Here is a 72,089-nt window from a genome sequence, read left to right on the forward strand (position 1 = left end):
GGGACAGTTTTCTCAGACCCTCCCAAGTATAACTGATAAGCGCATCCGCCTGTCAACTGAAAATGCTGACAGGCTGACTGCTAAAAATAAACAAGGGCTGGATTGGGCAAGACTTCTGTACACCACCGAATGAAAACAGCGAAACATAACCTCAAATACATTGTCTTTTTTGGGGAGGTGTATTCTCATTCACCTCTTCACAACCACACATGGGTATAAGCTTCCTGATTTGGTCTATTTGGTGTTATCCTCCTTATCCTCATCCTCATAAACCACAACTACTATAACACCAGGGTAAACGTATTCCGTGATGCAAAAGTCACTAAATTTTTGTATTTTTATGATGCCCGTTACTAATTTGAATCCCAAAAAAATGTTAATTCCCCATGGGGAAATGTTTGTCAGCCCATACACTTAGTGTATAGGCATTCAAAATGTAGGAGACCCACTCCTTTAAATTGGGAATAGAGACATATGAGGACATCCTCCACATCTCTTCAGGCACCATCACTAGAACACGAGGGTGAAGGTATTCCATGATGCAACAGTCACTGAATTTTTGGGCAAGTGTGTTGTTATGATGCCCGTAAATACTTACCGAAAATAAACATTTTGTGCCCTCCAGGGGGAAATGTTTGTCAGCCCATACACTTAGTGCCTGGGCTTTCAAAATGTAGGAGACCGGCTCCTTTAAATTGGGAATAGAGACATATGAGGACATCCTCCACTTCTCTTCAGGCACCACCACTAGAACACGATGGTGAACGGATTTCATGATGCAACAGTCACTCTATTCTTTGGAAAGGGTGTTTCTGATGCCCGTAAATAATTTAAAAAAAGTGTACCCCAGGGGGAAATGCTTTTTAGCCCATACACTTAGTGTACGGGCATTCCAACTATAGGTGAAGCGCTCCTTTTTAATGTGACAATTTTTTTTATGAGACCCTCCTCCACGTTTCTTACAAGGGGTATTGTGGTGTATGCAAATTACAGTCAGGCCTTCCATTCACTTCATGGACAAATTTTATGGTAGTAAAAAAAAATAATAATGTGAACTTTTGTTTCATGTGGCCATCCAGCACATGGTTTCAAAGGGTTATTGGAGTGCATGTAACATTGGTGCAGGGCGGGCCTTGCATTCAGTGCATAAGCAAACAGTATGAGAAACACACTTTCTTCTAATGGGAAAAATTTTGTCATGAGGCCGTAAAGTACGTCTGCTGAAAGGCTTATTGGGGTGCATGTAACTTTGGGACAGGCCAGGCCTTGCATTCAGTGCATAAGAAAACAGCATGGGAGACACACTCTCTTCTAAGGGGAACAATTTTGTCATGAGGCGGTAAAGTACATCTGCTGAAACAGTCCTTGGGTGCATGTAACATTGGTGCAGGGCAGGCCTTGCATTCAATGCACAAGCAAACAGTATGGGAGACATTTTCTTCTAATTGGAACAATTTTGTCATGAGGCTGTAAAGTACATCTGCTGAAAGGCTTATTGGGGTGCATGTAACTTTGGGACAGGCCAGGCCCTGCATTCAACGCATAAGAAAACAGTATGGGAGACACACTTTCTTCTAATGGGAACAATTTTCTCATGAGGCGGTAAAGTATGTCTGCTGAAAGGCTTATTGGGGTGCATGTAACTTTGGGACAGGCCAGGGCTTGCATTCAATGCATAAGAAAAACAGTATGGGAGACACCCTTTTTTCTAATGGGAACAATTTTGACATGAGGCCCTCAAGTACATCTGCAGAAACGGTTATTGGGGTGCATGTAACTTTGGGGCAGGGCAGGCCATGCATTCAATGCAACATTTTTTCAGGAGGCCCTCCTGTACGTCTCGTGAAAGGGGTATTGGAGTGCGTCATAATTTTTGGCAGCCCAGCCACTCACTGCATAGGCAATAACAGTATACGAGACCCACTGTTTAATGGCCCCATAAGAACATTAATGCCGTCTGATGCCCCTTGAAAACTAGGCTTCGTGACTTTAAGAGTCCCTCCTTCATAAATGAAACAAGATGTGTCTGCTTATGTGTCACACAACACATGGCCAGCTAGGGTTGTTAAATTTTACAATGACATTACCCAGTGAATGCATTTGTATTGGTTGAAAGCAATGCTAAAGTTGAAAAGCGCATCAAAAATGCTGGGTGTGAACATAGCCCAAGTGGTGGAGGAACATTTTTGCCTGGGGTTAATTATTTTGCCTTATATACAAGTCATTACCCTGGAAAGGATGTACCTGAACATATTTCCCAGCAAAATCCATTTTGGTTTCGTTTTTGTATGTTTTTTGGTGCACCTGTAAAAATGGCGTAAAACTCTGACAACATTGTTTATAGCTGTGACCTATGAGTCAGAAATGCTTCCAGGGGCAATCCCCATGATGTTCCCATGTCATTTGAGCAGTGTTTCCATTAATTTTTTGCCCCAACAAGTCCGACTATCAACCACATTCGGATCCTTCAGACGGAACCTGAAAACCCACCTCTTCAGGAAAGCCTACAGCCTGCACTGACCCCTCTGCCTCCTCACCACTATTGAAGCTACCGCCTCACCAACCCTGGGGTTTCTGCAACCCTCAACCTATTGTCTCCTTCCCCACCATCCTGTAGAATGTAAGCCTGCAAGGGCAGGGTCCTCGCCCCTCTGTATCAGTCTGTAATTGCTAGTTTGCTTACTGTAAGTGATATCTATAATTTGTATGTAACCCCTTCTCATGTACAGCACCATGGAATCAATGGTGCTATATAAATAAATAATGATAATAATTTTCAGATGTTTTTAGACCTTAAAAGGACCCCCGGAGTGGATCGCGGTAAAAATGCTCGGGTTTCCCATAGACTTACATTGGGCTCGGTGCTCGGGTCGAGTACCCGAGTATTCCAATTTGCTCGACCCGAGCAACGAGCACCCGAGCATTTTAGTGGTCACCCATCACTAGACATTACCTCTTCCTATAAAACCTGGTCTAATCCTCTCTGTCTTGTCAGAGAAAGCTCTGCTTCCTTGCTCTTTGGAGGCGCTGTTGTTGTGAAATTGGATTCTGGGCTCCCCCGGTGGCCACTTGTGGAATTTAACTTGTGTGCATCATCCCCTCTGTTCACCTGCTCCTATCAGGATGTGGGAGTCGCTATATAACCTTGCTCCTCTGTCAGTTTCATGCCGGTCAACAATGTAATCAGTAGCCTTTCTGTGCTTGTTCCTGCTACTAGACAACTCCCAGCTAAGTTGGACTTTTGTCCTTGTGTGTTTTTGCATTTTGTTCCTGTTCACAGCTGCTGTTTCGTTACTGTGTCTGGAAAGCTCTTGTGAGCGGAAATTGCCACTCTGGTGTTATGAGTTAATGCTAGAGTCTTAAAGTAATTTCTGGATGGTGTTTTGATAGGGTTTTCTGCTGACCATGAAAGTGCCCTTTCTGTCTTCATGCTATCTAGTAAGCGGACCTCGATTTTGCTAAACCTATTTTCATACTACGTTTGTCATTTCATCTAAAATCACCGCCAATATATGTGGGGGCCTCTGTCTGCCTTTTGGGAAAATTTCTCTAGAGGTGAGCCAGGACTGTCTTTTCCTCTGCTAGGATTAGGTAGTTCTCCGGCTGGCGCTGGGCATCTAGGGATAAAAAAACGTAGGCATGCTACCCGGCCACTTCTAGTTGTGCGGCAGGTTTAGTTCATGGTCAGTATAGTTTCCATCTTCCAAGAGCTAGTTCTCATATATGCTGGGCTATGTTCTCTCGCCATTGAGAATCATGACAGTTTGACCGGCCCAAAAAAGGGTTAAATTACTGGCTGAGAAAGGAGAGAAAAAAGAAGTCTGCTACAATTTTTTTTTTTTTTCCCTCTAGTTCTGAGTGTGCTCTTAATTGAATCACTTGCTAGTCTGCCTATACTGCAGCCTTCCTCTCTTCCTCTCCTTCTAATCCTTGAATGGCTCTGTGTTCACCTGTTTCAAATGGATCTTCAGAGTGTAGCTACAGGTTTGAATAATCTCGCCACAAAGGTACAAAATTTGCAAGATTTTGTTGTTCATGCACCTATGTCTGAGCCTAGAATTCCTTTGCCTGAATTCTTCTCGGGGAATAGATCTCACTTTCAAAATTTTAAAAATAATTGCAAATTGTTTTTGTCCCTGAAGTCTCGCTCTGCCGGAGACCCTGCACAGCAGGTCAGGATTGTAATTTCCTTGCTCCGGGGCGACCCTCAAGACTGGGCTTTTGCATTGGCACCAGGGGATCCTGCGTTGCTCAATGTGGATGCGTTTTTTCTGGCCTTGGGGTTGCTTTATGAGGAACCTCATTTAGAGCTTCAGGCGGAAAAGGCCTTGATGTCCTTGTCTCAGGGGCAAGATGAAGCTGAAATATACTGCCAAAAATTCCGCAAATGGTCTGTGCTTACTCAGTGGAATGAGTGCGCCCTGGCAGCGATTTTCAGAGATGGTCTCTCTGATGCCATTAAGGATGTTATGGTGGGGTTCCCTGTGCCTGCGAGTCTGAATGAGTCCATGACGATGGCTATTCAGATCGATAGGCGTCTGCGGGAGCGCAAACCTGTGCACCATTTGGCGGTGTCTACTGAGAAAACGCCAGAAAATATGCAATGTGATAGAATTCTGTCCAGAAGCGAGCGGCAGAATTTTAGACGAAAAAATGGGTTGTGCTTCTATTGTGGTGATTCAACTCATGTTATATCAGCATGCTTTAAGCGTACTAAGAAGCCTGACAAGTCTGTTTCAATTAGCACTTTACAGTCTAAGTTTATTCTATCTGTGACCCTGATTTGTTCTTTGTCATCTATTACCGCGGACGCCTATGTCGACTCTGGCGCTGCTTTGAGTCTTATGGATTGGTCCTTTGCCAAACGCTGTGGGTATGATTTGGAGCCATTGGAGGCTCCGATACCTCTGAAAGGGATTGACTCCACCCCATTGGCTAGTAATAAACCACAATACTGGACACAAGTGACTATGCGTGTTAATCCGGATCACCAGGAGGTTATTCGCTTTCTGGTGCTGTATAATCTACATGATGTTTTGGTGCTGGGATTGCCATGGCTGCAATCTCATAACCCAGTCCTCGACTGGAGAGCTATGTCTGTGTTAAGCTGGGGATGTAAAGGAACTCATGGGGACGTACCTTTGGTTTCCATTTCATCATCTATTCCCTCTGAGATTCCTGAATTCTTGTCTGACTTTCGTGACGTTTTTGAAGAACCCAAGGTTGGTTCACTACCTCCGCACCGGGAGTGCGATTGTGCCATAGACTTGATCCCGGGTAGTAAATACCCTAAGGGTCGTTTATTTAATCTGTCTGTGCCTGAACACGCTGCTATGCGAGAATATATAAAGGAGTCCTTGGAAAAGGGACATATTCGTCCTTCGTCATCTCCCTTAGGAGCCGGTTTTTTCTTTGTGTCTAAGAAAGACGGCTCTTTGAGGCCGTGTATTGATTATCGACTTTTGAATAAAATCACGGTTAAATATCAATATCCGTTACCACTGCTTACTGATTTGTTTGCTCGTATAAAGGGGGCCAAGTGGTTCTCTAAGATTGATCTCCGTGGGGCGTATAATTTGGTGCGAATCAAGCAGGGGGATGAGTGGAAAACCGCATTTAATACGCCCGAGGGCCATTTTGAGTATTTGGTGATGCCTTTTGGTCTTTCAAATGCCCCTTCAGTCTTCCAGTCCTTTATGCATGACATTTTCCGCGATTATTTGGATAAATTTATGATTGTGTATCTGGATGATATTCTGATTTTTTCGGATGACTGGGACTCTCATGTCCAGCAGGTCAGGAGGGTTTTTCAGGTTTTGCGGTCTAATTCCTTGTGTGTGAAGGGTTCTAAGTGTGTTTTTGGGGTTCAGAAGATTTCCTTCTTGGGATACATTTTTTCCCCCTCTTCCATCGAGATGGATCCTGTCAAGGTTCAGGCTATTGGTGATTGGACGCAACCCTCTTCTCTTAAGAGTCTTCAGAAATTTTTGGGCTTTGCTAACTTTTATCGTCGATTTATTGCTGGTTTTTCTGATGTTGTAAAACCATTGACTGATTTGACTAAGAAGGGTGCTGATGTTGCTGATTGGTCCCCTGATGCTGTGGAGGCCTTTCGGGAGCTCAAGCGCCGCTTTTCTTCCGCCCCAGTGTTGCGTCAGCCTGATGTTGCTCTTCCTTTTCAGGTTGAGGTCGACGCTTCTGAAATCGGAGCTGGGGCGGTGTTGTCGCAGAGAAGTTCCGACTGCTCCGTGATGAGACCTTGTGCTTTTTTTTCCCGTAAATTTTCGCCCGCCGAGCGGAATTATGATATTGGGAATCGGGAGCTTTTGGCCATGAAGTGGGCTTTTGAGGAGTGGCGTCACTGGCTTGAGGGGGCCAGACATCAGGTGGTGGTATTGACTGACCACAAAAATTTAATTTACCTTGAGTCTGCCAGGCGCCTGAATCCTAGACAAGCGCGCTGGTCGTTGTTTTTCTCTCGGTTTAATTTTGTGGTGTCTTACCTACCGGGTTCTAAGAATGTTAAGGCGGATGCCCTTTCTAGGAGTTTTGAGCCTGACTCCCCTGGTAATTCTGAGCCCACAGGTATCCTTAAAGATGGAGTGATATTGTCTGCCGTTTCTCCAGACCTGCGGCGGGCCTTGCAGGAGTTTCAGGCGGATAGACCTGATCGTTGCCCACCTGGTAGACTGTTTGTTCCTGATGATTGGACCAGTAGAGTCATCTCTGAGGTTCATTCTTCTGCGTTGGCAGGTCATCCTGGAATCTTTGGTACCAGGGATTTGGTGGCAAGGTCCTTCTGGTGGCCTTCCCTGTCACGAGATGTACGAGGCTTTGTGCAGTCTTGTGACGTTTGTGCTCGGGCCAAGCCTTGTTGTTCTCGGGCTAGTGGATTGTTGTTGCCCTTGCCTATCCCGAAGAGGCCTTGGACGCACATCTCGATGGATTTTATTTCGGATCTGCCTGTTTCTCAGAAGATGTCTGTCATCTGGGTGGTGTGTGACCGTTTCTCTAAGATGGTCCATCTGGTTCCCTTGCCTAAGTTGCCTTCTTCTTCCGAGTTGGTTCCTCTGTTTTTTCAAAATGTTGTTCGTTTGCATGGTATTCCGGAGAATATAGTTTCTGACAGAGGGACCCAATTCGTGTCTAGATTTTGGCGGGCATTCTGTGCTAGGATGGGCATAGATTTGTCTTTTTCGTCTGCTTTCCATCCTCAGACTAATGGCCAGACCGAGCGGACTAATCAGACCTTGGAGACATATTTGAGGTGTTTTGTGTCTGCGGATCAGGATGATTGGGTTGCTTTTTTGCCTTTGGCGGAGTTCGCCCTCAATAATCGGGCCAGCTCTGCCACCTTGGTGTCCCCGTTTTTCTGTAATTCGGGGTTTCATCCTCGATTTTCCTCCGGTCAAGTGGAATCTTCGGATTGTCCTGGAGTGGATGCTGTGGTGGAGAGGTTGCATCAGATTTGGGGGCAGGTGGTGGACAATTTGAAGTTGTCCCAGGAGAAGACTCAGCTTTTTGCCAACCGCCGTCGTCGTGTTGGTCCTCGGCTTTGTGTTGGGGACTTGGTGTGGTTGTCTTCTCGTTTTGTCCCTATGAGGGTTTCTTCTCCTAAGTTTAAGCCTCGGTTCATCGGCCCGTACAAGATATTGGAGATTCTTAACCCTGTGTCCTTCCGTTTGGACCTCCCTGCATCCTTTTCGATTCATAATGTTTTTCATCGGTCATTGTTGCGCAGGTATGAGGTACCAGCTGTGCCTTCCGTTGAGCCTCCTGCTCCGGTGTTGGTTGAGGGTGAGTTGGAGTACGTTGTGGAAAAGATCTTGGACTCTCGTGTTTCCAGACGGAAACTCCAGTATCTGGTCAAATGGAAGGGATACGGTCAGGAGGATAATTCTTGGGTCACTGCCTCTGATGTTCATGCCTCCGATCTTGTCCGTGCCTTTCATAGGGCTCATCCTGATCGCCCTGGTGGTTCTGGTGAGGGTTCGGTGCCCCCTCCTTGAGGGGGGGGTACTGTTGTGAAATTGGATTCTGGGCTCCCCCGGTGGCCACTTGTGGAATTTAACTTGTGTGCATCATCCCCTCTGTTCACCTGCTCCTATCAGGATGTGGGAGTCGCTATATAACCTTGCTCCTCTGTCAGTTTCATGCCGGTCAACAATGTAATCAGTAGCCTTTCTGTGCTTGTTCCTGCTACTAGACAACTCCCAGCTAAGTTGGACTTTTGTCCTTGTGTGTTTTTGCATTTTGTTCCTGTTCACAGCTGCTGTTTCGTTACTGTGTCTGGAAAGCTCTTGTGAGCGGAAATTGCCACTCTGGTGTTATGAGTTAATGCTAGAGTCTTAAAGTAATTTCTGGATGGTGTTTTGATAGGGTTTTCTGCTGACCATGAAAGTGCCCTTTCTGTCTTCATGCTATCTAGTAAGCGGACCTCGATTTTGCTAAACCTATTTTCATACTACGTTTGTCATTTCATCTAAAATCACCGCCAATATATGTGGGGGCCTCTGTCTGCCTTTTGGGAAAATTTCTCTAGAGGTGAGCCAGGACTGTCTTTTCCTCTGCTAGGATTAGGTAGTTCTCCGGCTGGCGCTGGGCATCTAGGGATAAAAAAACGTAGGCATGCTACCCGGCCACTTCTAGTTGTGCGGCAGGTTTAGTTCATGGTCAGTATAGTTTCCATCTTCCAAGAGCTAGTTCTCATATATGCTGGGCTATGTTCTCTCGCCATTGAGAATCATGACACGCTGTGCTGAATAGGAGTATGTTGTTGCTATTGGAGATTCGTCTTCCTGTGCTATGTGCTTAAGCTAAGTGGAGAGAAGTTATTGTGAAGGTGTTCGGTAGTATGTGTATGTTCATCTCCTTGTCCCTGTTCTCTTTTGGTTATATTCCTTCCTGTACTTATCCTTCTCCCTATTGTTGGTTAGTGCTTTTGTATGATAGAAGTTTTCTGTTATCCCTGTTTGGTCAGGGATTAACAGGAGCATAGTTGAGACTCATGCCTCTCTACCACCAAGAGAACCCCGGGACAGAGTTAGTTAGGGTCGCAGTTCCAGACACAGTTTGAGGCCCCCCACCCCTACCTAAGACCATCACAGTATAACAACTGCTCACCCATAGGGTATTACAGCTAGTTGGGGTCATTTAGTTGCTATATAAGCCTCCAAAAATGTGTTCAAAATTTATCAGTATCATATTGCTCATCCATAGACTAAGAAAAAACACAAAAATTGAGCTTGGTTTAATATGGAATACATGCAGCATGTAAGCGCATGTTCACTTTGGCCAAAAAGCATACTAAACCTACAAGATAAAGCAAAATAAACATAAACCCTTCTGTATCTAAGTAAGTAAAAAGCAAGAGTGCATTTAAATAACACATGGTTCCTAGTAATACTGTTTTTGATCAAAAATAGTGTAAAAGCCATCCCCCCATCAACAAGGTGACCTTGATCGGGATGGTCCTATGCTGTCTAATATTAAAAACCTTGCCATGTATCAGAGTTGACCTCAGTGTGTGAATAAGGGCAGACAAAAGGACCAGGTCCCACCTCTCCATTACTAACAAATGGGCTTGATGTCACCTGACAATACAAAGGTGACATCAACCTCACAAATATGAACCCCACTTCCCACCACAGCGCAAGTGGGAAAGCACCAGAATTGGCGCATCTAATATATGTGCCTTTTGTGGGCAGCTGCGGGCTGCTATTTTTAGACTGAGGCAATATCCATTGCCCCTTACTGTTATGGTACACAAAATGCAAATACCTGAGAATACCAGCCCCAAGCTGTCTGCTTTAGCTTGGCTGGTTGTCAAAAATGAGGGGGGGGGGGGACCCCATGCCATTTTTTTAAATTATTTATATTTTTTAAAGAAATTTTGATGGAATTTCTTTTCTCCTTCACAATTACTTACTGTTTTATATACTTATTTGTATGATAAAGAAAACCAGAGAATCACCGCCGAAGCCCCCTGTATACCTGTGGAATGGGTAAGAGCTATTGAACCGGGTTGAGCATGGGATATGCCGGATTTCTGACCGGTACCACACTGTGGACTTTACTTGTTGAATGACCTGTAGCCACCCGGTCTATGTAGTATCTTTGCCTTTAAATGCACTTGTAGCACTTTAGCATGTATATTAATTAGATACTTTTTTGGGGGCTACTGCCGTGTAGATTGTTTATCAGTGTTTTCCTTTGGTTCCCTCGCTGTTTACATGATGTTTGTAATGATTAAACTGTATATGAATAATGTATTTTGATTGTTTTATGAATAAAAACATGTGTTTATACCTTTGGTAATTGGGACTTATACTCCGTGTGTTATTCTCTGGTTTTCTTCATGTGTTGCTGGAGTGTCCTAGATAGTGAAATATGGTCTCTTGTTTGGTTATCTTTCGAACACAATACTATTAGTATGTGGGAGAGACCAAGAGTATTTTTGTCCATTGTGGGATGTTTATATAATATATTATTTGTATGATAGCCTGAGGAAGAAATCAGATTGATTTTGAAACGCGTTGCCTTTAGTGATGAGTGAGCACTAAAATGCTCGGTTATGAGTAACGAATAGTGTAGTGCCGAATATATATTCGCTCAAAACTACTCATCAGTGAATGACTTTGAGAGGAGTTAACACTTGACTTTGTTCACTGGAAAGCTGAGCTGTGGATGCAAGCCATAGGCTAGATCGTGTTTTAACTATTAGTAGAGTTGTGCTCATCTGGCACAACCTCTTAAGGTGAGCACTCCTAATTTATATGGATCTCTTTTGTTACCAGTACTTACTTAACTTAGGCCGCTTTCACACATCAGGTTTTTGTTGTCAGGCTAAATCCGGCCATTTTTGAAAAAAACGGATAAGGCAAAAGCTGTCGCCAGATCCGCTTTTTTCTCATAGACTTATATTCGCCAACTAGTAAGTCCCTTTTTTTTCCTCTTTATGTTGTTTTGAGTTCAATGTCTTTGTTTTTGTCTTTTTTAACAGGCTTCACAGCGTGCTCCTGACTCGAACAGTGAGGAGGCCGGGCTAGATATCGACCTCCTCATCGATCTAATCCGAGAGCAGGAGCCGCTGTGGAACATGGGGGACTGCCGTGACCCAGATCTTGGTGTTACCCGTCGGTTCTGGGAGCAAGTATGCCAACAACTTGTGGACAACTGGGAAGACCTCGATGTTCGGGCCCAGAATCAAGCACGTAAGTATTCACAGTTCAGCTAGGTTGCTGGATGTAATGTGTTGTATACTAACCAATTTGTGCTTTCACTTTACAGGCGAAAGAGATGTCAAGCGGTGGTGGTCAATCAGGGATCGCTTCAAGAAGGAATTCAACAAAGAGATGCAGGCCCCGAGTGGATCGGGAGGATGCAAAAGCAAATATAAATATGCTAGAGCCCTGTCGTTCCTCCGGTCGACGATGATGAGCAGAATGTTAATATTACCCACTCCATTTAATAAAAAATGTTTACATGTCTAACACTTTTTTGAGGGTTTCAGTCAGGGCCAAGCAATATCAATATATTAATTTCATTTTATTCTTTTTTTCCACAGCACCATCTGCAGCACTCGGAAGCCTGCAGACTTGAACCCTTCTGGAGCGATCCCTCAGGAGGCTGCCACCATGGGACACTTCGACAGACCCGACCCCTCTGCACCTTCCCAGCCTTCCCTCACATCTGATCCCTCGATCCCATCCACCAGCGCTGGAGCATCGTGGCCGACTGTGTTACATGAAGCTGCTGGTGAGGATATAGCTTTTCCTTTACCCTACCCCTCTGATGCTGCCACCTTTAGAACACCTGTGGGTTCTGGGTGGCAGTGCCAGAGGGGTCAGGAAAAGAACTATGCGCCCAAGTTCTTGCATCTGAATGCAACCTTCCAGAACTGTTTGAAACTGTTGCCTGAGCAAATGACTGCAGGATTTAATTTTCTCAACAACAGTATTCTTGAGTTGCACACTTGTCTGGATAGGATGCATTCAGAAACAAGTAAATCGCCAAACCACTCCTTTGTCCAGGCAGTACTTGAGCGCATAGAGAAGCTATCTCCTGACCAGCAGATGCATGTAATGCAAGCCTGCCAGTTTGCCCTAGTGCATTTTACCTCCCAAGCCCCTCCACCCGCCCTGGTAGTTCCTCCACCACCTGCCCCCCCTCCAGCCACTGTCCCTCCTCCCCCTCCTATACAATACCATCATTCTGCCCCGTACCAGCACTCTGCCCCGTACCAGCATTCTGCCCCTTACCAGTTCCCAACCACATCACCTGCGCCTCCACTCCCTGTCCAACCTCTACTCCCTGCCCACTACCACCAGTCTCCTTCCACACCCATCATGCCCCAACACAACCCTCTACTTCACCCACCACCTTTTCTGCCTCCCAATCCCTCCACTCCACCCCTCAAACCTTCCAAAATCCCAACACTACTCCCGCTTTTATGTCCACACATTCTATTTCTTTCTCCACCCCTTCACCTTCTGTTTTTCCTCCTGATCCGTCAACACCACCACATTCCTCTTTCCACACTCCCACTGTCGAAGTGTCCCAATCTGACAGCCCCACCAGTATTATCTCCACCCCACACTTTTTAAATTTTTTAAACTTTTGTAAATAATTTGTAAATAAAACAGTCCTTTGGTTTAAAATTGTTTGTCTTTGTCATTTATTAAATTATAAGGTTAAATACTTTAGGTAAAACAAAGTACAATACTTTCGGTAAAACCCAACCAGGTACAATACTTTTGGTAAAACCCAACCAGGGGCAATACTTTGGGTGAAAAAGGTACAATACAACCAAACAGGTACAAAACATTGGGTAAAAGATGTAAAAAAAATTTGGGTAAATCCCAACCAGGTAAAATACTTTGGTTAAAAAAAGTCCAAGTGTTAGGGTACTGTCACACAGTACCATTTTAATCGCTACGACGGCACGATCCGTGACGTCGCAGCGATCGTATGATTATCGCTCCAGCGTCGTAGACTGCGGTCACACGTTGCAATCACGGCGCTGGAGCAATGCCGAAGTCCCCGGTAACCAGGGTAAACATCGGGTAACTAAGCGCAGGGCCGCGCTTAGTAACCCGATGTTTACTCTGGTTACCAGCGTAAACGTAAAAAAAACAAACAGTGCATACTTACATTCCGGTGTCTGTCCCCGGCGTTCTGCTTCTCTCCACTGTGTAAGCGCCATAGCCGGAAAGCACAGCGGTGACGTCAGACGTCACCGCTGTGCTCGCTTTCCGGCTGGCAGACGCTCACACAGTGGAGAGAAGCTGAGACGCCGGGGACAGACACCGGAATGTAAGTATGTACTGTTTGGGTTTTTTTACGTTTACGCTGGTAACCAGGGTAAACATCGGGTTACTAAGCGCGGCCCTGCGCTTAGTTACCCGATGTTTACCCTGGTTACAAGCGAACACATCGCTGGATCGCTGTCACACACAACGATCCAGCGATGTCAGCGGGTGATCAAGCGACGAAAGAAAGTTCCATACGATCTGCTACGACGTACGATTCTCAGCAGGATCCCTGATCGCTGCTGCGTGTCAGACACGGCGATATCGTAACGATATCGCTAGAACGTCACGAATCGTACCGTCGTAGCGATCAAAATGGTACTGTGTGACAGTACCCTTAGGAGTCGAGCTCCCGCCGCTGCACAGGGGGAATCTAAAACCATGTCTGCTGCAGTCTCCCATTCTGCATCGGCCGCAGTGGAGCCTGCTCAGCGGAGACGTTGGTTCCAGCATCTCACTGAATCTGATACTGTGCAAAGGGTTACTGCTGCCTTTCCAGGCTCTGCTATTGTACCCTGCACTGGTCTGCGGCGAGCAGGCTTTTCTGGGACTAAAGGTACCTTCACACGAAACGACTTTGTAACGATATCGCTAGTGATCCGTGACGTTGCAGCGTCCTGGCTAGCGATATCGTTTAGTTTGACACGCAGCAGCGATCAGGATCCTGCTGTGATGTCGCTGGTCGCTGAATAAAGTTCAGAACTTTATTTGGTCGTCCGATCGCCGTGTATCGTTGTGTTTGACAGCAAAAGCAATGATACCAGCGATATTTTACACTGGTAACCAGGGTAAACATCGGGTTACTAAGCGCAGGGCCGCGCTTAGTAACCCGATGTTTACCCTGGTTACCAGTGTAAAATGTAAAAAAAAAAACCAGTACATACTTACATTCGCGTCCCCCGGCGTCCGCTTCCCACACTGACTGAGCGCCGCAAAGTGAAAGTGAAAGCACAGCACAGCGGTGACGTCACCGCTGTGCCCTGCTACTGCCGGCGCTCAGTCAGTCAGTCAGTGCAGGAAGCGGACGCCGGGGGACGCGAATGTAAGTATGTACTGTTTGTTTTTTTAACATTTTACGCTGGTAACCAGGGTAAACATCGGGTTACTAAGCGCGGCCCTGCGCTTAGCAACCCGATGTTTACCCTGGTTACCCGGGGACCTCGGCTTCGTTGGTCGCTGGAGAGCGGTCTGTGTGACAGCTCTCCAGCGATCAAACAGCGACGCTGCAGCGATCGGCATCGTTGTCGCTATCGCTGCAGCGTCGTTTCGTGTGAAGGTACCTTAAGTCCTGCTTTGCACACACTGAGCATGCCCAGGGTAAGATCTCTCAATAGAGATCAAGGGTCACATGCTCAGGTACTGCAGCAACTTCCATTGGTCCTCCAGGAAGGTCCTGTATCTGATCAAGTTCTGTGGCAGTCTTCCATTGGTCCTTCTGGGAAGGTCCTGAAGTTGCTGCAGCTATAAAAGATTCTCATGACCGCACGGCCATGCGCTAGTATCAGTTTAAGTATGAGCTCAGCGCCAGTGTGGTCGTGTTTGTATGCAGTCAGGGACCCGGCTGAAATAAGCCCCTTGAATGCTGGCACCTCCGGCGATGAGTTTCGTGTGTGTGTATTCAGGGACCTGGCTGAAATAAGCCCCTAGAATGATGGCACCTCCGGCGAGGAGTTTCATGTGAGTGGATTCAGGGCTGGCGTATAGCCATAGAATTCCGGCTCCACCGGAGAGGAGCTGCGTGTTTGCATTTGACTGCATGACCACTACCTGCTCTACTAAGTAGCTGTGTTCCTCTGTGAGCTAAACAGGGCACAGCGTTCTCTTTGCTAACAGACTCTGTGAAGTAACAGAGTTTGTTTATTCTACTATTTTGTACCGCCATATCTAGCAGCAGGTTCTTTCCTGCACGGTGGATCCCGGGTTTGCGAACGCACCTACTATTTCTAATAAATATATATTCGGTGCGTTCCGCCAACCCTAACACCAAGACTTTGGGTAATATGGTCCAAGACAAATTTTTCACACTCTCTCATCCTGCCAGTCTACTCTTCCTTGAGGTGAAATGAAGTATTCAGAAAATTTGTCCTTCATTCTGGAAACTGACACAGAACTTCTATAAGTAATGTTGTGATAATCAGGCAAGGTGGTTTCTTCAGAGTGGTAATCAATGGAAATCTGTTCCTTGCATATAACAAAATTGTGCAGGACCACACAAGCTTTAACCACCTCGTCCACAGTGTCAGTCTTCAGGTTGATAGCGGTTAACAGAACTCGCCATTTTGCTGTTAGAATCCCAAAAGTGCACTCCACCATTCTGCGTGCTCGTGTTAGTCGGTAATTAAAAATTCTTTTAGTTGGCGTCAATCCACTTCTTTAATAAGGCTTAAGCAGGTGTTCCGAGAGTTGGAAGGCTTCATCTCCAACACATACAAAAGGCATTGGTGGCCCAGAGGTTTCAGGCAGTGGTCTTGGTTGTGGAATTTGGAATGTGTTTCCATAGAGATGACACCCCATGGCAGATACTTTAAATACTTGGGAATCATTGGAGCAGCCATAGGCCCCAATATGGACCGCTATAAATTTGTATTCAGCATCAGCGATGGCCATGAGCACAAAGGAGAAATATTTTTTGTAGTTAAAAAATTCCGATCCAGATACAGCAGGTTTCACAACGCGGATATGTTTCCCGTCTACTGCACCCATGCAATTGGGAAACTGACAAATTTGTTGAAATTTATCTGCAATCTTCAGCCAACTCTTTGTTGTGGGATGTGGTGTAAACTCGCCATGTAAAGAGTCCCACAATGCAAGGCAGGTGTGCTTCACTATTCCGGATATGGTGGAAATCCCAGGTCTGAACTGGAAATGGAGTGACGAAAGGGATTCTCCAGTTGCAAGGAATCTGTGAAAAATAAGAGTAAAATTAGTACAAAATACCAGCAATAACAGTACAGTTATTAGTGAGCTTTAATAGTAGGAGATACAATAAAAATAAATATTAAAAACTACCAGCAACAACATTACAGTTATAAGTGTACTTTAACAGGAGGAGATACAATAAAAATGGCTTACCTATGAGTCACCATCAGACGCTCCGAAGGTGAAACTGAGAAGTGACAATATGTATCACTTCTTTCGATGATGTGTCCAATCCTCTCACCAACAAGTCAAAGTTCTCCGCTTTCATCCACGGATATCTGAAAAACTTTTTGGGGTTTCCTCATAACTCCATGTATAAAGTAGAAACAACACCACGCGTCATTCTCTGTGCTGTTATTGGGTGAATCCAAAAACGCCTTCACCCAGACGCATAATGCACTGCTGTCTCTCTCGCTCCTTCTCCAGAACAATCGCTTTCAAATGATTTGCCTCAAAAGTGAAATTCACAGATATCTTCAGAATGTTTGCCATCACACCTTCCATGTTCGCAACTTGCTCCTCCACAACCTGTCACAGATGGGCTGAAGGAACACTATATATGTAGGTTTTCAGTAACCAATCACGTTTGGGAGCCTCCCATGGGCGTTTTTAAAAACCGGATCCATCGTAAAACGGATAAAAAAATGGATGAAACGGATGCAAAACAGATTGGACGGATCTGGCTTTTAGCCGGATCCGCTAGAAGGTTCCAGCGAAAAGCCGGATCCATCGCATCACTTTTCCACAATTTATGCCCGATCCGTTGCTCCGGCGCGACGCCGGATTTAGCCTGATAGCAAAAACCTGATGTGTGAAAGGGGCCATATGTGCTTTCCTTGTTTGCTTATGTCAACTGATACTGTGTAAAGGGGGGCTTTTGATTCATTATACTGTGTGAGGACTAATTCTGGGGTCATCATTCAGTGTGGGTTGCATTATACTGTATATTGAGGGTTTTGTGGGGCATAATACTAGATGTAGGTGGCTTTAAGGACTATCCTATTGTGTAGCGAGTTGTAGGGACATCATACCACTATAAGGGAGCTATCGGGACATCACTGTATATAGGAGAACAGTGGGGATATCATACTGTCTATAAGGGAGCTATAGGGACATCATATTATCATATTATATATAGGTGAACAGTGGGGGCCATCATACTGTATGATTGTAGAGAAGAAATCAAAGCCAGCACTCAATTGATATAGTCCACGGTGCTAGTGAACGGGATGTTTTAATCCCATGTATCATAAAGTCAGAAAAATCACTGCACTCGTATGATTTTCAGATGCATAAATTGAAGAGTTTATTTGAATTGAAGAGAATAAGATACTAGGCGAATTTGACGTTTCGGCCAACTCGTGGCCTTGTTCACAAAACCGCTGTAACAAGCAAAGAAACAAACAAAAAATATTTACAAACAGGTAAACATATACATATATACAAATATACAGAAGAGAGCAAAGAATCCATATCAAAGTCGATGAGCTGCCAATGGGCATACTGTATAACGACCAAAAAGGTAGCGCATTCTGCACAACTGGAATATACAGAAAAAGGCGGACTGTACAAAAAGAGGGAAGAAGACCATAATATTTGCAAAAACCGGTACTGGAGGAAGAACATACCCTGTTGAATTTCTCTTGCATATAAAGAAGGATCCTTTAAATTGTGTTGAGTTATATACAATGATATGGCGATATACCTAAAGAGAACAATATAGCATGAGATAGCAGCTAAGGTTTCACATCACCAGATAACGGGCTAACCAAGACCTTAATTATATTTATCATATTTATCAAGTGGTATGGACCAGGCGTCCCTTTGGTAGTATCTATATGGTGTAAGCACCCTGTATAGTGCCCGTGTAGCAAATACAAAACAATACACTGACCTAGCTGGAACGCTAAATAACGTATGTCCATGCAAAAGAGCCGTATCTGCGGCTGGAACAGATCCTGTGTTTGAAATATACATGCATATGTGAGTATGAGGCATCAATCTTATGTAATAACGGGGTTGTGAAGTATGAAGACATAGTAATACCTGTCCTGTAGATACAGTGGGCAAAATTATAAATCAGGTACTGGTCGTCCCGTGTATTCTCATATGTCCTCAAGATTACATAAAGATCTGGTGCTGTGGGCAGAACAGAGTGGAAGATACATAACCTTGTGAGGTGAGTAGTCAGTGGGACTGATACGTATATGGCATAGCTACACTAGATACCTGTGCTGAGTAGGTAAGCAAGCGACCCAATGGGTACATACAGGAGACCCTCCCTGGGGATATGGTATGCTGCCAGTGGATAAAGCAATGTCGTCCCTGTGGGGGGAGAATAATACATGCTATAAAAGATTCCCATAGTGACAAGACACTTATCTGATGGTGACTCCGTGATCTCACGTTTCAATGGTCCAGTCAAGGCGTACGCGTTGGTGGCGTGGTGGGGGAGGCCGACACAGTCCTGTGTCTAGGCAATGGAACCGCTAAATGAAGTGCATGGTGTCCGGCGTTAAATCCAAATCCCCGGCCGGTCATGTGACCGGAAGTGTCAGGGGACGCCGGCGCCTGCGCAGGAGCTACCCTTTCTGCCGCTGAGAAGTGTAGCTTGGCGCTTGCGCACAAAGCCCCATACTAGGCACCTATGTACAGCGCCTGCGTCTGCATGTGAGGGACTCTAGTGTGGCGCCTGCGTACAACCTGTCAGGCAGAGCGCTCGTGTCCCCTCGTCGGAGGGGGAGCGCCTAAGCGTGATGCAATGTGGCCCCATATTTTGGTCAGTCCGACGCCTGCGTACACTGCACTACCTAGAGTGTAATGAACTGGAGAAAGAGATCTAGTACCTAAATGTCTCTATGGCCATGGATGTTGATGGAATATATAGGGGTGCCTATAAGTGTGCCTGAGAAGGAATGGTGTTTTGTCTGGTTGAGTCATGTCTCAAAGAACGGGGAGAGAAAGGTTAGACAATAACAGACCATCTTACAGGTACACATCTAGGAACACACCACTATTAATGTATATAACAAAATAGATACACTGAAAATGACCTTAATAATGGTAGGAGTCCAAACGAAATAAATAAGAAAATAAAGAAAAGAAAAGAAATGAAATAACGGAAATAAAAAGAAATGAAATAACGGAAATAAAAAGAAGAAATGAAAAAGAAAAATTGGGATAATGGTACGAAGGAAGGGAATGATATGGTTATTGGTCAAAATAATGGATTAAATATCAAGGTAAAAAATTGAGATGAACAATATAGGGAAAAATAAAAATAAAATAAAAATAAAAATAAAAATAAAAAAATTAAAAATAAAATAAATAAAAATAATGAAAAAAAATATGTAATGAAAAAAATGAAAAAAATAAAATGGGAACTAATGTAAGGAAACTTATAAAGGAGGCTATAGGGGTATGCATCTTACCATCCAAAACGCGTTTGTCATAGAGGTTGGTTGTGCAAAAAGTCAATTGGCCTATATGGGAGAAAGATTAAGTTAGCCAGTCTATCTCGCGGTTCAAGCCACGTGGATGTAGAGTGTCAAGTGTGTAGATCCAAAAGGTCTCACGCTGTTTCAATAATTTAATATGATTCCCTCCTCGTCTAGGACGAGGAACCTTTTCTATGACCTGGAATCTGAGTTGTGCTATGCTGTGGTTGGCCTCTTTGAAGTGAAGTTATTTTTATTTTTATTTTATTTTTATTTTTCCCTATATTGTTCATCTCAATTTTTTACCTTGATATTTAATCCATTATTTTGACCAATAACCATATCATTCCCTTCCTTCGTACCATTATCCCAATTTTTCTTTTTCATTTCTTCTTTTTATTTCCGTTATTTCATTTCTTTTTATTTCCGTTATTTCATTTCTTTTCTTTTCTTTATTTTCTTATTTATTTCGTTTGGACTCCTACCATTATTAAGGTCATTTTCAGTGTATCTATTTTGTTATATACATTAATAGTGGTGTGTTCCTAGATGTGTACCTGTAAGATGGTCTGTTATTGTCTAACCTTTCTCTCCCCGTTCTTTGAGACATGACTCAACCAGACAAAACACCATTCCTTTTCAGGCACACTTATAGGCACCCCTATATATTCCATCAACATCCATGGCCATAGAGACATTTAGGTACTAGATCTCTTTCTCCAGTTCATTACACTCTAGGTAGTGCAGTGTACGCAGGCGTCGGACTGACCAAAATATGGGGCCACATTGCATCACGCTTAGGCGCTCCCCCTCCGACGAGGGGACACGAGCGCTCTGCCTGACAAGTTGTACGCAGGCGCCACACTAGAGTCCCTCACATGCAGACGCAGGCGCTGTACATAGGCGCCTAGTATGGGGCTTTGTGCGCAAGCACCAAGCTACACTTCTCAGCGGCAGAAAGGGTAGCTCCTGCGCAGGCGCCGGCGTCCCCTGACACTTCCGGTCACATGACCAGCCGGGGATTTGGATTTAACGCCGGACACCATGCACTTCATTTAGCGGTTCCATTGCCTAGACACAGGACTGTGTCGGCCTCCCCCACCACGCCACCAACGCGTACGCCTTGACTGGACCATTGAAACGTGAGATCACGGAGTCACCATCAGATAAGTGTCTTGTCACTATGGGAATCTTTTATAGCATGTATTATTCTCCCCCCACAGGGACGACATTGCTTTATCCACTGGCAGCATACCATATCCCCAGGGAGGGTCTCCTGTATGTACCCATTGGGTCGCTTGCTTACCTACTCAGCACAGGTATCTAGTGTAGCTATGCCATATACGTATCAGTCCCACTGACTACTCACCTCACAAGGTTATGTATCTTCCACTCTGTTCTGCCCACAGCACCAGATCTTTATGTAATCTTGAGGACATATGAGAATACACGGGACGACCAGTACCTGATTTATAATTTTGCCCACTGTATCTACAGGACAGGTATTACTATGTCTTCATACTTCACAACCCCGTTATTACATAAGATTGATGCCTCATACTCACATATGCATGTATATTTCAAACACAGGATCTGTTCCAGCCGCAGATACGGCTCTTTTGCATGGACATACGTTATTTAGCGTTCCAGCTAGGTCAGTGTATTGTTTTGTATTTGCTACATGGGCACTATACAGGGTGCTTACACCATATAGATACTACCAAAGGGACGCCTGGTCCATACCACTTGATAAATATGATAAATATAATTAAGGTCTTGGTTAGCCCGTTATCTGGTGATGTGAAACCTTAGCTGCTATCTCATGCTATATTGTTCTCTTTAGGTATATCGCCATATCATTGTATATAACTCAACACAATTTAAAGGATCCTTCTTTATATGCAAGAGAAATTCAACAGGGTATGTTCTTCCTCCAGTACCGGTTTTTGCAAATATTATGGTCTTCTTCCCTCTTTTTGTACAGTCCGCCTTTTTCTGTATATTCCAGTTGTGCAGAATGCGCTACCTTTTTGGTCGTTATACAGTATGCCCATTGGCAGCTCATCGACTTTGATATGGATTCTTTGCTCTCTTCTGTATATTTGTATATATGTATATGTTTACCTGTTTGTAAATATTTTTTGTTTGTTTCTTTGCTTGTTACAGCGGTTTTGTGAACAAGGCCACGAGTTGGCCAAAACGTCAAATTCGCCTAGTATCTTATTCTCTTCAATTCAAATAAACTCTTCAATTTATGCATCTGAAAATCATACGAGTGCAGTGATTTTTCTGACTTTATTATACTGTATGATTGAATGGGCACCGCCTGTTTCACTGAGAGAAGCCTGTCCTGAAATATTAAGACTGGTGCCTGTGAGCATGTCCAGTAGGAAGTAGCGTAATAAGGTGATGGCCATTTTAATTATATAGTGATCACCTCTGTAGACAATATTGTTGTAATTTGATAACTAAATGCACTTAGGAATCTATATATCTAATTGTCTAAGGTCAACTTCCGTCTTTTTGCCTGTTTGTCTGTCTGTCTGTTTATCTGTCATGGAAATTCCACGTCGCTGATTGGTCGCAGCCGGCTGGGCGCGACCAATCAGCGACAGGCACAGTCTGGCCGCGAATTGGCCCCTTCCTACTCCCCTCCAGTCAGTGCCCCATCCATACTCCCCTCCAGTCAGCACCCACATAGCGTTTTAGCAGTCCGTTAAATGGACTGCGTTACACCACGGCATAACGAGGTGTAACATAGTCTGTTAACGCTGCCATTAACCCTGTAAGTGTGACCAACTTTTTACTATTGATGCTGCCTATGCAGCACCAATAGTAAAAACATATAATGTTAAAAATAATAAAAAATAAAAAAATCATTATATTCTCACCTTCCGGTGTTCGCGGCAGCCTTTCCCGCTCCACGCGACGCTCCGCTCCCAAGAATGCATTGAGGCAATGACCCCCAATGACGTAGCGGTCTCGCGAAACCGCTACATCATCACGGGTTATTGCTGCAAGGCATTACTGGGAACGGAGCGTCGCGAGGAGCATCATTAAACGCCTAGGCTGGATCTGGGGGCAGCTGGAAGGTGAGTATATAACTATTTTTATTTTAATTCTTTTTTTAACAGGAATATGGTGCCCAGATTGCTATATACTACGTGGGCTGTGTTATATACTACGTGGGCTGTGTTATATACTGCTTGGGCTGTGCTATATACTGCGTGGGCTGTGTTATATACTACATCGCTGTGCTATATACTACGTGGGCTGTGCTATATACTACGTGGCTGTGCAATATACTATGTGGCTGTGCTATATACTACGTGGCTGTGTTATATACTGCACGGGCTGTGTTATATACTGTGTGGGCTGTGCTATATACTACATGGGCTGTGCTATATACTACGTGGGCTGTGTTATATACTGCATGGGCTGTGCTATATACTACGTGGCTGTGCAATATACTACGTGGCTGTGCAATATACTACGTGGCTGTGCAATATACTATCTGGCTGTGCAATATACTACGTGGGCTGTGTTATATACTGCGTGGGCTGTGTTATATACTACGTGGGCTGTGTTATAAACTACGTCGCTGTGCTATATACTATGTGGGCTGTGCTATATACTACATGGGCTGTGTTATATAGTGCGTGGCTTGTGCTATATACTAGGTGGGCTGTGCTATATACTACGTGGGCTGTGTTATATACTGCGTGGGCTGTGCTATACACTACGTGGCTGTGCTATATACTACGTGGCTGTGCAATATACTACATGGCTGTGCTATATACTACGTGGCTGTGTTATATACTACGTAACTGTGCTATATACTACGTGGCTGTGCTATACTATGTGGGCTGTGTTATATGCTACGTGGGCTGTGAGACTCTTTCACCCGGGGCCCTCAAAAAACCTGGAGCTCACCCTGGCTTCACTGATTGGTCGCGCTCAGCCGGCCGCGACCAATCAGTGACAAACGCAGTCCGGCCCCGAATTGGCGCAGGATTTGAACCATGCTTCACTAATTGTTTGCGGCCAGCCGAATCCTGTGTATTCATTGCATTATTCTGAAATCTTCATAAATAAACTACATACAGATTATAGAATACCTGATGCGTTAGAATCGGGCCACCATCTCGTCTACTATATAAGCTTCTAATTCTGTCTGTTTGTCTGTAACGGAAATCCTGCGTCGCTGATTGGTCGCTACATAGTTCACTCACGTTTACTGAACAAGTTCTGTCAGTCAATGTGATGTACAAAAATATTTTGGGTTGATATCGTTAACAAATATATTATAGTGTCGATGTACTTCTTCCATCCGATGATTTATTTAAATACAGTTAGATATCCATGTAATGGTTTATATATTTTGATGATCTGTTTAATAATTTCATTCAGTTGAATTAATTTCTATGAGCAATAAAATTTAATGATAATGTATTTATTTTACCCTGAAAATCCTGTGTATTCATTGCATTATTTTTAAATCTTCATAAATAAACTACATACATATTCTAGAATACCCGATGCGTTAGAATCGGGCCACCATCTAGTTTATTTATAATGACAATTCCTTCTGCTACATTCTTTGTCTATGGGATTGCCGGAGAAAGCTCAGTAGAGTAATTAGCTATTTACAGCAGTTCCATTGACAATGAATGGAGACTAAGCATGCTCACCTCCACTTTATTCAAGACAATGCTCTACAGAGCTCTGTTCTCAGGATCCCTGGGTGTCCTGGCAGTTGGAATTTCAGCAACCAACAAGTTATTCCCTATCCAAATGAACTTTACTAGGAATAGACTGTGTAATAACTTATTTTGTGAAAGTCAGCCAGAGACACCATGAATGAATAATGTAACAAAGTAGGCAAGATGTATGACTGCTGATCTGGCCTAGCTGTAATACCATGGCTGTGACTGACCTGTTGTGCATGACACTTTACTTTTTATTTTAGATTACACAGAGTGGTGGAATCTTTGTACCATATGTCACCCTAGGAACCTATTTATGTTGTATTACTGTCTTAGTCTGAAAACTTAAATAACAGAGCCTTTAACTGTATTACACAATATGTACTGCAGACTGAAACTTCTTTGATTTTTTTATACAGCATGTCTTATTTTTTCTCAATAGTTGAAAAGTTTAAAATAATTACTGCAGAGTAAAAGCCTAATTTTGACTAAAATAAACTTATGAACTGGCTGAGATATGTTTGTAGACTCTTCCACTAGGACTCTCTGGAAAATGACTGGAAGAACAGATGCAAACATAGTAACATACTTATATTGGCAAAGAACCTTGTTTGCTTAAATATTTTATTGCTAGTCAACTCACAATTTGAGACATATGGTAGCTGCAAACAATCCATTGACCTAGTCTACCCTTCCAGTTTATAATTAATTTCAGACAGAAGTGACAATCTTATTATGGGACTTTGAAAATTGGGTTTGCAAGCATTATTCAACCTTCAACCTTCTTTCCATAATGCTCACTTGCTTCCTCAGTCAAAGCGTTATGATTCTTTATCCATCTGGAAATAATATGTGTAACTGCTTTGTGTAATCTGCTTGTAACCTGTGGAATCTGACCTTAGTAGATGTTAAACTGAGATTGGGGGATATAATTGTATACAGTTACCATGCAAAAAGATTAACTCTCCTAGTTTCAGGGACGGCATTGGGGGCCCCAGCATCTACATAAAGAGTTACAATGAGTGCAGCTTCCGATGTGAAGACTGCTTCAGGACTTTTGGTGACATCATGATCATACAGTCGGTCATGTGTCCTTGATGTCACCTCAGGTCCGGCACTCTGCGTAAGTCAGAAGAACTGAAGAAGAGATGTAAAGGTGGTAAGTCCTCTATTGTCTGTCTGTCTGTCATTGTATTTATCTGTGTTTGTCTGTCTGTGTGTGTGTCTCTATGTGTGTGGTTGAGCCTACAATGTATGAGCTCCTGGTGGTATATATTAGTGAAGACATCAGAAGGTATGGGCTCCTTATTAGTCAAGATGTTAGACTGTATAGGCTCCTGGTGGTATATACAGGGCCGTATTTGCCACTAGGCACTTGAGGGCACGTGCCTAGGGCGAGACGATGCGGGGGGCGGCACTTGAGCAAGGTTTTTTTTGTTTTTTTTTTAAAGTCCTGGGTCACCTCCAAACCGACCGACCCCGCCCCCGCGCCCCCCCCCCCCCCGGCCGCCCGCACACCTGCCTGCCTCCCACCCACCCTCCTTGAAGACGATACTCACCCTGCTCCAGCGATGCCTGGTCTCAGCATCTGCAGCTCGTCCTGAATGAGTGGTCACGTGGTATCCCTCATTAACCCTAGAACGCATACCCATAGAAATCTACACATTCACGCACCTGGGGCCTTTTAGGCCTGTTTACAATTATCATGGAATAACTCAAATAAAAACACTTTTCAAAATTTATTCTACAATTGCAAGGTAAGGATGCATTCCAACTAGCGCTGGGGTCCGCCAGGATGGGATTCTGTAATGGATCTGACCTCCTGGTGACCCCAGCTAAGGCTGGCGGACGCATACCTGGGGCCTTGCAGGCCTGCCAGGTTACTTGTTTTCTATTTTCTGTAAAATTACTTTAGTTAGAATTTTGAAACTCTAGGTATTCCTCAGGTATATAGTTGTTAGTAATTTCCAGTTGTTCATATATTTTTATGTTATAGGCATTTCGGTATAACAACCTTTTTTGGGACTACCCCATATTCACGCACCTGGGGCCTTTTAGGCCTGTGTGCAAATAACACGGAATAACTCAAATAAAAATACTTTTTCAAAATTTATTTTACAATTGCAAGGTAAGGATGCATTCCAACTAGTGCTGGGGTCCGCCAGGAGGGGATCCGTAATGGATCTGACCTCCTGGTGACCCCAGCTAAGGCTGGCGGAATCCTGGAGTTACCAGGAGGTCAGATCCATTATGGATCCCCTTCTGGCGGACCCCAGCGCTACTGGGAACACAGCCTAAGGCTACTTTCAGACATAGCGCATTTTTGAGCGCTATTTTGCGGGCGCTTTTCCAAAATGCGCAATGTCATTTTCGTCTGCCGGCAAAGTGAATGAGAAATTCACTTTGCCGTTCAGACACACCGCAAAAAAACGCGGCGCTTTTGTCTGCAAACACGCCGGCGTAAAAAGAATTGACATGTCAATTCTTTACGCAGCGGCGTGTCTGCGTATCACCCTAGGGCCCCATATTACCTTCCACACACAGCGCCTTTGTCCTGGGTGTCGGCGTCTTTGTACGGAGGGGTTGACACCCAGGACCGGACGTGACGTCGGACAGGAAGAGGGAAGCCCCTGCCCCCCAGTGAAGCAGCATGGAGTCCTTAAACGTGGGGCTGCTGATCGATTTGGTATGTGTGTGTGTGTGCGTGTGTGCGTGTGCGTGTGTGTGTGTCCCCATGCGACGCTAGTGCCACCATTGTGCTAAGTCGCCGCATGGGACTACTACTCCCATCCGGTATTAGGATGGGAGAGTTGTCCCTGTGTCCGGCGACTTAGCACAATTGTAAAGTTACACAAAACACCTACACACAATACACATACATGACACACAGTACAGTACATACAACACATAACATAGAGTATATACTCACCAACAGCACACTTGTAGGCGAAGCCCTCGATCCTCCAGGAAAAAATCCAAAAATAATAAACCAAATTCATACTCCCTGTCCGCAGAATCCATAAAACGAGTGTCCCACGCCGATCGGCTGCTCTCCGGCGATACACTGCCAGGAGCGAAGCTCCTAGCAGTGTATCGCGTACTGTTCCGGAGTTCAATGACTCCGGCGTCTCGGTTAACAGCAGTACAGCTGCGTTGAACTTTCCCACGCAGCACTGCCGTTAAGCGAGAGTGCCGGGGTCAATGACCGCCGGTAAACTCGCTCGCGCATGCGCAGTGACACACCGACAGGAACTATGGCTCCTGTCAGTGTGTTGCTGCAGCCGTGGAGAGCAGACATATCTCTGGATGTGTCTGTTCTCCATGGAAAATCTTGATACGTGGCACTTAAATATGTGGCAATTAAATACGTGACACGTGGCACTTATACGTGATACGTGTCACTTAAATACGTGGCACTGAAATACGTGATACGTGGCACTGAAATACGTGGCACGTGTCACTTAAATACGTGGCACTGAAATATGTGGCACGTGGCACTTTGATACGTGGCACGTGTCACTTAAATACGTGGCACGTGGCACTTTGATACGTGGCACGTGGTACTTTGATACGTGGCACGTGGCACTGAAATATGTGGCACGTGGCACTTTGATACGTGGCACGTGGCACTGAAATATGTGGCACGTGGCACTTTGATACGTGGCACGTGGCACTTTGATACGTGGCACTGAAATATGTGGCACGTGGCACTTTGATACGTGGCACGTGGCACTGAAATACGTGATACGTGGCACTTAAGTACGTGGCACGTGGCACTGAAATACGTGGCACGTGGCACTGAAATACGTGGCACTGAAATACGTGGCACTGAAATATGTGGCACTGAAATACGTGGCACTGAAATACGTGATACGTGGCAAAGAAATACGTGGCACTTAAATACGTGGCACTTAGGCTATGTTCACATTTGCGTTGTGCGCCGCATGCGTCCTTTTTTTGATTGATTTTGGACGCAGCAAAAATGCAACTTGCTGCGTCCTCTGCGGCCGGATGCGTGCGCTGCAGTGACGCATGCGGCGCAAAACGCAAGTGCGACGCATGTCCATGCGCCCCATGTTAAATATAGGGGCGCATGACGCATGCGGCGCCCGACGCTGCGGCGCAGACCGCAAATGTGAACGTAGACTTAAATAGCTGGATAGAGCTGGATCCGCGGGCTGTGATCTGGCCTACGCTCAGCACTCTGCGGAGCGCTGTCATTCAAAACACGTCCACTCATTTTGGTGTTTAGTCCCAAAATGGAGGATGGAGGAAGAAAAGGGTTGGACAAGGAAATGACATCATTTCTTTTTTTTTTTCCCCCACTGCAGTTAAAGCTTTATTTGTGTCAAACACAGACAATCTGCAGAGAAAACTGCATAAAAAAAACGCACTAAAAACCGCATCAAAAACCGCATCAAAAACGCACCAAAAACGCACCTGCGTTTTCTGCCAAGAGCTGCGGTTTTTGTCCTGAAAAAAAAAGGATTGAAATCAGGATCGTGTGAACATACCCTTACCGTACAGGGTTACGAGGGGGGGCGTCTGACTGACGCCTGCCCTAGTAACCTGGGGTTAGTGACAGTGGGGTTAGTAAACCCCAGCTGATGTCTGTTCCGCTTGCTGAGGCGTCTTTGGCTCAAGGCCATTGCAGCTGGCAGAATCGACATGATGTTAACTCCAGTGTGTATTGTATTCCGAGTCATAAAGACAGGAAATGACCTCAATGACTTTTTTTTTTCCCCTTTTTTTTTTTCAAACAAACTTTATTTTCAGTACACAATGCTGAAAAAAACGCAGCTGCAAAAAACGCAGCAAAAAACGCAGCAAAAAACGCAGTGTGTGAAAGCAGCTGCGTTTTTTGCCTGCGTAAAAAAACGCAGGTAAAGCAGCAGCAAAATACGCGCGCGTAAAAATACGCAGCAAATATGCTGTGTGTGAAAGTAGCCTAAGATGTGTATATTTCAAAACATAATTATGTGCATAAAACAACAAACAAGTAAGTAAACGGGCACGCCAAATATAGGCATTCTATATGCAATTTTTTTATGAAAACATTTTTCGGTTGTAGCAAACTTGGTGCAGGAATATTTATTTGTAACTTTACATATTCCCCCGACAATTCTCGCATGTTATTTTTTCGGCTGAATGTTCCTTGCATACATTTTGTCCGCAAGTAGAACAGAAACGCTCCGATTTTCTTTCCTTCTTTGCTGGACAAATATAGCAGCGCTTTCTTTTTTTTTCTCTTTGCTCTGGATGTTCCAAAAAGCGTATTCCACATCGGATCATTGCCTCCGTAATTTGCCTTGATAAGCATATCATGCTGCTTTTCTCCATCACAGTAGGCATCAAAAGTTCATAACAAAGTCCTGTCAAAAATAGACGTCTCTTGTCTTTCCTGTTGGCATGGAATTCTGGATTAGTTTGACAATAAACAATGTAGCTATTGAGGGATGACACATCAAGGATATTGGAAAAAAGGGCAACAGGCCAACGTTTAGTCTGCCTTTTGCACGAATACTCTCCAATCATTTCGTCCATCTTGTTGACACCTCCTTTTGTCTTATTATAATGCAGTATGATTTCAGTTTTTTTTTTCCTGTCATTGGTGTCAATACTTCCATCATGATGCATCGTACTCAGTAATATCACGGATTTTTCTTTCTCGGCTTTATAAGACACCATTGTTGCTTGATTGCAGAAACCGAATACACTCTCGTAGATTGGTCGCTGTGTATTGTGCTTCATGATTGGAGGAATTTCGCGGCGGTTTGGCCTCATAGTACCAACAAATGTAAGTTGCTTTTGAAGCAAAAAGTTGGCCATTTCAAAATTGGTAAAGTAATTATCCATTGTAATATTTTTATTCTTTTTTTTTTCTTATTTTTCTTATTTTTATGTTGTCATGCAGAATCCACACTCTTCCCAGCAATAGCAGAGTCATAAAAGTTCTTCCCCAGCAACAATACAGACAAAAAGACTGAGTATCACATGTAACCCTAGTACAGGCTTAAAAGGCCCCAGGTGCGTGAATATGGGGTAGTCCCAAAAAAAGGTTGTTATACCGAAATGTCTGTAACATAAAAATATATGAATAACTGGAAATTACTAACAACTATATACCTGAGGATTACCTAGATTTTCAAAATTCTAACTAAAGTACTTTTACAGAAAATAGAAAACAAGTAACCTGGCAGGCCTGCGAGGCCCCAGGTATGCATTCTAGGGTCATGAATATGGGCATATTCATGACCTTAATGAGCTGTACCACGTGACCGCTCACGCAGGAAGAAGGTGCTGTGCCGGGAGTCGGGACAGAGCCAGAGGGATGTCGGCGCGGCCGTGCGGTGTGGGAAAGGTGAGTATGAGGGACGGGGGGACAGGGGATGGGGAGATGAAGGAGGATGGTAAGCCGCACCATGCAAGATGGGAGCAGGAGCAGGAGCAGGGGGGTGGAGAGATGAGCCATGCATACAGGGGGGGAATATGAGCCATGCATACAGGAGGGGGGGATTATGAGCCATGCATGCAGGAGGGGGGGAATATGAGCCATGCATACAGGAGGGGGGATTATGAGCCATGCATACAGGGGGGGGGAATATGAGCCATGCATACAGGGGGGAATATGAGCCATGCATACAGGAGGGGGCGTGGAATATGAGCCATGCATACAAGAGGTGGGGGGGAATTATGAGCCATGCATACAGGAGGGGGGATTATGAGCCATGCATACAAGAGGGGGGGAATATGAGCCATGCATACAGGAGGAGGGGATTATGAGCCATGCATACAGGAGGGGGGAATATGAGCCATGCATACAGGAGGGGGGGTGGAATATGAGCCATGCATACAGGAGGGGGGAATATGAGCCATGCATACAGGAGGGGGGGTGGAATATGAGCCATGCATACAGGAGGTGGGGGGGATTATGAGCCATGCATACAGGAGGGGGGATATAAGCCATGCATACAGGAGGGGGGGAATATGAGTCATGCATACACGAGGTGGGGGGGAATTATGTGCCATGCATACAGGAGGGGGGGAATATGAGCCATGCAAACAGGAGGGGGGGAATATGAGCCATGCATATGGGATGGGAGGGAGATGAGCCATGCATACAGGAGGGGGGAATATGAGCCATGCATACAGGAGGGGGGGAATATAAGCCATGCAAACAGGAGGGGGGAAATATGAGCCATGTATATGGGATGGGAGGGAGATGAGCCATGCATACAGGAGGGGGGATATGAGCCATGCATACAGGATGGGGGGGAGATGAGCCATGCATACAAGATGGGAGGGGGCATTATACAGTATTGAGCATCATGTGGGGTCATTATACAGTATGGAGCATCATGTGCGGCCATTATACAGTATGGAGCACTATGTGTGCCCATTATACAGTATGGAGCATCATGTGTGGCCATTATACAGTATTGAGCATCATGTGTGGCCATTATACAGTATTGAGCATCATGTGGGGCCATTATACAGTATTGAACATCATGAGGGGTCATTATACAGTATGGAGCATCATGTGGGGCCATTATACAGTATTGAGCATCATGTGTGGCCATTATACAGTATGGAGCACTGTGTGGCCATATTTATTTTTGTTTATAATTATTGTATATGAAACAGTGTGATCAGCAGTGCTAAATGGGTGTGATTGGGACATGGATATGGGTGTGACTTGTTGTGAAATGGGTGTGGTCAGAGGCGTGGCACTACGTGCGCCGCAAACTTTATACCTCTTTCCCTTCTTCAAAAGTTGGGAGGTATTGTACCGCATTTGCCAGATCACGGCAAGTGCCACAAATCCCATGGGGAATGAATGAGGCCGAACGCAGTGTTGCCGTAAGTGATCCGTTACACAGCAGATGCAGAAAAACTGCCCAATCTGCTGCAAAAGGCGACTTTCACATCAGCGATTCTTGCCAAAGTCACTGCCGATAGTGTCATACTCACCAAAGGGGGAGGCAGCACTAAAAGTGCCTAGGGCAGCAGAAACTCTAAATACGGCCCTGGGTATATATTAGTGAAGACATTCTAAGGCTACGTTCACATTTGCGTTGTGTGCCGCAGCGTCGGCGCCGCAACGCACAACGCAAACAAAAACGCAGCAAAACGCATGCACAACGCTGCGTTTTGCGCCGCATGCGTCCTTTTTTTCATTGATTTTGGACGCAGCAAAAATGCAACTTGCTGCGTCCTCTGCGCCCGGACGCGGGCGCCGCAGGGACGCATGCGGCGCAAAACGCAAGTGCGACGCATGTCCATGCGCCCCCATGTTAAATATAGGGGCGCATGACGCATGCGGCGACGCTGTGGCGCCCGACGCTGCGGCGCCGACCGCAAATGTGAACGTAGCCTTTAATGTATGGGCTCTCGATATATACAGTATATGTGTCTGTATGTATGTGCATGTATCTGTATGAAGGTGCTCCGTGTATGTGCGACACCCGATCTGTGTCCCTGGGCGCGCAATAACAGTATGAGAGAATGTTGGTAGGGGATTTCATGTGACGCCACCTGTGGAAAGGACTAGAGGACACAAGGGCTGCAGTTGTCTTTACCTTTAATTACCGGTTGAAGGTGCAGTACGGAGCACGGAAGCAATTCAGAATCCACCTAGCCAGGTGGGGTAAGTGGCCTCCCTACTGCGCTGTTCTCTAGGTTCTTGATGCAGTTTGCTCTTGAGGAGTGGGCCAAAACACCTGTCGAGAGATGCAGAAGTCTGATTGACAGTTACAGGAATCGTTTGATTGCAGTGATTGCCTCAAAAGGATGTGCAACAAAATATTAAGTTAGGGGTACCATCATTTCTGTTCAGGCTTTTTTCATGAGTTTTAGTTTTTTTTTTATTCTTTGGAAGCATGGTTGAAAAGCAATGTCTGACTTTCATTTGTTCATTTTCATAGATCTTTTTTTATTTATTATTACTTTTGTCAGATTCAAGTTATTTCTGTGACCACTGTGGGTTTTTATGTCATTAAACGAGGGGTACCAACAATTTTGACCACGTGTGTATATGTCTATGTATGTGCTCTGTATACATGTATGTGTAGGTGACCTTTTTGAGGTCTGTATGTGCTCTATGTATACATGTGTGTATGTTCTCTGTGTATACATATATGTGTGTGTAGGTTCTCAGTGTATACATGCATGTGTGCTATATATAAATGCAGTGTTTGTATCACATATGGTGTGTATCTAGCATCCATTTATAAATCCTGGTTGCACAAACAAGAGTTCATACTTGTACACATGTTGGCAACCGCCGAACGAACAAGTAACATGCTGCTCATTCATCGGGTGATACCGTGATTGGATTGTTTGCGGTAGACCAAAAATCATTATTCTCAGCAGCACATCACCCGGTGTAAGCTGCAGATGTGCTGCTGATAACCTAATACTGTATGGGGACAGATTGATTTATTAATGACTGTTCTGTCCCCATCATTCTTCATCAACCTGTATAAATTGGCCAGTAAACAAGCGCCAAAAGACTTCAATATTGTCAATCTCACTTGTTTAGCGGTCTGAACTCTTCGCATGCAAATGCAACCGAAATGTTTGTGTGTGATGGTGCAACATGTGAGCTTTAAGGGCCCCACCTTGAACTTTTGGCCCTGGGTCCCACTTTGTCTAAAACAGGCACTGGCTGGTGGATATACCAAACCTACAGTCTACAATTCGTAACTGTAAAGTGAGGGTCTGACCAATAGGTGCCCCACCAATCCTGAGAGACAGGGTCTAAAATTCTTTCTCCGCCAGACTCAGCTATCTTAGGAAAACACAATTCTGGGATGTACTAGCAGAAGCATACAGTCTAGATCACGTGAAGTCATTATTGCCCTCTACTCCTCTTTGGTCTTTTTGGTCAGACCTCATCTGGAATACTGTGTCCAGTTTTGGGCACCACATTTTAAAAAATACATCAACAAACTGGGGCAAGTTCAGAGAAGAGCGACCAGAATGGTGACTGGTCTGCAAACCACATCCTATTAGGAACGTTTACAGGATTTGGGAATGTTTAGCTGCAAAAAAGAAGACTGAGAGGAGACTTAATAGCTGTCTACAAATATCTCAAGGGCTGTCACATTGTAGAAGGATCATCTTTATTCTCATTTGCACAAGGAACGACTAGAAGCAATGGGTTGAAACTGAATGGGAGGAGACACAGATTAGATATTAGAAAAAACTTTTTGAAAGTTAGGGTGATCAATGAGTGGAACAGGCTGCCACGAGAGGTGGTGAGTTCTCCTTCCATGGAAGTTTTCAAACAGAGGCTGGACAGACACCTGTCTGGGATGATTTAGTGAATCCTGCATTGAGCAGGGGGATGGACCAGATGACCCAGGAGGTCCCTTCCAACTCTACCATTCTATGATTCTGTGATCTCTGTCAGTCCTATGAATAGAGCATTGGGGCTCAATCATTATGGAGCCCTTTATTGGAATCAATGCTGGTCACATAAATTAGACCCCCAGTGATCTACAAGTTATCACCTATTCTGTAGGTGGTTACAATTGAAATGTTTTGGATCCATTGAAGATTATGTATATGCACATAGCCTTAGATAAGGCATTCTAACATTGGCAGATTAATTACACCAATTACATCTAACTAAGCCAAGCCAAGGATATTTTCTTTTACACACTAGAAATCATGGGCTACATATTCCAATAAGACTACTGAGCCTAATTTATCTCACGCTAATTCCATGCAGCAGCGTGACAAAAAAAGCTAAAAAAAAAAAACCAAAAACCCAAGCTTTTTAGAATACACATAAATTAAAAAATGAATCCATTTTTGTACATCGTCATTTGGACAGGATTTGTGAAACGTTGCTTTAAAAATGGTTGATGTAATGAATACTTGTTGTCAATGCTATTAGGAGAGTAGCACATCTAATCCACATCACTCCATAATGGGTTTTATAAACACTGCTTAATTAAATTGTGCAATTTTGCATGCTTATAAAAAAATAATTATAAGCAACATTAATTACATATTTACTGTGTTCCTTAAACCACTATGTTTTACTGTTTGTATAGAAGCTGACCAGTGCCATCTTGTGGTTATTTCTTGGAATAGCACCTCTTCTAGAGTAAGAGATTTAAAAAATGACCGTCCTTGGTGATTGATACTTTCTAGTGGCTTCTAGAAGGTAACAAGTAGCAAGCTATTGAGACTACGCAGGTCTTTTCATCCATCATTGTGCTTGAGGACTCTCAGTGTTTTCTATTTTTCTATCTACTTGCTAACACAGTACAAAGATATATTTTTCTGAAAAAATATCACAGTGACTATATCACAGCCATAGTTCCCTGGAATCCTGGGGTTCCTTGATTAAGGATTCCCTAGAACACGGCAGCAACAAGACCACCGACTTTTCCATAAGAGATAGCAGACCTTTTTCAAACTGTCAGCACATCTCAGCAAGCATATTGGCCAAGAACTATAAAATGCTTTATCATCCCCTATAACAAGAGTTTTCTGTTAAGTAAGAATGATAATTGGGGTGCCCCAGGAGTGATAATATAGTTTCAATATTCCTCTATGGAAACAATATTGCATTTTCACTTTTGTTTCAACAAACATTGCATCTGACATCTCCTGAGTCTTCTTAACAGGCAGGCATCACCCTATGTACTTCAACTCTTGAAGTTCAACTCTTCACCTCATGTGGACAATTTAGCCTTGTTTGGTAGATGCACTTTTCACTTCTAGAAATTATGCTCTCTATTCTCTTTTGAAGTTGCAAACCTCACTTGCACTCTCACTGGTGGTCAGGTACGGACTGGGGATGAAATTCAGCCCTTGCATTTGAAATCACACAGGCCCATGCTGTGCCGTCCCCAAGCACCAGATGGGATATATTACTAATATTTCCCCGCATGGAGGAAAGCAAGATTTACCAATATTTCTAATGATACCTCTGTCACAACTCTTAACAGTATGGGTGTTTTGAGAACACGATTCTGTTCATGTAACAGACAAAGTGGCCCACAATCAGACAGGCCCTTCTGGCATTTGCCAGAATTGCCAGATGGCCAGTCCGGCCCTGCTGGTGGTCCTCGCATGCAGGTAGGCAGGTCTCCTCCATCAGTAACAAAATACATTGACTGTAGTTCAGGCTAGAACTCTTTAAGTGCTCCTGTATGTCACTATCAAAAGCCTGGGGAAATGCCCTATATATCGAGAGCTACTCACTACTTATCATCTTAGTGCAGGCAATTCTGTGCCGTTACCCGGTTTCTTCTTTTTCTGTCATTCTGGGCTATTTGCATGTATCTAATCTCTACCAGCAGGATATCAGAAGCTTTTATGAGAAAGAATGGTCTCATAGTGTAAGTCTCACACCACCCTCAGTCCTAGCAATGTCATCAGCATCTCAGTAAATTACAATTAACTCCTTTGAGACGAAGCCTGTTTTCACCTAAATGACCCGGCCAATTTTTACAATTCTGACCACTGTCCCTTTATGAGGTAATAACTCTGGAACACTTCAAGGGATCTCAGTGATTCTGAAAATGTTTTCTTATGACATATTGTGCTTTATGATAGGGGTAACATTTCTTTATTATTACTTGTGTTTATTTGCGAAAAAAACGGAAATTTGTTAAAATTTCCAAGCTTTTAATTTTTATGCCCTTAAATCAGAGAGTCATATCATACAAAATAGTTCATAAATAACATTTCCCACATGTCTACTTTACATCAGCACAATTTTGGAATCAAAATTTGTTTTGTTATGAAGTTATAAGGATTAAAAGTTGACCAGCGATTTCTCATTTTTTTAACAAATTTTACAAAACCATTTCTTTAGAGACCACATCATATTTGAAGTCACTTTGAGAGGTTTATGTGAAAGAAAACATCCAAAAGCAACACCACTCTAAAATCTGCACCCCTCAAGGTGCTCAAAACCACATTCAAGAAGTTTATTACCCCTTCAGGTGCTTCACAGGAATTAATGGAATGTGGAAGGAAAAAATGAACATTTAACTTCTTTCCATAAAAATTATCTTTTAGCAATGATTTTTTATTTTCACAAGAGTAAAACGAGAAAATAGTCCACTAAAGTTGTTGAGCAATTTGTCCTGAGTATGCCGATATCCCATATGTGCGGGAAAACCACTGTTTTCTTTCGACGCAACTAATTATTTTTTTAAGAAAAGAAAAACTAACGTCACCAACAATGTGACACACCCTCTCCTAATGCACTAGAAATTACCTGGCGATAGCAGTTTTATTTTATGCAAAAAAAAGGATGCCACCTCCCTACCTATAAAACTACTTTTTCCTTTTTTTTTCTTTTTTTTTTTAAATCTAAAACAAGATTGGACGTCACCAAACACTGACGCCAGCTATACTAACATGCTACCTATAAAACTACTCTGTATGATTTTTTTTTCTACTTAAGAAGATCGGTCATCACTAACACTGTGACGCCGGCTACACTAATGTGCTACCTATAAAACTACTCTGCAAAATTTTTTTACTCTGAAAGATCAGTGGTCCCTAACACTGTGATGCCAGCTACGCTACCTCTAAAACTACTCTGTACTAACTACTATTATTTTTTTTCCCAAACCAAACAATCAATCGTCACTAACCCTGTGACGCCAGCTACTCTACCTCTAAAACTATGCTGTGCTAACTACTATTATTTTTTTCTAATAAAACCAATCGGTCGTCACTAGCACTGTGACGCCAGCTATGCTACCTTGCTACCTCTAAAACTATGCTGTACTAACAGCTATTATTATTTAAAAAAAAAAAATCAGACATTGTTTAGACTGCGACGTCCACTACGCTAACTAGCTAATAAAATGAAAAGTCCCATGGTGCAGTCTCTGATCAGCAATACTGACCAGAGCGCTGCGGACACAGGAAGTGCATGAATGCTCTATGCAGGTTGCTGCGCAAAAGAGAAAAGCTCACAAAAGTGCGCTAAAAATTAAATTGGAAGGGGAGATAAGGGGGAGGGGTACTGGAACAGGGATGGGGGACTGGGAAAGGGATGGGGAGGTGCTGCTGCTGTGATCACAGATGAGTCACACAGCAGGAAGATCGCAGCACAGAAGTCGGATCGCAGCACACAGCACACCAGGACACTGGAGCAGGAGGCATGAGATCGCCGGGGGGGTACACACTGGCCACCAATCTCTCTCAGGTAACACAGAGGGGCTGGAGAACTGCTCTGCACGCCGAATCTGAGAGAAAGGCCGGGCCCGAATGGGAGACCACAGCACCAGACAATGCTCGAGATCTATCCCACACAGCGGGAGAATCCTGACACCTAACAATACCCCCCCTGCCAGCATCCCCCCGCGAAGTTCGCCACGTTAGAAGGCCGCAATAAGCTGAGGGGCACGAATGTGCTCAACAGGCTCCCAGGTCCTATCCTCTCGCCCACGACCTTTCCAGTCAAGCAAAAAATTTTTTTTACCACGCACCACCTTGGACCCGACAGTAGCATTGACCTCAAAATTGTCCGAGGACATATCAGAACCCCCAGCAGGAGTCTCAGAAAACCGGGCTGTTACGGAACCCCCCAGTACCAAGAATATGTTGTGCAGTTATATGTATGTATAATAGGTTCCATGTGAGATGCATGTCCCTAATGCATCAGCCCACAGGCTGCGCCCCTGGGCAGAGGGGACAAGATATCCCCCTTCTGACCTCCCCCACCTTTGTAATTCCCACAGTAAATATCGGCAGGCTCCGACCACCTGCGGCTATTGTAATGTATGTCTGGCCTGCCGCTTTTCAATTGGCCAGCCCTCTGTATCTGTGTGATATATTCTGTGTCCTGTGAGTAAAGCGTTGTCACACTGGAAATACATGGAGAAGCAGTGATCTTTTATATGCGCCCATGTAACCATGCAATTCCAGACAGCGGCCTTCATTCAGACTCCAGCCAAAGCAGAGTGGACCTCCTGAAACACGGGGTGGTACTGAAAGAGGTACTCCAGCACGGTAGACCCCGTTACACTGGTGGCAGACAGCGGGATGTGATACCCTGTCTACAGGAGGAAAGGAATGAATGGAAAACAACTACCAGAAGTTAAAGAGAACTACATTAAAAGATCTGGTGGAAGCCCGAGGGTTAATCGCCAGCAACAAAACAAAAGCGGATTTGATAGCAGCCATCATAGAACACGACAGTGCAGTGCCCCCCAATGTGAACGTGGAGGAGACTGAATTCCAGAGGGAGGTAAAGAACAGCCTGGCGTTCTATGGCCCAAACCCTGCAGTAGAGATCATACGAGAGGTGATGGCTGATGTGCGTACTGATCTGAAGGAAAAGATGGCCGAGTGGACCAGGATAGAGCTAGGCAAGATGGAGATGGCAGAGCGGACCAAAGTGGAGCTGGCCAAGATGGAGATGGCAGAGCAGAGAGAGGAGAGTCAGCGAGCAGGGGGAACTCTGGCCTCCACCCAGGTACCTTCAACAGTAAGCCACAAAAAGATCCAGTATAATGCCTTCCGACAGTTGGGGGAGGCAGAGGAAGCCATTGATGGCTTTCTGCAGGACTTTGAGCGCCAGTGTGCCCTTCATCAAGTGAAGCCGGAGGAACGGGTTCAGATTCTGGCCAGCAAGCTGACAGGCCTGGCAGTGGATGCCTATCGCACGGTACCTGATGAGGACTGTATGGACTATGAGCGGATCAAAGAAGTGATCTTGGCTCGGTATGCGCTGGCACCAGAAGCATACCGCCAAAAGTTCCGCGGACTTATAAAACGCGTAACCGATACCCACGCTGAATGGGCCTGTAAATTACGGCGGTCACTGCTACAGTGGATACAAAGGAGCCAAGCAACCACTAAGGAGGACGTCCTCCAGCTCTTCTTGTTAGAACGATTCTTTAATGGACTAACCGCCGAGACACAGGAATGGCTTCGGGACAGGCTGCCAACGGCTCTTGAGGAGGCCGCTCGTCTGGCTGATGAACATCATGATGCCAGGAGGCCTCAGTTGTCCGGATCAAAGATGGTCACTAGGGGTCCGCCCATGGACCTGGAGGTCCCCAAACCACAGAAGATTGTAGGGGGACCAGCTAAAAACCTGGCCTACCACAGTCCCCCTGGGGCGCGATGTCACACCTACCATCAGCTGGGCCACCTGCAAAGACAATGTCCCAACCGGACTCAGCATACCCAGTGTCCAAAGGCGGGAGCAGCTACCTTCAGCCGGGCCGCTGTACACTGCTACCAAGACGAAGCTGACCCGGCATTGGGGGCTACGAATAACCAGGGGGTGGAAGAGATGGAGGAAGTGCTGCATGAAGTAGACCCTGTGTAGGCAGCCCAGGCAGATAATCGACAACAGCATCGACAGGTCGTGTGGGTTAATGGGAAATGTATGCAGGGACTAAGAGATTCTGGGGCAACTTTGACCCTTGTGAAGCCTCATCTCGTCCGGGACCAAGAGAAGACGGACCGGACAGTGGCAGTCCGTGTAGCAGGGGGAGCCATACATTGACTGCCCACTGCCAGGATTCACCTGAACTGGGGAGTCGGGGATGGCCTTGTTGAGGTCGGCTTGATGGAGGATTTGCCTGCAGACGTCTTGCTGGGAAATGACTTGGGGCCCATGTTGTCTGCCTTCTCGGTTCCCCCTCTGGCTGAGACATATCCTGTGACCACCTGGAGACAAGCTCGAGCTGCAGAGGCGGAATCACACTCAGAGGAGGCCCAGGTAAGACATCCCAGCCCTACACGTATTCCCATAGCCAGACACATTTCTTGAGCCACCCCAGCTGAATTTAAGAGGGAGTTACTTGAGGATCCTTCATTGGAGGGATATCGTGGGAAGGCACAGGAGGGGAGAGGGGTACTGGAAGGGGAACAGTTTGTATGGAAGCAGGGACTACTCTACCGGATCACAGAGCAGCACCACACAGGGACGAGCCCCACTATAAAATGACATCTGGTAGTTCCCAAGAAGTATAGGCAGGAGTTACTGCGAATCTCTCATGACATACCCTTGGCCGGGTACTTCGGCGTCAGTCACACCAGGCATCGTCTGACACAAAACTTCTTTTGGCCGGGGGTAACCTATGATGTTTGTCAGTACTGCCAGACCTGTGACAGTTGCCAGCGCATTGGCAAGAGGGGAAATAGATACACCCCCTCCCCATTGTGGAGGAACCATTTAGCCGAGTAGCGGTCGATCTGATAGGGCCGTTAGCCAAACCCAGTCCGTCAGGGAAAAGGTATATATTGACAGTGGTAGATTATGCCACACAGTATCCAGAGGTGGTTGCGTTACCTAACATACTGGCAGAGATGGTGGCGGCTGCCCTGCTCCAGGTTTTCTCACGGGTTGGATTTCCCCGGGAGATTATCTCGGACCAGGGTACCCAGTTTACAACAGAGGTGACCAATCAACTCTGGAAGCTGTGCGGCGTAAAGTTCATTAGAAGCGCCCCGTACCACCCGCAAACCAATGGGTTGTGTGAACGCTTTAACGAGACGTTAAAACAACTCATTGGGACTTATACCAGGACCTACAGGGACTGGGAGAAATTCTTGCCACACCTCCTGTTTGCCTATTGGGAGGTGCCCCAAGAATCCACGGGGTTCTCCCCATTCGAACTGGCATACAGGAGGCGGGTAAGGGGACCCCTAGACTTAGTGCTAGAACACTGGGAAGGGGAGGGCATCATAGAAGGGGTACCTATTGTACCCTATGTGCTAGAATTCCGGGACTGCCTACAGGAGCTGACCCAGGCTGTACGTTGAAACATGCAGGTGGCCCAGCGGTGCCAGCGCGTATGGTACGATCGGAGGGCCAGAGAACGCACCTTGGAAATAGGACAGAAGGTCCTGGTGTTAGAGTCCACTAGGCAGAACAAGTTCCAAGCTGCATGGCAGGGGCCCTACTAGGTGGTGGGGAAAATAGCCGACACCACCTATAATGTCGCCGATTGTGACGACCCCAGGGTTATCCGCATGTTCCATGTGAATATGCTGAAGCCCTACCGGGAGTGCCCTGAGGGGTAGTGGCCATCTGTGCACCTGAAGCAGAGGATTTAGCCGGACCTCCCTTGCCTGATGTCTTAGGGGAAAGGACTCAGTCCAAAACATGGGACCAGGTACACTTGGGTGAAGACCTAGGTCCCCGGGAGAGACAGCAGGCGGAGGCGTTGTTGAGGCAGCGACAGAGGATGTTTTCGGGGAGACCAGGGTACACTCGCCTGGCACAACACAAGGTTGAGACCCAGTATCAGACCCCCCTGCGACAACCACCCTTCCGCGTCCCTGAGTCTGTATGAGAAGGGATGCGACAAGAGATACAAGAGATGTTGCGTTTAGGGGTCATTGAAGAGTCAGATAGTCCCTGGGCATCCCCTGTAGTGTTAGTACCCAAGAAGGATGGGACTACACGGTTTTGTGTAGACTATCGTAAGCTCAATGAGAAAACGGTGACGGATGCGTATCCCATGCCGCGTGTGGATGAGTTGTTAGACCGGCTGGCGGGGGCAAAGTATTTGCCCACCATCGATCTATGCAAAGGCTACTGGCAGATTCCCCTTAGTCCTGATGCTATTCCCAAGTTGGCATTTGTCACCCCGTTCGGCTTATTCCAGTTTCAAGTTATGCCATTCGGAATGAAGAATGCCCCGGCGACCTTCCAGAGGCTGGCTGACCGGCTTCTGGATGGTCTCCATGACTATGCTTGTGCCTACCTGGATGACATCGCCATCTACAGCGCGACATAGGAAGAGCATATAAAGCACCTAGAGACAGTATTGGACAGGATCCACAAGGCCGGAATCACCCTGTACCCAAACAAGTGTCATGTGGGCAAAGCAGAGGTTCAGTATTTAGGGCATTGGGTGGGAAGTAGGAAACAGCGACCAGAACTAGCCAAGATTGAGGCCATAGCCAAATGGCCCACCCCACGCAGTAAAACCCAGGTCATGGCATTTCTAGGGACAGCGGGGTATTACAGGAAATTCGTTCCCAATTACAGCAGCGTAGCCAAGCCCCTCACTGATCTGACCCGTAAGAACCAACCCCGCCAGGTAACCTGGACCCCAGAGTGTGAGGAAGCCTTCCGCCAGCTAAAGGATGCCCTCACCAATACCCCTGTATTGGCCGCACCCGATCCAACTAAACGTTTCCTTGTTCACACAGACGCTTCTATGTTTGGATTGGGGGCAGTACTAAGCCAAGTCGGGCCGGATGGCCAAGAACACCTGGTAGCTTACCTTAGTCGGAAATTACTGCCCCGTGAAGTAAGCTATGCGGCCATCGAGAAGGAGTGCCTGGCGGTAGTATGTGCACTCAAAAAGTTACAACCATATTTGTATGGAGGACAGTTTTCCCTCCTAACGGACCATAATCCCCTAGTCTGGCTTAATCGAGTCTCCGGAGACAACACCAGATTACTGCAGTGGAGTTTAGCCCTAGGCTACAACCTCTGGACTTCACTATCCACTACAGACCCGGCAAACAAAATGGTAACGCCAAGGAACTAAGTCGACAAACGGAACTTGTACCAACCCCATAAACTTCGGTCATCCCCAAACCGATCCGTTAAGGATAAGACTGTGTATGCCGATCGCGTCGCTGAAAAGGGGAGCCGTGTTACAGAACCCCCCAGTACCCAGAATATGTTGTGCAGTTATATGTATGTATAATAGGTTCCATGTGAGATGCATGTCCCTAATGCATCAGCCCACAGGCTGCACCCCTGGGGAGAGGGGACAAGATATCCCCCTTCTGACCTCCCCCACCTTTGTAATTCCCACAGTAAATATGGGCTCCGGCCACCTGCGGCTATTGTAATGTATGTCTGGCCTGCCGCTTTTCAATTGGCCTGCCCTCTGTATCTGTGTGATATATTCTGTGTCCTGTGACACGGCTTTTAAGAGACACATGAAAAGTGTGGGTGATATTCAAGTGTGGTGGAAGACTGAGGCGATAAACTACAGTATTCACCTGCTCAAGAACCTTGAAAGGGCCTAAGTAGCGGGGAGCAAATTTAGTGGACTCTACACACAGCTTGATGTTACAAGCTGACAGCAACACTAAATCTCCCGGGGCAAAGACTGGAGTGGGACGACGATGTGCGTCGACGGAAACCCTCTTTCTTTCCTTTAACACTTTTATTGCATCCTGTGTGCTGTCCCAGATGTCATGAGCCTCCACTGCCCAGTCCACCACCCTCGGGTCGGAAGACAAGACGGGCATGGGCACAGGGACATGCGGATGCTGACCGTAGTTCAGAAGAAAAGGAGTCTGCCCTGTGGTATCGGAGACAGCATTGTTTAAAGAAAACTCTGCCCACAGCAGAAGGGACAACCAGTTGTCATGCCTGGCGAACACAAAGTACCATATATAAGTGACCAGTGTCTGATTGGTCTTCTTCTCCACCAGCCCATTCGTCTCAGGATGATTTGCGGAAGACAAATTGAGCTCTATTCTGAGCAGGCAAAAATGCTCTCTCCAGAAATGAGACGCGAACTAAGGACCCCGGTCACTGACAATCTTGTCAAGAATCCCATCAAGGCGGAATACATGCTTGATAAACAATACCGCCAGAGCCCGTGTGCATGGTATACGAGGAAGAGGAACCAGGTGTACCATTTTAGAAAAATGGTTGGTGATGACCCAAATGATCCTATCCTATTATTATGGGACTTAAGCAGGTCCACTATAAAGTCCATCCCGACCATCTCCCAGGGCCTATCTTCCACAGGCAGGGGATAGAGAAAGCTTGCGGGTCTCTGCCTGGAAAGCCAATTCCTGGCACAGGAGACACAGGCTTGCACGTAATCCTTGACATCTCGCGCCATCCGAGGCCACCAATAAGATCTCTCTAAAAGCTCAATGGTCCTCTTGATGCCAAAATGACCACCCAATTTTGAGGTGTGTGCCCACGAGAGAACCTCCAACTGCAGATTAGGTGGTACAAAAGATTTGCTCGAAAGTACCTGTTCAAGAGACACCAGTGCCACCATTCAAAGGTTCGACGAAGGGACTATTAGACGTGACTCGTCCCCATCCTCTTACAAGACTACTGAACAAGACAGGGCATTGGCATGGAAATTCTTCTCCCCGGACAGAAAATGGATGGTAGAATTGAACCGGGAGAAGAATAAGGACCACCTGGCCTGGCGAGACTTCAGCAGCTGGGCAGTCTAAAGGTATAGAAGATTTTTTGGTCTGTAAAAACCTTAAAGGGATGTAGAGCTCCCTCCAGGAGATGTCTCCACTCCAAGAAAGCCAATTTCATGGCGAGAAGTTCCCTGTCCCCAATGGAATAATTCCTCTCCACTGGTGAAAAGATCTTAGAAAAAAATAAACATGGATGTTTGCGACCTTGAGCATCCTTCTGATACAGGAGTGCCCCAGCACCTATGAAAGAGGCATCCACCTCCAAGATGAAAGGCTTGTTGACATTGGGCCCATGTAGAACTGTCTCCCTAGCGAAATGGGATTTCAGGAAGGTAAAGGCCTTGGAGACCTCCTCAGACCACTGCCTAGGATTAGCTCCCTTTTTGGTGAGGGCTATAAACGGAGCTGCTAATGTGGAGAAGTGGGGATTGGGAATGAACTGGTGGTAATAATTGATGAACCCCATTAAAGCACTGCACCGCTTTAAGGGAATGAGGTTCCTGCCAGTTGAACACCAACTCCAGCTTGGCAGGGTCCATTGCTAAACCCTTGGCTGAAACGATGTAACCAAGAAGAGGTAGAGAGTGACTCCTGCTCAAACATGCACTTTTCCAGTTTAGCAAAAAGAGAATTGGCGCGTAAGAGCTCAAAGACTCTACACACATCTTTATGATGAGTGTCTACATCTGGGGAATAGATGAGAATGTCATCCAGATATACTACCACAGATGTGGATAACAATTTCCGCAAGATGTCATTGCGAGGTCTTGAAAGACTGCGGGGGCATTACAGAGACCGAACAGCTTGGCCAAGTACTCATAATGACCGTCCCGAGTACTAAAGGCGGTTTTTCATTCATCCCCTTCACGTATACGGACAAGATTATAGGCCCCATGCAAATCCAACTTCGTAAATATTCTAGCTCCCCGCAGCCTATCGAAGAGCTTGGAGATTAATGGCAGAGGATATTTGTTGTTAACTGTGATTGTATTCAAGTCCCTACAGTCCATACATGGGCGTAACTCACCATTCTTCTTTTGAACAAAGAAGAAACCATCCCCAGCAGGAGACACAGACTTCCCGATAAGCCCCCTTGCCAAATTCTCCCTGATGTATTGAGGCATAGCTTCAGTCTCCGGGAGAGACAAAGGGTAGACATGCCCATGAGGAGGCTTTACCCCAGGAGTGAGGTCTATAGGGCAGTCATAGGAACAATGGAGAGGAAGGGTCTCCACGGCCTTTTTGGAGAAAATGTCCACGTACTGCCAGTAGTACCTAGGTATGGAGGTTAAGTCAGGTGTGACCTCAACCAACCCTGGAAGAACTTGGGCCCTAAGACACTGACCCTCACATGACCTACTCCAACCCTGTATGCTCCCTGTTGTCCAGTCTATACAGGGTGAATGGTGGTTCAACCAAGGTATGCCCAGAAGTACCTTATCCATGCCCTCAGAAATAACAAGAAAAGAGAATATCTCCTGATGTTTCGGAGACATCATGAGGGTAAGGGGTATAGTCTGGTGAGTAATTTGTGTAGGAAGGCCAGATCCGTTAACCGCGTGAATGGTAATTGGCTTTGGGAGCATCACTAAAGGAATTGCGTGCCGTTGGGTGAAGGTGGAGGACAAAAAATTGCCCTCAGCCCTGGAATCCACGCAGGCCTCAGTTATGAGAATAGTTGACCCGTATGACAGGGAAACCTTAAAGACTAACTTGGAGGATAAATCTATCATGTCTAATGGGCCTCTTCCTATAGGCACTAGATGCAGTCGTTTCCCTGACGCCTGGGACACTTATTGGCGTAATGGCCAGCCTGCCTACAGACAAAGCAGGTCGGTTGTGAACGTACGGAACAAGAGTTAGATTCTGCCAGAGAGACTTCCATGGGCTCCTCATGATTGCTCGTCAGAGCAGGAGCTTTCAAAGGATTTGCAAAGTTTTGGGCTAACCGAATCCTTTGTCTACAATGGGCACGCTCCAAACTTTGCTCAGCGTGGTGAAGATCGATGCGAGTGGACACGGATATTAAGTCCTCCAGAGTAGTAGGAATCTCCCTAGTGGCCAAAGCATCTTTCACATGGTCAGCTAGACCCCTCCAGAATATGGGAATCAGGACCTTATCTGACTACTCCAACTCGGAGGCTAAAGTCCGAAACTGGATGGCAAACTTACTGACCATGGTAGAGTCCTGGGTTAACACCAAGAGTTGGAGTGCGGTATCATGGGTAATCCAAGGTCCCAAAAAGATCTGCCTCAGAGTATCCAGAAAATGAGAGGCATTGTGGGACACCTGATCGTTACGCTCCCTTAATGGCATCGCCCACTCCAAGGCCCTGCGGGTCAAAAGGGACACCACAAATCCCACCTTGGCCCACTTGGATGGAAATCGTGAGGCCAGTAGCTCCAGCAGAATTGAACACTGGTTAACGAAGCCCCTGTAAGCCTTGCTGTCCCCCGAGAACTTATCGAGCAGCGAATAGCGAGAAAAAGGTGAGACTGGAGACGCAGCAGAAACCATAGTGGTGGCTTTGCTGGCTGCTTGAGCTGCCACTGCGGCAAGATCCACAGCTGAAGTCGCCAACTCAGGAATAGACAACCTGCCCTCTAGCTGCTGAATGTACCGCTGGAGTCGTTGTTCATCTGCCATTACTAGCCAGACCCTGTCACTAGTGTACTGTTAGGGTTGGCGGATTGCACTAAATAAAATATAAAAACTAAATGCAATCACAACCCAGGGTCCACCATGCAGAGAAGAACCCTGCTGCTAGTATGAATAATGATGGAACAAAACAGCAAGCGTTATGGAGCGCCCGCTAGGACCGTGGGGTACTCAGTACTGGGTCCGGTGGTACTTAAAGGGGTGGTCACAGTGGCAGTGACCCGGTCCATGGCCCTGGGCGTCCAGTTAAAGGGGATGTGGATGAAAGTGGAAATAAAGTCTTTAACGGATGATTCGTGACTCCACCTGTGGTGTTCGGCCAGGATGGCGAACACTGCTTAAAGGGACCACTGGGGCTGATGTTAATGCAGCTTGGATTGTTCTGCTCTCCACAGGTAGAGAGGGGCCCCAGGGCTACCTGATACAGTTGGTAAGGTATGGTAAATGATGGGGTGCAGGACTGAGAGCTCAGGTAATGATTGAGGAACACAAGGGTAGCAGTTTCCTTTACCTTTTACTGGTGAAATACAGGTACAGTCCAGGGAACAGGTAGCAGGTGGTGTTGGGTTCCAGGCATCCTGGAAACAGCTTGGGATCTACTTAGCCAGGTGCTTTGTACTCTGACCCTTGCTGCATGAAGCTCTGCCTAAGTCCTCTCAGTGTCTCTACTCCCAACCCGTATGGCTGAGAGCCTGAGCCTGTCATGGGCACTGCCAGCTCACTGGCAGCCCCAGGCTCCTTACATAGTTACATAGTTACATAGTTATTAAGGTTGAAGGAAGACTGTAAGTCCATCTAGTTCAACCCATAGGCTAACTGTCATGATTCTCAATGGCGAGAGAACATAGCCCAGCATATATGAGAACTAGCTCTTGGAAGATGGAAACTATACTGACCATGAACTAAACCTGCCGCACAACTAGAAGTGGCCGGGTAGCATGCCTACGTTTTTTTATCCCTAGATGCCCAGCGCCAGCCGGAGAACTACCTAATCCTAGCAGAGGAAAAGACAGTCCTGGCTCACCTCTAGAGAAATTTTCCCAAAAGGCAGACAGAGGCCCCCACATATATTGGCGGTGATTTAAGATGAAATGACAAACGTAGTATGAAAATAGGTTTAGCAAAATCGAGGTCCGCTTACTAGATAGCATGAAGACAGAAAGGGCACTTTCATGGTCAGCAGAAAACCCTATCAAAACACCATCCAGAAATTACTTTAAGACTCTAGCATTAACTCATAACACCAGAGTGGCAATTTCCGCTCACAAGAGCTTTCCAGACACAGTAACGAAACAGCAGCTGTGAACAGGAACAAAATGCAAAAACACACAAGGACAAAAGTCCAACTTAGCTGGGAGTTGTCTAGTAGCAGGAACATGCACAGAAAGGCTACTGATTACATTGATGACCGGCATGAAACTGACAGAGGAGCAAGGTTATATAGCGACTCCCACATCCTGATAGGAGCAGGTGAACAGAGGGGATGATGCACACAAGTTAAATTCCACAAGTGGCCACCGGGGGAGCCCAGAATCCAATTTCACAACAGTACCCCCCCCTCAAGGAGGGGGCACCGAACCCTCACCAGAACCACCAGGGCGATCAGGATGAGCCCTATGAAAGGCACGGACAAGATCGGAGGCATGAACATCAGAGGCAGTGACCCAAGAATTATCCTCCTGACCGTATCCCTTCCATTTGACCAGATACTGGAGTTTCCGTCTGGAAACACGAGAGTCCAAGATCTTTTCCACAACGTACTCCAACTCACCCTCAACCAACACCGGAGCAGGAGGCTCAACGGAAGGCACAGCTGGTACCTCATACCTGCGCAACAATGACCGATGAAAAACATTATGAATCGAAAAGGATGCAGGGAGGTCCAAACGGAAGGACACAGGGTTAAGAATCTCCAATATCTTGTATGGGCCGATGAACCGAGGCTTAAACTTAGGAGAAGAAACCCTCATAGGGACAAAACGAGAAGACAACCACACCAAGTCCCCAACACAAAGCCGAGGACCAACACGACGACGGCGGTTGGCAAAAAGCTGAGTCTTCTCCTGGGACAACTTCAAATTGTCCACCACCTGCCCCCAAATCTGATGCAACCTCTCCACCACAGCATCCACTCCAGGACAATCCGAAGATTCCACTTGACCGGAGGAAAATCGAGGATGAAACCCCGAATTACAGAAAAACGGGGACACCAAGGTGGCAGAGCTGGCCCGATTATTGAGGGCGAACTCCGCCAAAGGCAAAAAAGCAACCCAATCATCCTGATCCGCAGACACAAAACACCTCAAATATGTCTCCAAGGTCTGATTAGTCCGCTCGGTCTGGCCATTAGTCTGAGGATGGAAAGCAGACGAAAAAGACAAATCTATGCCCATCCTAGCACAGAATGCCCGCCAAAATCTAGACACGAATTGGGTCCCTCTGTCAGAAACGATATTCTCCGGAATACCATGCAAACGAACAACATTTTGAAAAAACAGAGGAACCAACTCGGAAGAAGAAGGCAACTTAGGCAAGGGAACCAGATGGACCATCTTAGAGAAACGGTCACACACCACCCAGATGACAGACATCTTCTGAGAAACAGGCAGATCCGAAATAAAATCCATCGAGATGTGCGTCCAAGGCCTCTTCGGGATAGGCAAGGGTAACAACAGTCCACTAGCCCGAGAACAACAAGGCTTGGCCCGAGCACAAACGTCACAAGACTGCACAAAGCCTCGCACATCTCGTGACAGGGAAGGCCACCAGAAGGACCTTGCCACCAAATCCCTGGTACCAAAGATTCCAGGATGACCTGCCAACGCAGAAGAATGAACCTCACAGATGACTCTACTGGTCCAATCATCAGGAACAAACAGTCTGCCAGGTGGGCAACGATCAGGTCTATCCGCCTGAAACTCCTGCAAGGCCCGCCGCAGGTCTGGAGAAACGGCAGACAATATCACTCCATCTTTAAGGATACCTGTGGGCTCAGAATTACCAGGGGAGTCAGGCTCAAAACTCCTAGAAAGGGCATCCGCCTTAACATTCTTAGAACCCGGTAGGTAAGACACCACAAAATTAAACCGAGAGAAAAACAACGACCAGCGCGCTTGTCTAGGATTCAGGCGCCTGGCAGACTCAAGGTAAATTAAATTTTTGTGGTCAGTCAATACCACCACCTGATGTCTGGCCCCCTCAAGCCAGTGACGCCACTCCTCAAAAGCCCACTTCATGGCCAAAAGCTCCCGATTCCCAATATCATAATTCCGCTCGGCGGGCGAAAATTTACGGGAAAAAAAAGCACAAGGTCTCATCACGGAGCAGTCGGAACTTCTCTGCGACAACACCGCCCCAGCTCCGATTTCAGAAGCGTCGACCTCAACCTGAAAAGGAAGAGCAACATCAGGCTGACGCAACACTGGGGCGGAAGAAAAGCGGCGCTTGAGCTCCCGAAAGGCCTCCACAGCATCAGGGGACCAATCAGCAACATCAGCACCCTTCTTAGTCAAATCAGTCAATGGTTTTACAACATCAGAAAAACCAGCAATAAATCGACGATAAAAGTTAGCAAAGCCCAAAAATTTCTGAAGACTCTTAAGAGAAGAGGGTTGCGTCCAATCACCAATAGCCTGAACCTTGACAGGATCCATCTCGATGGAAGAGGGGGAAAAAATGTATCCCAAGAAGGAAATCTTCTGAACCCCAAAAACACACTTAGAACCCTTCACACACAAGGAATTAGACCGCAAAACCTGAAAAACCCTCCTGACCTGCTGGACATGAGAGTCCCAGTCATCCGAAAAAATCAGAATATCATCCAGATACACAATCATAAATTTATCCAAATAATCGCGGAAAATGTCATGCATAAAGGACTGGAAGACTGAAGGGGCATTTGAAAGACCAAAAGGCATCACCAAATACTCAAAATGGCCCTCGGGCGTATTAAATGCGGTTTTCCACTCATCCCCCTGCTTGATTCGCACCAAATTATACGCCCCACGGAGATCAATCTTAGAGAACCACTTGGCCCCCTTTATACGAGCAAACAAATCAGTAAGCAGTGGTAACGGATATTGATATTTAACCGTGATTTTATTCAAAAGTCGATAATCAATACACGGCCTCAAAGAGCCGTCTTTCTTAGACACAAAGAAAAAACCGGCTCCTAAGGGAGATGACGAAGGACGAATATGTCCCTTTTCCAAGGATTCCTTTATATATTCTCGCATAGCAGCGTGTTCAGGCACAGACAGATTAAATAAACGACCCTTAGGGTATTTACTACCCGGGATCAAGTCTATGGCACAATCGCACTCCCGGTGCGGAGGTAGTGAACCAACCTTGGGTTCTTCAAAAACGTCACGAAAGTCAGACAAGAATTCAGGAATCTCAGAGGGAATAGATGATGAAATGGAAACCAAAGGTACGTCCCCATGAGTTCCTTTACATCCCCAGCTTAACACAGACATAGCTCTCCAGTCGAGGACTGGGTTATGAGATTGCAGCCATGGCAATCCCAGCACCAAAACATCATGTAGATTATACAGCACCAGAAAGCGAATAACCTCCTGGTGATCCGGATTAACACGCATAGTCACTTGTGTCCAGTATTGTGGTTTATTACTAGCCAATGGGGTGGAGTCAATCCCTTTCAGCGGTATCGGAGCCTCCAATGGCTCCAAATCATACCCACAGCGTTTGGCAAAGGACCAATCCATAAGACTCAAAGCAGCGCCAGAGTCGACATAGGCGTCCGCGGTAATAGATGACAAAGAACAAATCAGGGTCACAGATAGAATAAACTTAGACTGTAAAGTGCTAATTGAAACAGACTTGTCAGGCTTCTTAGTACGCTTAAAGCATGCTGATATAACATGAGTTGAATCACCACAATAGAAGCACAACCCATTTTTTCGTCTAAAATTCTGCCGCTCGCTTCTGGACAGAATTCTATCACATTGCATATTTTCTGGCGTTTTCTCAGTAGACACCGCCAAATGGTGCACAGGTTTGCGCTCCCGCAGACGCCTATCGATCTGAATAGCCATCGTCATGGACTCATTCAGACTCGCAGGCACAGGGAACCCCACCATAACATCCTTAATGGCATCAGAGAGACCTTCTCTGAAAATCGCCGCCAGGGCGCACTCATTCCACTGAGTAAGCACAGACCATTTGCGGAATTTTTGGCAGTATATTTCAGCTTCATCTTGCCCCTGAGACAAGGACATCAAGGCCTTTTCCGCCTGAAGCTCTAAATGAGGTTCCTCATAAAGCAACCCCAAGGCCAGAAAAAACGCATCCACACTGAGCAACGCAGGATCCCCTGGTGCCAATGCAAAAGCCCAGTCTTGAGGGTCGCCCCGGAGCAAGGAAATTACAATCCTGACCTGCTGTGCAGGGTCTCCGGCAGAGCGAGACTTCAGGGACAAAAACAATTTGCAATTATTTTTAAAATTTTGAAAGTGAGATCTATTCCCCGAGAAGAATTCAGGCAAAGGAATTCTAGGCTCAGACACAGGTGCATGAACAACAAAATCTTGCAAATTTTGTACCTTTGTGGCGAGATTATTCAAACCTGTAGCTACACTCTGAAGATCCATTTGAAACAGGTGAACACAGAGCCATTCAAGGATTAGAAGGAGAGGAAGAGAGGAAGGCTGCAGTATAGGCAGACTAGCAAGTGATTCAATTAAGAGCACACTCAGAACTAGAGGGAAAAAAAAAAAAAAAAAAAAAAAAAAATTGTAGCAGACTTCTTTTTTCTCTCCTTTCTCAGCCAGTAATTTAATCCTTTTTTGGGCCGGTCAAACTGTCATGATTCTCAATGGCGAGAGAACATAGCCCAGCATATATGAGAACTAGCTCTTGGAAGATGGAAACTATACTGACCATGAACTAAACCTGCCGCACAACTAGAAGTGGCCGGGTAGCATGCCTACGTTTTTTTATCCCTAGATGCCCAGCGCCAGCCGGAGAACTACCTAATCCTAGCAGAGGAAAAGACAGTCCTGGCTCACCTCTAGAGAAATTTTCCCAAAAGGCAGACAGAGGCCCCCACATATATTGGCGGTGATTTAAGATGAAATGACAAACGTAGTATGAAAATAGGTTTAGCAAAATCGAGGTCCGCTTACTAGATAGCATGAAGACAGAAAGGGCACTTTCATGGTCAGCAGAAAACCCTATCAAAACACCATCCAGAAATTACTTTAAGACTCTAGCATTAACTCATAACACCAGAGTGGCAATTTCCGCTCACAAGAGCTTTCCAGACACAGTAACGAAACAGCAGCTGTGAACAGGAACAAAATGCAAAAACACACAAGGACAAAAGTCCAACTTAGCTGGGAGTTGTCTAGTAGCAGGAACATGCACAGAAAGGCTACTGATTACATTGATGACCGGCATGAAACTGACAGAGGAGCAAGGTTATATAGCGACTCCCACATCCTGATAGGAGCAGGTGAACAGAGGGGATGATGCACACAAGTTAAATTCGACAAGTGGCCACCGGGGGAGCCCAGAATCCAATTTCACAACAGCTAACCTAACATGCCCTAACATGTTGATCCAGGGGAAGGCAAAAAAACCCCATGTGGCAAAGAGTAACTCCACCATGGGGAAAAAAATTCCTTCCCGACTCCACATACGGCAATCAGACTAGTTCCCTGGATCAACGCCTTATCAAGGAATCTAGTGTATATACCCTGTAACATTATACTTTTCCAGAAAGGTATCCAGTCCCCTCTTAAATTTAATTAATGACTCACTCATTACAACATCATACGGCAGAGAGTACCATAGTCTCACTGCTCTTACAGTAAAGAATCCGCGTCTGTTATTATGCTTAAACCTTCTTTCCTCCAGACGTAGAGGATGCCCCCTTGTCCCTGTCTCAGGTCTATGATTAAAAAGATCATCAGAAAGGTCTTTGTACTGTCCCCTCATATATTTATACATTAAAATAAGATCACCCCTTAGTCTTCGTTTTTCCAAACTAAATAGCCCCAAGTGTAATAACCTATCTTGGTATTGCAGACCCCCCAGTCCTCTAATAACCTTGGTCGCTCTTCTCTGCACCCGCTCCAGTTCAGCTATGTCTTTCTTATACACCGGAGACCAGAACTGTGCACAGTATTCTAAGTGTGGTCGAACTAGTGACTTGTATAGAGGTAAAATTATGTTCTCCTCATGAGCATCTATGCCTCTTTTAATACATCCCATTATTTTATTTGCCTTTGTAGCAGCTGCCTGACCCTGGCCACTGAATATGAGTTTGTCATCCACCCATACACCCAGGTCTTTTTCATTGACGGTTTTGCCCAGAGTTTTAGAATTAAGCACATAGTTATACATCTTATTACTTCTACCCAAGTGCATGACCTTACATTTATCCCCATTAAAGCTCATTTGCCATTTATCAGCCCAAGCTTCTAGTTTACATAAATCATCCTGTAATATAAAATTGTCCTCCCCTGTATTGATTACCCTGCAGAGTTTAGTGTCATCTGAAAATATTGAAATTCTACTCTGAATGCCCCCTACAAGGTCATTAATAAATATGTTAAAAAGAAGAGGGCCCAATACTGACCCCCGTGGTACCCCACTGCTAACCGTGACCCAGTCCGAGTGTGCTCCATTAATAACCACCCTTTGTTTCCTATCCCTGAGCCAGCTCTCAACCCACTTACACATATTTTCCCCTATCCCCATTACTCTCATTTTATGTAACAACCTTTTGTGTGGCACCGTATCAAAAGCTTTGGAAAAGTCCATATATACTACGTCCACTGGGTTCCCTTGGTCCAGTCCGGAACTTACCTCTTCATAGAAGCTGATCAAATTAGTCTGACATGAACGGTCCCTAGTAAACCCGTGCTGATACTGGGTCATGAGGTTATTCCTCTTCAGATACTCCAGCATAGCATCCCTTAGAATGCCCTCCAGGATTTTACCCACAGTAGAGGTTAAGCTTACTGGCCTATAATTACCGAGTTCAGTTTTTGCCCCTTTTTGAATATTGGCACCACATTTGCTATACGCCAGTCCTGTGGTACAGACCCTGTTATTATGGAGTCTTTAAAGATTAAAAATAATGGTCTATCAATGACTGTACTTAATTCCTGCAGTACTCGGGGGTGTATCCCATCCGGGCCCGGAGATTTGTCAATTTTAGTTATTTTTAGACGCCGCTGTACTTCCTGCTGGGTTAAGCAGGTAACATTTAATTGGGAATTTTTATCACTAGTCATTTTGTCTGCCATGGGATTTTCTTTTGTAAATACTGATGAAAAAAAGTCATTTAGCATATTGGCTTTTTCCTCATCCTCATCCACCATTTCACCCAGACTATTTTTAAGGGGGCCAACACTGTCATTTTTTAGTTTCTTACTATTTATATAGTTAAAGAATATTTTGGGATTATTTTTACTCTCTCTGGCAATGAGTCTCTCTGTCTCAATCTTTGCTGCCTTGATTTGCTTTTTACAGAATTTATTTAATTTTCTGTATTTATTTAATGCCTCCTCACTACCTACTTCCTTTAATTCTCTAAATGCTTTCTTTTTGTCCCTTATTGCGCCCTTACAGCTCTATTTAGCCATATTGGTTTCCTCCTATTTCTAGTATGTTTATTCCCATACGGTACATACTGTGCACAGGTCCTATCCAGGATGCTAATAAACGTCTCCCATTTTCTTTGTGTATTTTTGTGTCTCAGGATATCGTCCCAGTTAATTGCACCAAGATCCTCTCTCATCCGTTGGAAATTTGCCCTCCTGAAGTTTAGTGTCCTTGTCACCCCCCTACTACCCATCTTATTAAAGGTTACATGAAAACTTATTATTTTGTGATCACTATTCCCCAAGTGACCCCCAACCCTTATATTTGATATGCGGTCTGGCCTGTTGGTTAATATTAGGTCTAGCAGTGCCCCCCTCCTTGTTGGGTCCTGAACCAGTTGTGAAAGGTAATTGTCTCTCATAGTTGTCAAAAACCGATTACCTTTGCTGGAACTGCAGGTTTCTGTTCCCCAATCTATTTCAGGGTAGTTGAAGTCCCCCATAATAATGACTTCTCCTTGAGTCGCAGCTTCATCTATTTGCTTTACGAGGATATTCTCCATTGCTTCCATTAGTTTTGGAGATTTATAACAAACCCCTATCAGTAATTTATTATTTTTTCCCCCTCCCCTTATCTCCACCCACAGGGACTCTACATTTTCATTAAATTCACCTATATTATCATGCAGGATGGGTTTTAAGGAAGATTTTACATATAGACACACCCCTCCCCCTCGCTTATCTGTACGGTCATTTCTGAACAGGCTATAGCCCTGCAAGTTAACAGCCCAGTCATGGCTCTCATCCAGCCATGTTTCAGATATCCCCACCATGTCATAATTATGCTCCAACAACATTAGTTCTAATTCATCCATTTTGTTGGCGAGGCTTCTGGCATTAGTATACATGCACTTGACGTTACTCTCTGTACCTCTATTCTTTCTTAAATTACTAACTGTTCTAACCCCACCCCCCATGCCACCGCCACCCCCAACTTCCTCATTTGTGCCCAGGTCTCTATCTGCACTATCTTCCCCTCCTATAAAATGAATACCCTCCCCCCCAATCCCTAGTTTAAACACTCCTCCAACCTTCTAACCATTTTCTCCCCCAGCACAGCTGCCCCTTCCCCATTGAGGTGCAGCCTGTCCCTAGTGTAGAGCCTGTAGCCAACTGAGAAGTCGGCCCAGTTCTGCAGGAACCCAAACCCCTCCTTCCTACACCAATTCTTGAGCCACTTATTAACCTCCCTAATCTCCCGTTGCCTCTCTGGCGTGGCACGTGGTACAGGCAGTATTTCGGAAAATACCACGTTGGAGGTCCTTGCTTTCAGCTTGCAGCCTAATTCCCTGAAATCATCTTTAAGGACCTTCCACCTACCTCTAACTTTGTCATTTGTGCCAATGTGCACCATGACCGCTGGGTCCTCACCAGCCCCTCCCAGTAATCTGTCCACCCGATCAGCGATGTGTCGGACTCGAGCGCCAGGTAGGCAGCACACCGTCCGACGATCCCTGTCTTTGTGACAGATTGCCCTATCTGTTCCCCTAATAATTGAGTCCCCCACTACCAGCACCTGTCTGGCCTGCCCTGCTCTCCTTTTTCCCTCCTTACTGGAGCAGTCACTCCTCCGGCTTTCAGAGGACATGCCTGGCTGCAGCAGTGCTACCCCTGTACTGGCACCCCCCTCATCTGCCAACTTAGCAAACTTATTGGGGTGTGCCAGATCAGGACTAGCCTCTCTGGCACTCTTCCCTCTACCCCGCCTTCTGTCTGTCACCCAGCTAACTGCCACACTGTCCTGCAGCTCCATCCTACCATCCCCCTCCTCATCTATCCCATTGAGCGTCTGCTCTGTGAGCAGAAGACTCCTCTCCATATTGTCTATGGATCTCAGTGTTGCCAGCTGCACATTTAGATCCAGTATCTGGGTTTCCAAATGCACAATGTGCTCACATCTCGCACAGCAGTATGCATCCTCGACCGGCTGGTCAAGGACTGCATACATGTGGCAAGATGTACACTGGATGGCATTAACAATTGTGGAGCACATTTCCTAATGGGGATTGCAGCACACAGAAACATTAATTAAAAATAAATACAAAGTATTAATTAAACAAAAAAAAAAAACAGAAGCAATTCCTCCCTTGGAAACTCCCTGATTCCAAAGTCACTGAATCACAAGTCACACACCGCCGTTCACACTTACGCTCAGGTCACACTCAGCTCGCTCACACTCGCTGTGCTGAAGATTTATAGATTTTTTTTTTTTTCTCTATCTCCCCTCAACAGCAATCCACCTTGCTGTTCAGATGCACTTCCAAAAAGGACTTGAGCCCCAAACAGCTGCCCCTTATATCCCCTTAATTATGAGCCCCCACCCTAAGTTAACTCCTTATTAGTGTTGAGCGATACCGTCCGATACTTGAAAGTATCGGTATCGGAAAGTATCGGCCGATACCGGCAAAATATCGGATCCAATCCGATACCGATACCCGATACCAATACAAGTCAATGGGACTCATGTATCGGACGGTATTCCTGATGGTTCCCAGGGTCTGAAGGAGAGGAAACTCTCCTTCAGGCCCTGGGAACCATATAAATGTGTAAAAGAAAGAATTAAAATAAAAAATATCGCTATACTCACCTCTCCGACGCAGCCGGGACTTCAGCGAGGGAACCGGCAGCGTTGTTTGTTTAAAATTCGCGCTATTACTTGGTTACGTGAATTTCCGGCTTGTGATTGGTCAGGTCGGCCATGTTGCCGGGACGCGGACCAATCACAGCAAGCCGTGACGAAATTACGTCACGGCTTGCTGTGATTGGTCCGCGTCCCGGCAATATGGCCGCCCTGACCAATCACAAGCCGTGACGTCACGGGAGGCTGGACACGCGCTCATTTTAAAATGGGCGCGTGTCCAGCCTCCCGTGACGTCACGGCTTGTGATTGGTTGCGCCGCGGTCAACCAATCACAAGCCGGGAGGCTGGACGCGCTCATTTTAAAATGGGCGCGTGTCCAGCCTCCCGTGACGTCACGGCTTGTGATTGGTTGCGCCGCGGTCAACCAATCACAAGCCGGGAGGCTGGACGCGCTCATTTTAAAATGGGCGCGTGTCCAGCCTCCCGTGACGTCACGGCTTGTGATTGGTCAGGGCGGCCATATTGCCGGGACGCGGACCAATCACAGCAAGCCGTGACGTAATTTCGTCACGGCTTGCTGTGATTGGTCCGCGTCCCGGCAACGTGGCCGACCTGACCAATCACAAGCCGGGAATTCACGTAACCAAGTAATAGCGCGAATTTTAAACAAACAACGCTGCCGGTTCCCTCGCTGAAGTCCCGGCTGCGTCGGAGAGGTGAGTATAGCGATATTTTTTATTTTAATTCTCTCTTTTACACATTTTAACATTAATGTTGTTGCGATACCCGATACCCGATACCACAAGAGTATCGGAATCCCGGTATCGGAATTCCGATACAGCAAGTATCGGCCGATACCCGATACTTGCAGCATCGGAATGCTCAACACTACTCCTTATGAATATAGGTACTCCCAATTCAGCAACTCACAAATTCACACAGGTATTTGTTAAAGGCCTTCCAAATACCTCCTCACTGAATCACAAGTCACACACTTACCGCCGTTCACACTTACGCTCAGGTCACACTCAGCTCGCTCACACTCGCTGTGCTGAAGATTTATAGATTTTTTTTTTTTCTCTATCTCCCCTCAACAGCAATCCACCTTGCTGTTCAGATGCACTTCCAAAAAGGACTTGAGCCCCAAACAGCTGCCCCTTATATCCCCTTAATTATGAGCCCCCACCCTAAGTTAACTCCTTATGAATATAGGTACTCCCAATTCAGCAACTCACAAATTCACACAGGTATTTGTTAAAGGCCTTCCAAATACCTCCTCACTGAATCACAAGTCACACACTTACCGCCGTTCACACTTACGCTCAGGTCACACTCAGCTCGCTCACACTCGCTGTGCTGAAGATTTATAGATTTTTTTTTTCTCTATCTCCCCTCAACAGCAATCCACCTTGCTGTTCAGATGCACTTCCAAAAAGGACTTGAGCCCCAAACAGCTGCCCCTTATATCCCCTTAATTATGAGCCCCCACCCTAAGTTAACTCCTTATGAATATAGGTACTCCCAATTCAGCAACTCACAAATTCACACAGGTATTTGTTAAAGGCCTTCCAAATACCTCCTCACTGAATCACAAGTCACACACTTACCGCCGTTCACACTTACGCTCAGGTCACACTCAGCTCGCTCACACTCGCTGTGCTGAAGATTTATAGATTTTTTTTTTTTTCTCTATCTCCCCTCAACAGCAATCCACCTTGCTGTTCAGATGCACTTGCAGCGCCCCAGAGTCCTGGTCGTTGCAGTACTGTGGCTCCGCCACTAAGGGGAGCCATGGTGCGTTCGATGGCACTGAAGGAGTTCCTCCAATCAGGTATCACAGACACCAATATGTTTCACAGCTGGGCCTCCGGGGGGAGCTAAGGGTGCTATTCATTAGGCCACTCCCCACCATAGTGGGTAAACTGGGGGTCAGGCAGGAAGTTAGAGAGAACGCTGACTGGATTGAACGAAGCAACACCTAGTGAGAGAGGGTGTTGTGGAGGAAGAGACAGTAGGGTCTCTGCCAGGGGTGGGACCCTGGCAGAGGCTTGGCATTGGAAAGAACGTAACGGGACCGTGCCTGCTCAGCATAGCGGCGGTGCCCAAGAAAGGACTAGAAGCGAGATAGATTGTGCTGAGTGAGAAACGAGATCAAGCAGACGGAGAATACCAGCAGGGGTTTTGTTGAAAGAGGCAGCACCTTGCTGAGGCGCATTACCGGTGGCCGGAACGCCGAGGGAGTGGAATAATATACAGCTTTAAGCCATACTCCAAACAGCGGCAGGACAGTCAGTCTCAGGCGGGCTGTCTACCACATATCACCTATGAAGTCTTGGGGGGCAATTGCGGGAGAGGGGCGTCTCTAGGGTCCCGGAAGAACTCCAGGCCTACCTGACAAACGGGTGCCGTTCCAACCTGAATACCAGGGAGGGACGGAATAAGAGAGGAACATCTAATCGAGTTGTGAGGGAACTTAAGAAACAGACACAACAGTTGTGGGGTACTTTCCGTGAGCACAGCAGGGAAGGACTACAACACACAGCGCTAAGAAGGAAGGCACTGATTTCCACCTGTGAGGAGAACTCTGGAGGTGCCATTGGACCGGCCGGACTTGCGCAGCCTGGTGGGCCAGATTCCGGACTGAGGACCAAGAGATCTCCAGTAAAGAGGTAAAGAGACTGCAACCTGGTGTCCTCGTTATTTACCGCGACCTGCACCCCACAACTGCACCGCTACACCACCGTTAACAGCACCTACTTCACCGGACGTCCCCCCACTGACGGACAGGGCCACGGACCGGGTCTAGCCACCGTGACAACCCCAGGACTGAGACCTAGAGGCCCGGCTCCGGGTACCCCTCGGCCCTGCGGCGGTGTGGGGGCGCTCCAACTTGGCGTCACGAACAGGATCTACTTAAGCCTGAAGAATCAGGTCATGTGTGCCTAGAGACTGTGATTTACTGTACTTGAACCGTACTTTATTGAAAAGACTGTGTTGTGCCATTTGCCGCCAAAATCCGCCGCCATTGCAGCGCTGAGGAGAGCGCAGGAAGAGAAGAGGGGCGTGGAGTGGGCGTAGACAAGCTGGAGAGCGCGAACAGCAATGGCCGCCCAGTCTAAGTATTTCTGTGTCCTGAGGACGTGCCCGTCAACAGCCGAAGTCCGCCTCCTGATCCTGGTCGGAGGGTGGAGACCATGGGGACGGGACCGCCCACGAAAGAGACCGCGAAAAGAGGACATTGGAGGACAAATAAAGATGGCGACACCAGGAGCACCACGCGGAGCTGACCCGGTCCGGCCCGAGGCTGCGCAACCCGAGACAGCCTCCGAGACGCCAACGCTGCGGGGCCTGACCCTCGCAGAGCCACCAATGGGTCGACCTCCTTTGCCGCTGTCTGCAGCACGTGTGGCTGCGGCCGAGGCCCGACAGCTAGCCCGCCGGCTGAGGGCCGATGCCCACGTACTTACACGGCTAGGCCAGCCCACAGAGATCCGTCTGTCCCCAGTGTCCCCTGTCGCCACCCACCCGGCCGTGGCTGGAGGCATGTCACCGACGCCGGACTTGAAGATTTCACCAGATGCTGAACATCTGCGGCGTCTGATGGCCGCATGGAGGAGCCGACCCCAGCCTGCGGAACAGGTTGACTTGACCAGCGCTCCAGAGATCCCGTCTTCACACTGGGGTGTAGTGGTGGCCTTTAACCCCCGGTATGGAAGAGGGGTGATTCAGGAAATTGGAGAGCCGCTGCAGGTCCGCGTGGATCGGGAGGAGGTGGAGCCTTGCAGCGGGAGGCTCGATCGTGACCTGGAGCCTGGAGACGCCGTCACTTACACGAGGTGGAGGAGGGACACTGGCGAGACGGGCTGGTTTGCCCGAGGTGTCCAACGATGCGTTGCCCTCCAGGCTGCTGCCGGAACACCAGAAGGAGCTGATTCAGTGGGGAAAGCAGCAGAGCCCGGCCCTGCGGAACCCCGGGAAGCCCAGCCTTGCCGTGCCCCGGAGGGACGGGTGCACCTGCCGACAAGGAGGACCTCCCGGCGAGGGATTTTATCATTACTGGGACCGGAACGGCGTCCTGGCTCACCGGTGCGATCTGTTGGCCTGGTGAGGCCGGATAAGAGGCCGCCTTCTGCAGAACCCCAGTAAGATTTTATTGCTTTATGAAAATGTAAATAGTTACTGTTTGTTCTTTTGTTCCTGTTGCTGCTAAACCCGTCCAGGGTAAACTTTAAAAGGTGACCCCTTTGTTGACCTGGGGTCACTATTGTTGTTTTCCAGAAGTTTTGCACAAAGTTACACAAACTGCAGTAATCATGGACTGTGCATGATTCAAACTTTCCTGTAAATAGTTTGCACCTTCTTAAAGGTGCTTCCTACTGGTTTTAGTTAAAAACACTTTGCGAAGATGCCATTCCGGAGCTCTGGTATGGACTGGTAGGCTGAGAAGAAGAGCTACCTCAGAGAGACTTGATCTCCTCTTAAAGGGGAGGTTAGAATTGAACTTGGAAAGTGATACTGTTTCCGAACAGTAATGTCATGATGATGCTTTGCAAGAAATGTAACCGTTTTACATGAAAAGTTATATGTGTTTAATATGTTTGAAATGTGAAGTTTGAATAATGTTCTTCAAAAGGAAAGATGCAGAAAGCCTGTTGAGGTGGACTAGAGTTCTGCATGGATAGAAACGTAAGAAAGTAATAATGAAGGTGAGGATAGAAGGTAAACCCTGCGTCCCCATAGAAAGTTAGTTCGTTACTAAGGACAGAAAGTAGACCCGTAGGGGTTAGTGAGTGAGTCCTTATAGGAGCCAGGCAGAGTGGGCTCCATGTTCTCAAACTGAAAGGAATGTTATGTCTATACTATGTATAGCAGAGAAAGGCAGTAGGCCCTGGCTGAACGGGGCGGTCCTGTAAAAGAAAGGAGAGGCAGTAGGTCTGGTGCCATAGGGACAGGCGGTCCTGCAGGTTCAAAAGTAGGAGAATGAAGAGTTACCTTGCCCTGTAATGTGATTATAGGAAGGCCTTTGATAAACTAAGAGTGTATGTTTCTTAAAGGCAATGTTAATTTATTGTTCCAGCATTTGCACTTAGTAGAATACCCGGTTGGGTAATGAGAGTAAATTGTAGCCTGTTGCTATGATATTTGATTATGTTTTGTAACGTTAAAGTGTCCTCACCTCCCATAAAGGGAAGCCTGTTCAAGTATGCTTATTGTTTTGCACTCAACAAATTTGTATGTCTTTTTGCTAACCTGTATTGTTGTTTTCTTCCCAGTCCCGGAGTACTGTGTTTAACCAGGGGGGAGTGCAGCGCCCCAGAGTCCTGGTCGTTGCAGTACTGTGGCTCCGCCACTAAGGGGAGCCATGGTGCGTTCGATGGCACTGAAGGAGTTCCTCCAATCAGGTATCACAGACACCAATATGTTTCACAGCTGGGCCTCCGGGGGGAGCTAAGGGTGCTATTCATTAGGCCACTCCCCACCATAGTGGGTAAACTGGGGGTCAGGCAGGAAGTTAGAGAGAACGCTGACTGGATTGAACGAAGCAACACCTAGTGAGAGAGGGTGTTGTGGAGGAAGAGACAGTAGGGTCTCTGCCAGGGGTGGGACCCTGGCAGAGGCTTGGCATTGGAAAGAACGTAATGGGACCGTGCCTGCTCAGCATAGCGGCGGTGCCCAAGAAAGGACTAGAAGCGAGATAGATTGTGCTGAGTGAGAAACGAGATCAAGCAGACGGAGAATACCAGCAGGGGTTTTGTTGAAAGAGGCAGCACCTTGCTGAGGCGCATTACCGGTGGCCGGAACGCCGAGGGAGTGGAATAATATACAGCTTTAAGCCATACTCCAAACAGCGGCAGGACAGTCAGTCTCAGGCGGGCTGTCTACCACATATCACCTATGAAGTCTTGGGGGGCAATTGCGGGAGAGGGGCGTCTCTAGGGTCCCGGAAGAACTCCAGGCCTACCTGACAAACGGGTGCCGTTCCAACCTGAATACCAGGGAGGGACGGAATAAGAGAGGAACATCTAATCGAGTTGTGAGGGAACTTAAGAAACAGACACAACAGTTGTGGGGTACTTTCTGTGAGCACAGCAGGGAAGGACTACAACACACAGCGCTAAGAAGGAAGGCACTGATTTCCACCTGTGAGGAGAACTCTGGAGGTGCCATTGGACCGGCCGGACTTGCGCAGCCTGGTGGGCCAGATTCCGGACTGAGGACCAAGAGATCTCCAGTAAAGAGGTAAAGAGACTGCAACCTGGTGTCCTCGTTATTTACCGCGACCTGCACCCCACAACTGCACCGCTACACCACCGTTAACAGCACCTACTTCACCGGACGTCCCCCCACTGACGGACAGGGCCACGGACCGGGTCTAGCCACCGTGACAACCCCAGGACTGAGACCTAGAGGCCCGGCTCCGGGTACCCCTCGGCCCTGCGGCGGTGTGGGGGCGCTCCACACTTCCAAAAAGGACTTGAGCCCCAAACAGCTGCCCCTTATATCCCCTTAATTATGAGCCCCCACCCTAAGTTAACTCCTTATGAATATAGGTACTCCCAATTCAGCAACTCACAAATTCACACAGGTATTTGTTAAAGGCCTTCCAAATACCTCCTCACTGAATCACAAGTCACACACTTACCGCCGTTCACACTTACGCTCAGGTCACACTCAGCTCGCTCACACTCGCTGTGCTGAAGATTTATAGATTTTTTTTTTTTTTCTCTATCTCCCCTCAACAGCAATCCACCTTGCTGTTCAGATGCACTTCCAAAAAGGACCTGACCTGCTGTGTTGCCTCCGGATGTCAGTTGGGGTCAGGAGACTTGGAATCTCCTGCCCTCTGGATTCAGTGGTTGGGTATGCAATCCTCTCACCACCACGGACTTTGGTGTGTGGTCTCTTTGCGCTCTATCTTGGGGTGAGCCCAATTGCAGCTCCAGACTCCAGTCCCTAATCCTCACATCCTTCATTTCCCTTCAGTGTCTCACACTTAACTCCCAAACCCTGCCTCCAGACCAGAACTTACAGGGAAGCTACCCTGAAACCGGGTTTAGAGCTCCCCCTTCTGGTCTGGAGTTAGGAAGGTGTTGTATGTTTGTATTACCTGCCAAGTGGATTCCTCCTTACCTCCAGGCATGACATCACCCCCCCCATGAGGAAGGCAATGCTATTGTGGCATCCGGGCTCCTGGGGTGTCACAGTTACCTTACACACACTGTGTTCATGCCACACAGTGGGATAGGAACACTTAGTACCTGGCTCTGTTACTACACAGAGAGGTACTGCTAAAAGTATGCTAAGTACTATGTCCTGTTAACGTCACAGGGAAGTTAATATGTGGTTTGAGCTAGCTATGCAACTAGACTGTGTTAACTGCACAAATGAATGAAGCAGATGCTGAGCCGAAAGAACTCTTATGAGGCTAGGTACAATACCCTGTTGCCTTCAAAGAGATGTATAACCTAAGGGTTGAGCTTGCTCTGTAACTGAACTGTTCTAACCGCACACAAGACCGAAACAGATGCTACACCAAGCGGCTAGTTACCCCAGTCCTGATGCTACTGAACTTGTGCCTGACTAGCACCCTAAGCATGTAGCAAGCTAGAGACTCAGACATTGAGCCATGGGTACAAAACCGCATAGGGGTGCTACCTGCCTGCCAAAGCGTATAGTCTTTAAGCATAGACAGACACGCAAACTTGCAGACAGAGTGGTAGAGTTTCCACCCACGCACACCAAACATAAATGACACTAGCACGCCCACGAGCGCCACTGAGAGCCTTTTATACGCTAGGCTCCACCCCAAACTCTCACGCTCAGTCGGTCGAGGCATCGCCCGCAGTCCAATCCGGAGCTGCGACATCACCAGAGCAGCTAACGTCCGACCAACAATAAGAAGATGGACATGCTCAGTAAGGTGATCTCTGGCCTTAGGCCCCAGAGCGCAAGGCTGCACCTGTATATCACTGGTTACCATAGACTTGGCTTTGAGAGCCAGCAGTAACCATGCAAGATGCTGGGATCGACGTCTGTGCTGAGCAGCCCCCGCAGCCAGACCAGAATGGGAGACCACAGCACCAGAGAATCCCGACGCCTAACACATACTTTGTTTCTCAGGTTAGGGGACCCTAGGATATCCCTGTCCTCAGGATTACCCCTGATGGTCAGAATGCCTTTGTTTCATTCCTCGTTATGCTCCTAAAATACGTGAATCTGCCCCCCCTTTGCCCTTCATGTTTACCCCTGAACCTCTATCAAGAAAAACAGAAATTGATATTTTATGGCCCCCATTCTTGACCCTGTCAGGTATCAAACATTGAGGAGTGGAGGATATGCGTTGCCCATTTTGGGATCCTCAAAACAACCTGGGTCTAGGAGTTTTGCGGCTGCCATCTCTCCCTGAGCACCGAGGGACAAGTACTGATAGTGTCACTTTCTACCACAAAGAAAACAAAGTTCACCCCTCTTGAGTAGAGTAGATATTCTCCCCCCAAGAAACATCACTCCTAGCTGCATGGGCCTAGGTGAGATCTCAGAAGGTAATGCAGGTACAGAAGTCCCTCCCCAAGATGTTTTAGAGTCATGGGACCTCTACCAAAATCGCTTGTCAATAATACATATTACCAAAGACATAGTGCACTCTAAAGAAGAAGGGGTCTCATACATAACCAAAGCCTACTTCACTCTCTCAGATAAACCCTGGAAAAACTGTTTTTTCAGTGCAGGATCATTCCACTGTGTATCTGTGAACCAGCGCTGGAACTCGGCACAGTATTCCTCTGCTGCCTGATCCCGCTGTTGCAGAGAACGAATCTATGACTCAGCCAGTGATGTTCTATCTGAATCACCCTGTCTGCGAATTGAGATACTGATTTGGCTCTTATCCTAAGTCATATTGCAAGACTCGTTAAAGGGTTGATTGTGACTTGTAGGATCGCTACTTCCAATATGTGGCGCTATAGAGTTCAAGTCCTCTCATTTGTGCTATCAATTCTGTGATGGAGGGTAAGTTCTGGTCCAGCCAATATTTAAGAAGCCTTCATTTTGCTAGTATAAGCAAGGTGTGCAGCAGTTTGGGGAGACCCACTATCTTCTTGTTAGTGGTCTCTGTGTTATCTCCAAAGTTAAAAAAGGCTAAATAGGGAGATAAAGAGTAACTTGAACCCCAAATGGTATGAATCAGATTTGATATCAAACCCCAAAAGGAGACGGATGCAGGGCAAGACCAAAGACCAAGCATGAGGTCGGAACAAGAGAGGTTGCATTTGGGACAGGCAGTTAGTTTATTTGAAAGAGGATCCTTTTTGGGAATATTGAAAGCACATATGGCTCCGTGCATTATTTTATACTGAGTCTCTCTCCATATTTTGTTTATGATGTGTTTCCTAAACAAATTCCACCCTATTCTAATCTTATAAGGATTATCCACATCGTCTAATTGCTGTTTCCGGTATTTAAAGAAGACGTCTGGGTGCACTCCCAGCAAATTAGATTTCATTACCGAGTAAAGAGCCGATATTGAAGGGGTACCCATGGGAGATAACAAAATGACATCTAGCGCATTCTGAGCTACTTCAAATGTAACGTCTCTTAAGTTGGCCATAATGGAGAGTCTGATTTGCTCGTATTGAAAATAGTGTTGTGGAGGTAGGTTATATTTTTCTAAGACATTCTGCACAGGGTAGCCATCTCGATTCAGATGGGTGGAGAAGATGAGAGACAGTATTTATTCCCATCTGTTGCCATTGTAGGAAAAATTTATTTTCCCTACCCTGGAGGAACTCGGGGTTTTGCCACAGCGGAAGGTGCTTTTGAGATTCTAATAAAAAGACAAAGCTTTTTTGTTACCGCCTTCCAAGTGGAAATAGTATCCCTAAGAATAACCAACCTCCTTATTACAGAAGGTAATGAAGTAATGAAGCAATACGGGAATGGAGGAGAGCAACTAAGCTAAAGGGGTATACATAATCAGATTCTAGCGTGTGATTCGAATATGTGTGCCTTTTATGAAGCCACTCAATTATATAGCGGGAGAGGCAGGCAAGATTATAATTTCTAATGCTAGGAAGGTTAATGCCTCCGTCATCTTTAGATGCCATGAGTTTGTTCCGGCCAATCCTCTCCAGATAAAATGACTAAAGGCCCAATTGAGTATGTTGACATGAGAGTGCTTTAGGAGTAATTAGAGTTTGTAACTGAAACATGAGACTATATGTACTAATCATTTTCACCAAGTGTGCCCTCCTCATAAAGGAGAGAGGTAGATCCTCCCATGCTCTCAACTGATTAGTAATTTGTTTTATAAGAGGGGGATAATTTAGGGTATATAAGGAAGTTGGCAACCAACCTATTTTAATTCCCAGATAAGTGATATATAAAGGCGCTAGTGACAAACCCCCCAAGGACATAGTTGAATAAAGTTTTATTCCCTTTTCAGTTAATGGAAGTATTTTGCATTTTTTGATGTTGATTTTAAAACCAAAGACAGGCAGGGTTCACATTGCGTCAATGGCAATGCGCTGACGGCATCTGTTACACAGTGGCACTAACGCAATGTAACGGATGCTTAAGCACACCCATTGACTGCCGTTATGTAGCGCATCGCTAACGCATGTCATAATCGGCATGCGTTAGTGATGTGCCGTCATTCTGTGACAGACTCTCAGATGTGGTCTGCAGCCTTTCCGGGTCTGTCACCGCTAGCGTAGGTGTAGCATCTGCGCTATCGCGATCGCATAATGCGATCTTTAAAAGGCACTAGCGTTGGTGTGGTCCATTTAATGCATGCATTGAACAGACTGCACCAACGCAATATGAACCTGGCCTAAGAGCCAAAATCTCTAAGGAATCAAAGCACTTTCGGCAAATGGAGAGAGGGATTGGACATAAACAAAATAACGTCATCCACAAAAAAAGCCGCTTGAACCGATTTCTTGGTAAGTTGGATCCTGGAAAATTTATTTGGATCTGATAACACGCGGACTAAGGGTTCCAAGGCCAAATTAAAAAGAAGTGGGGACAACAGGCATCCTTGCCTTGTCCCTTTTTCGAGAGGGAAGGGAGTAGACAAAAAACCTGGAGTGTACACTTGAGCTCTTGGAAAAGAATACAAAGTGCTCCTTGGGATGTTTAAAGTTTTGGAAATCATTTTGTATCCAAATCCGGCTTTAAACTTCTCCCCAACAGTATCACGGACCTGCCTGTTGTATTCCTTGGTCTTCATGATGCTCTCTGTGCTTCAAACAGAACCCAGAGACTATCACAGAGCAGATGCATTTATACGGAGACTTGATTACACACAGGTGGATTATATTTATCATCATTAGGCATTTAGGACAACATTGGATCATTCAGAGATCCACAATAAACTTCTGGAGTGAGTTTGGTGCACTGAAAGTAAAGGGGCGGAATAATATTGCACTCCCCACTTTTCAGTTTTTCAATTTCCACAAAAATTTAAAATAACCAATAAATTTTGTTGAACTTCACAATTGTGTTCCACTTGTTGTTGATTCTTAACCAAAAATTACATTTGGTATCTTTATGTTTGAAGCATAATATGTGGGAAAAGGTTGAAAAGTTCTAGGTGGCCGAATACTTTCATAAGGCACTGTACTTTCTTGGCATCCTATAAAAATGCCAGGGACACGCCCACATGGATACCATCAACATTGCCAGACATATTAATGTGGAAATGCTGATTGTTCTGGTGCAGGAGAGGCCTGAAATCTGGGACCGATGTGACGCATAGGAGAGACAGGTGGATAGAAATCTAAAATTAATAAGAGACAAGCAGAAATTGAGAACTTCACATCTCCACGCATAATCTTTACAGTGTAGGCCATCATAAAACTAAGCTACATAGCAAACTAAGCCCTGGCTCAACAAGAGACAACACTTTTACATGCTAAGGAACAGTTCATTTGGACAAACATCAGGGAGTGAAAATTACAAAATATGATGAAGCATTTAAAGTTAAGATGCGGAAAACGTATATTTTTATAAAAAGGAGGCCAGAGCAGGGTGGAAAATGCAGAAGACATTTAAGATCCCACAAATATAGGATTGATACATACTGTAATGTAAGTAAAAGCCGCTCCTCTGCTGAAATACATTTGCGCATCTTGATGTCCTTGAAGGCTATGTCAGATCGAACAGCCTCCAAAAGAAGATCAAATGTAGCGAGGCTCATCTGACAGTACTGATAGAACTTGTCAGGATGGCTGCGTAGAGAACCATACAGTCGGTGGAAATGTCCTTTAGTATGTCGCCTCAAAGGTGGATGTACCCACATTCATGTCCACCTCCTTGGATCAACAATCACTGGGCAAGGCTCCCCAAAACGTTGAGACAAGACCCAATGGAAAAGAACCCACTCAGATGTGTTGAAGATTAGCCTGTCACACATGTTTGACACAAACCAGCAAAACCAATACACCAGCAGGGCCTCTATTTCAAAGATTGGAGGAGGAAACTTGTTGAGGAGCCAATATATAGGCTCCTTGATTATGTTTTTATTCATTTCAGGCCATTGAGCCATGAAATGTAATGGTGAAAGTCAGTGAGGAATGTAAAGCCATATGCATGTCATACAGATACATGGGTGGGAGAAAATCGCATCATCGCATTGCAAATGCATTACACACAGATGACCATATGGAGAACACTCGTGCGACTCTTGGCAGGAAGACTCGGA

The sequence above is a fragment of the Ranitomeya variabilis genome, chromosome 2 (genome assembly GCF_051348905.1).
Source record: "Ranitomeya variabilis isolate aRanVar5 chromosome 2, aRanVar5.hap1, whole genome shotgun sequence".
In the NCBI taxonomy this organism is placed as follows: domain Eukaryota; kingdom Metazoa; phylum Chordata; class Amphibia; order Anura; family Dendrobatidae; genus Ranitomeya; species Ranitomeya variabilis.